This window comes from Salmo salar, chromosome 18, assembly GCF_965601325.2.
Source record: "Salmo salar chromosome 18, fSalSal1, whole genome shotgun sequence".
NCBI classification, from domain to species: Eukaryota; Metazoa; Chordata; class Actinopteri; order Salmoniformes; family Salmonidae; genus Salmo; species Salmo salar.
In genome coordinates, this window is record NC_138308.1 from 64049808 (window position 1) to 64121896 (window position 72089).

Genomic DNA, 72089 nt, shown 5'->3' on the forward strand with positions numbered 1-72089 from the left:
CAACTTGAGCAGTAAGCCTAGGTTTAAATGTTATGCAATCGATTTGATCGTTGATTTTCTGTGTTTCTTCAATGTATGCCTTGCTGTGTTTGGCTGGCTCTAAATGTGTATTGTTAATGCCATTCCCTTAGTTACACATAGTGAGTCTACACAGCCTACACATAGTATATACAATAATGAAATCACCTGGTCCCAACATACATGGCAAGTCAAGAAAAGTAATTGTAACTTGTCTACATTGCAAACTGAAGTTAAATAAGAAAAACTTAAACACATTTACAAAGAAAGCATGCACATTGCTTTGAAAGATTTTTGGCATGTGAGTGCAATGATGTGAGAAATGGTGTGTTTGCAGTCGAAAATAAATGTTCTAGTCCAGCAATACCCATACATGTTGTGAAAAATACTTGGGCTAATTCAGTTCCAACTGTGTTCAAAACTGTTATGCATGCTGAAGTATAAAAAGCTGTTGCATTGTACTTTTTCTTTACTTTCACATACATTGTGTTGACAGAAACATTGCTCGGATCTTGTCCCCTGGAACTTGGAGGACTTTTGGTGTGGATGATGTTCAGGTTAGATATTCCTTTAAATTATTCCACTGAACTGTACCATTTGATTGTCATTCCTTTATTGAAAATTGTACCTTGTTCACACCACATGGCCTACCAAAGCAAGATTTCTCAAACAACTGTGGGGTGTTAGTTTTGATGGTAAGATGCTGGTTATTCAGTATATTATATTTTTTCTCTTATAACATATGAAAACGTATTATTATTTCTGTGCTTGTAGCATGCAAAGCACACTATTGTTATTGCTCATACTTTTTCTTGTTTATTATTCTTGACACTTTTTGGGACCTATTTCCTACAGTTTTTATACTACATACACAATTCATACATCAAACTCCTGCAAAGCTGGATGCTGATGTGACATGCTGTGACTTCTTGGGGGGGATGTCTTCTACATCCTGAAATATATTCCTCGAGGGGGGAATTATGATTTACTAGTATCATTATTGTTATCATAACTATCAAACTTAACAACCTACTCTTTCTTAACTTACAGTACGCTCTGATAAACAGACACCTCACAAGTCCTCAACTGGCAGCTTCATGAAATAGTACCCGCAAAACACCAGTCTCAACATCAACAGTGAAGATGTGACTCCGGGATGCTGGCCTTCTAGGCAGAGTTGCAAAGAAAAAGCCATATCGCAGACTGGAGTCGCCTCTTCACTGTTGACGTTGAGACTGGTGTTTTGCGGGTAATATTTAATGAAGCTTCCAGTTGAGGACTTGTGAGGCGTCTGTTTCTCAAACTAGACACTCTAATGTACTTGTCCTCTTGCTCAGTTGTGCACCAGGGCCTCCCACTCCTCTTTCTATTATGGTTGGAGCCAGTTTGCGCTGTTCTGTGAAGAGAGTAGTACACAGCGTTGCACGATATCTTCAGTTTGTTGGCAATTTCTCGCATGGAATAGCCATTTCTCAGAACAAGAATAGACTGACAAGTTTCAGAAAAAAGTCCTTTGTTTCTGGCCATTTTGAGCCTGTAATCAAACCAACAAATGCTGACTCTCCAGATACTCAACTAGTCTAAAGAAGGCCAGTTTTGTTGCTTCTTTAATCAGGACAACAGTTTTCAGCTGTGCTAATATAATTGCAAATGGGTTTTCTAATGATCAATTAGCCTTTTAAAACAATAAACTTGGATTAGCTAACACAACTTTCCATTGGAACACAGGAGTGATGGTTGCTGATAATGGGCCTCTGTACGCCTATGTAGATATTCCTTTAAAAATCAGCCGTTTCCAGCTACAGTAGTCATTTACAACATTAACAATGTCTACACTGTATTTCTGATCAATTTGATGTTATTTTAATGGACAAAAAAATGTGCTTTTCTTTCAAAAACAAGGACATTTCTAAGTGACGCCAAACTTTTGAATGGTAGTGCACGTATGTTTCCAACAAACCACCATATTCGCTGTGCCTAAGAACACCAATGCAACCTGTCTAAATGACTACTTTCCTGTAGCAATCACATCTGTAGCCATGAAATGCTTTGAAAGGCTGGTCATGGATCACATCAACACCATCATCCCAGAAACCCTGGATCCACTCCAATTCACATACCGCCCCAACAGATCCACAGATGACAAAATCTCAATTGCACTCCACACTGCACTTTCCCACCTGTACAAAAGGAACACCTACGTGAGAGTGCTGTTCATTGACTACATCTCAGCGTTCAACACCATTGTGCCTTCCAAGCTCATCACTAAGCTAAGGACCCTGGGACTGAACACCTCCCTCTGCAACAGGATCCTGGGCTTCCTGATGGGCTGCCCCCAGGTGGTGAGGGTAGGCAACAACACATCTGCCACACTGACCCTAAACACGGGGCCCCTCAGGGGTGTGTGCTCAGTCACCTCCTGTACTCCTCATCACTCACGACTGCGTGGCCGCGCACAACTCCAACATCATCAAGTTTGCCGACGGCATGACGTGGTAGAAATGATTATAGACAACCTATAGGGAGGAGGTCAGAGACCTGGCAGTGTGGTGCCAGGACAACAACCTCTCCCTCAATGTGAGCAAGACAAAGGAACTTATCATGGACTACAGGAAACGGAGGGCTGAACACATCCCCTTCATATTGACGGGTCTGTAGTAGAGCGGCACTAAAGACCTATCCTGGGGCGGCAGCGTAGCTTAGTGGTTAGAGCGTTGGACTAGTAACTGAAAGGTTGCAAGATCGAATCCCTGAGCTGACAAGGTACAAATCTGTTGTTCTGCCCCTGAACAAGGCAGTTAACCCAATGTTCCTAGGCCGTCATTGAAAATAAGAATTTGTTCTTAACTGACTTGCCTAGTTAAATAAAAGGTAAAATAAAAAAATCCTGTTCCAAACACAGTCGTGAAGAGGGCACGACAACACCTCTTCCCCTCAGGATGCTGAGAAGATTTGCCATGGACCCTCAAATCCTCAAAGTTATTCAGCTGAACCATTGAGAGCATCTTGACTGGCTACATCATCCTTGGTATGGTAACTGCTCGGCATTCGACCGCAGGGTGCTACAGAGGGTAGTGCGTATGGCCCAGTACATCACTGGGTTCAAACTCCCTGCCATCCAGGACCTCTATTCCAGGTGATGTCAGAGGAAGGCCCTGTCACGAGTTGACGCTGGAGAGATGAAGCAGGCACGGGGAGTAAAACATTTAATATACTGCTCAAAAAAATAAAGGGAACACTTAAACAACACAATGTAACTCCAAGTCAATCACACTTCTGTGAAAGCAAACTGTCCACTTAGGAAGCAACACTGATTGACAATAAATGTCACATGCTGTTGTGCAAATGGAATAGACAACAGGTGGAAATTATAGGCAATAAGCAAGACACCCCCAATAAAGGAGTGGTTCTGCAGGGGGTGACCACAGACCACTTCTCAGTTCCTATGCTTCCTGGCTGATGTTTTGGTCACTTTTGAATGCTGTTAGTGCTTTCACTCTAGTGGTAGCATGAGACGGAGTCTACAACCCACACAAGTGGCTCAGGTAGTGGAACTCATCCAGGATGGCACATCAATGCGAGCTGTGGCAAGAAGGTTTGCTGTGTCTGTCAGCGTAGTGTCCAGAGCATGGAGGCGCTACCAGGAGACAAGCCAGTACATCAGGAGACGTGGAGGAGGCCGTAGGAGGGCAACAACCCAGCAGCAGGACCGCTACCTCCGCCTTTGTGCAAGGAGGAGCAGGAGGAGCACTGCCAGAGCCCTGCAAAATGACCACCAGCAGGCCACAAATGTGCATGTGTCTGCTCAAACAGTCAGAAACAGACTCCATGAGGGTGGTATGAGGGCCCGACGTCCACAGGTGGGGGTTGTGCTTACAGCCCAACACCGTGCAGGACGTTTGGCATTTGCCAGAGAACACCAAGATTGGCAAATTCGCCACTGGTGCCCTGTGCTCTTCACAGATGAAAGCAGGTTCACACTGAGCACGTGACAGACGTGACAGAGTCTGGAGACGCCGTGGAGAACGTTCTGCTGCCTGCAACATCCTCCAGCATGACCGGTTTGGCGGTGGGTCAGTCATGGTGTGGGGTGGCATTTCTTTGGGGGGCCGCACAGCCCTCCATGTGCTCGCCAGAGGTAGCCTGACTGCCATTAGGTACCGAGATGAGATCCTCAGACCCCTTGTGAGACCATATGCTGGTGCGGTTGGCCCTGGGTTCCTCCTAATGCAAGACAATGCTAGACCTCATGTGGCTGGAGTGTGTCAGGTAGTTCCTGCAAGAGGAAGGCATTGATGCTATGGACTGGCCCGTCCGTTCCCCAGACCTGAATTCAATTGAGCACATCTGGGACATCATGTCTCGCTCCATCCACCAACGCCACGTTGCACCACAGACTGTCCAGGAGTTGGCGGATGCTTTAGTCCAGGTCTGGGAGGAGATCCCTCAGGAGACCATCCGCCACCTCATCAGGAGCATGCCCAGGCGTTGTAGGGAGGTCATACAGGCACGTGGAGGCCACACACACTACTGAGCCTCATTTTGACTTGTTTTAAGGACATTACATCAAAGTTGGATCAGCCTGTAGTGTGTTTTTCCACTTTAATTTTGAGTGTGACTCCAAATCCAGACCTCCGTGGGTTGATAAATTGGATTTCCATTGATAATTTTTGTGTGATTTTGTTGTCAGCACATTTAACTATGTAAAGAAAAAAGCGTTTAATAAGATTATTTATTTCATTCAGATCTAGGATGTGTTGTTTAAGTGTTCCCTTTATTTTTTTGAGCAGTGTATATATAGGTTCACAAACTGGACAGATCTTCTTTCAACCCTATTGTTTTGTTCCAAGTTCACACAACCAACCCTCAGCTTGGTGTTTGTTTAGCCATCAGATGGGGTTACGACTCTCTGTTAGAAGGATCATGTGGGCTTCCCTGTGGCTCAGTTGGTAGAGCATGGTGTTTGCAACGCCAGGGTTGTGGGTTCAATTCCCACGGGGGGGCCAGTACAAAAAAAAAAGCATGAAATTAAATGTATGAAATGTATGCATTCACTACTGTAAGTCGCTCTGGATAAGAGCGTCTGCTAAATGACTAAAATGTAATGTAAATGTATAACGGACATGGAACGAGACAGGAACAGCGTCAGCAAACTAATACAAAGACAAAAAACAATTAATGCAGCAGCGGGGAACAGAGCAAGGGAACTGACAAATATGTGATGAATGAGTCCAATATCACTGATGCGCGTGATGAGGTGTACGTGATGGATGGCAGGAGTGCGTGATGCAGGGCAACCTGGCGTCCTCAAGCGCCAGGGGGAGGGAAGAGCGGGAGCAGACGTGACAGGCCCTAGAACATGGGTCTCCAACCTTGTTCCTGGAAAGCTACCCCCTGTAGCTTTCACTCCAACCCCAACTGTAACTAACCTGATTCAGCTTGTCAACCAGTTAACTGATAGAATCAGGTGCGCTCGATTAGGGTTGGACTGAAATTCTACAGGACAGTAGCTCTCCAGGAACAGGGTTGAAGAGCCCTGCCCTAGAAATTTTCAAAGACTCTATCCATCCAAGTCATAGAGTGTTTTCTCTGCTACCGCACTGCAAGAGGTATCGGAGTGCCAAGTCTGTGAACAAAAGGCACCTGAACAGCTTCTACCCCCAAGCCATAAGACTGCTGAACAGTTAACCAAATGGCTACCCGGACAATTTATATTGACCCGATTTGATATTTATTTCTCTTAATTGTTTTGCACGAACTCCCTTGCACTGGCTCTATGCACACTCAATAGACTCTACCCACACACTCTACAATGACACACTACATACACATGCATATTGACGCCACACACATTCACACTTTCATATACACTGCTGCTACTCTGTTTATTATATATCCTGATTGCTTAGTCACTTTTACCCCTACCCACATGATCATACTGTATTACCTCAATTACCACGTACCCCTGCACATTGACTCTGTAGTGGTACTCATTGTATATAGCCTCGTTATTGTTTTTATTGTGTTACTTACTTTTTTATTTAGCAAATATTTGTCCTACTTTTTAAATCTGCACTGTTGGTAATAGGCTCATAACTAAGCATTTCACAGTAAAGTCTACACCTGTTGTATTTGGCGCATGTGACCGATACAATTTGATTTGATTTTAATATGATTGCTTTTGGGGTTTCCTGTCAGACATTGAATATCTTGTTTGAAAGATGTACTTTGTTGAAGCATCTTTGGCAGCGATTACGGCCTGTCCTGTTGGAAGGTGAACCACCCCAGTCTGAGGTGCTGAGCGCTCAGGAGCAGGTTTTCATCAAGGATCCCTCTGTACTTTGCTCCATTCATCTTTTCCTCGATCCTGTCTAGTCTCCCAGTCCCTGCCACTGAAAACCATCTCTACAGCATGATGCTGCCACCACCATGCTTCACCGTAGGGATGATACCAGGTTTCCTCCAGACGTTCACTTGGAGTGAACAACTATTTTACCGGTCGACCAAAATAGTATGATTTAAAAAAAAACAATGGTGTTAAAAATAGTTAATGGTTTACTTTCCCGGGAAAAGTTCATAATAATAAAGGAGGCCTTTATTTTATTCACAGCCAATCCAAACGCTGGAAATAAGAATGGCCCATCCCCCCCGTCAAGTAAAATGCGAAAACGCTGTGCATTGCCATAAAAGGAATACACCGTGCTCATGCGCACTGTGTGCAGTTCTGTTTGAAGTGAACTGACCAGTGAATATAGTAAGCAACAATACTGGCGCAAGAAAACCATTAGAAACCATACAAAATGCATTATCTCAAATCTATTTACAAGTTTTCTTGATTGTCTCAATGCATCGGTGGAACAATGTTAGGTCATCACTATCCAAACGTGGAAAAGTCACAACTGGTCAGCTATGTGGAGGATTATTTGGAATGTGTTGAGTCCATGCCTTTGGATATACAAAGAAACGTCTCTCTGCTGCGAGAAATTGACTCAAAGTATCAAGGTATTGTTTTTCCTCTCGTTGTTTTAGTGCTGAGATTTGCGAGTTTGACGATACAATTACCAAAACTGGGTGTGCTGGATTGGCAAATTCCCGATCCACTTTAGTTAATGTTCCACACACTAGTTAGCATTGAAAGCAAGTTTTTTTTTTTTATGTGCTGAAATATAGATAGTTTAGTCTTTCGAGTACGATGTATGCCTTCAATTTGTTATCCTCAACATGTCCCGGTGTCAGGTCCGAGTTGGCTTGATATAGTTACAGAGGATCAGCCATTTTGACAAGAGGGGTGTTGTGGCGTTTAACGGCTTTCTTTCGAGTTGGCAAACCTGTTATCTGCATTCGTTTTATATTTATTTTACAAGGGATGTTGATTTATTGTTGATAGTGTTGCCTACTAACAAATATAAAATTCGTAGTGTAACAGTAACGTTAACTGTTAACAGAAAGAAAAAACGAAATGGTCGTTATTGCAATCCGCTCTTAACGCTGGTGATGAAAATATGCCATGTACGAGAATTTTGCCAGTGCCGCGTTCAAAACAACAGGGAACTCGGTGATTTCCGAAACTAGTACGTTCAAGACAACTGGGAATTTGGACTCGGACTGGGATTTTTTTTGTAAGCATCGGGCCACTTTCTAGAACTCAGACTGGCTAAGCCTGCCTATTTGTACTATTTCTCTATAAAAATCGGATTAAAAACTTAACCACACTGCAAACCTTTTATGCCTATGGTAATCACAGCCCAGTAGTGCCATACGAAGGTTGGGTTGGCAACCATAGCTAACTACTTTCCTCGCTGTAACGTTAGCAAAACTGGGAAAGCAGTGCTCGTCAGGTGGGAGTGGAGGATACTGTACCGTTGTCCCCAAGCAAACTAGCAGCATCCTCCTTTGGTGGTGTTCTTTCGGCAGTTGGCATCCAATGTTGGTGCATTACTACCGCCTACGGTACTGGAGTGTGGGCCAGAGACAGCGCTAGCATCCACAATGGCAGTGGGTGCGGCATGTAGTAACCGCAGTGTGCAGATAGACATTATTGCCTGTTCAGGCGGAAAGTTTTGTCACTTCCTGAATCGGCTATTAGAACACCCCGCACACCTGTGGGGAAAACAACCTGTGGTAACCTAGTTTACCCAATTGGCTAGCAGCAAAAACTTTACCTTTTTCAAACCTAATTTTCTTGTCTGCTTGTTTTAGTCAATGACAAAACTAGATTTAAGTACATGTCTCAAGATTTTATTTCAACTTTGCTTGCTCCTGAGTGTTCTCACTACTTAGAAAAACCTATTTCAAGGCTTCCCTCATGCCCCTTTTCATGAGGGTGCTAGCAGCCACGTGAGTGCTAGCTAGCTTCTGTCCGTAACATTAAGCTAGCTAAGACAAGCAACAACACAAATGGATTATACAGCGACAAGTAGTGAGTGGCGTTAAACGGACTATACTAAACAAGTCAAATGTATTGCCTGTGATTAAATGTGTTCCACACACATAGCTACATGTATCCTCCTTGGATTCCCTACATTTCCCACTCTCCCATGCCGAATAGTCTGAAGCCACAGGGCTCTTCTCGCTGGCTCTGTTTCCTTATGTGGGAGCATTGTGAATTGTAGGTACATTGAACAACAAACACAGCAGCTTTTCGGCATGTTTTGTTATTTCTGTATAACTAAACATCGACAACAAAGTTAGCTCTTTTACAGCAGGAGTCAATGTAAAAAAAAAAAAAAAAACTTGGTTTCCCCCAATTTGTGTGTGTGGTCGAGGGGAATTCCTTATGACGCGAGTCGGTCGTTCAATAAAACGTCACAATACGGTGCAGAGCATTCGATTTGGCTGCTGTGGGGGGCAAGGAGATCCCCAGCTCCACTAAAACCATTGACAACTGCGTGCCGTTTTCAAGGGATTGTTAAATCAGCAGTAGAAACTATAAAAAAAATCAGCCTCCCCACACCTTGTTTGTTAAAAAGCTGAAGGATGGTGCTGGAGAAATGTAATCACTATCAAATTCATTGATGGCTATGGATGCAAGGATTGACCATACCTGATATCACAATTATAGTTTTAACCATGTTTTGAGGCTATATAGCATTTGTTTACATTTTATTTACAAACCATTGGAGTAAAACAAGTTTATTTTTTGGGTTCTGATGAGCTTTGTTCAACTGTCGTACCCCATGAGTCATTTTTAAGTTAGGGACTGTGTTATTTGTGATGAGGGATACCTGGAGAAAATCGGACTTTTGGGAAAAAAATAATAATGGCCTTCCCTAGAGTAAAATACATTTTTACCCGACCCTCCCTGAACGCTTGAAAAAAGACAAGTGACCCTCCCATATACCCAAAATAATAATAAAAAAATAGCAGAGAACATGCCTACCGTTTATCCTCACTCCTAGGACAGACCAGCCTTGACAAAGAAGGTTGCAGAGTCACTGACCACCCTAGACAATGGTAGGGGTGAAAAGATATTCATGCAGTGTTTTTATTATAATGGATATCTTATTTGTATTCCGAGAATAATTAGCCTTTTTATAAACACATTTCATGCAATTCGATGTCGTTTTACATGACTGGAGACAAGCAATCTTTTAAAACCACATCTGAAGTATCTGATCATCAATGAAATCGAGAAAAAGGTATTTCTTTAACACAGCAGCCGCATGTCATCAGGTAGACCTATATGCACTTGTAACTTTTTTTATTTGGGAAACTCTTTTTCACTTTATTCCATGATATTGTTGTTACAAAATAGATTTGTGTTGACTGATTGGGGCATGGGAATATAATAGCATCTGCTAGGCTAAATTTAACAAACAGCGCATGATCCTCAAACCAAAGACTGGCCAAACTCAAGTTTCTAAAAGTGAATTCAAAAGGCACTGTATAGCCTAAGGCATTTCTTTTTCATAATTATTATTTCTTTTTCATTTTATATAGCCTAAAATTGTCATTTTTATAGGCATGTTGTTGAACTGCTGTTAATGCTGAGCACTCCTGCCAGCCTGTAGCGTGTCACGAATGCTACACAATTTATTTCCTAAATACATTTTTGTTTCTCCTTAGGCTTGCTCCTGACTGATTTGGAGTTAGTATTTTGTTCAATAGCCTGTTGAAATGTCAAACATCAATTGATAGTGACAGAATCACACATTAGTTTCCAAGCAAAGTTTAAAAAAAAAATGGTGTCCTTGGCTATAGAAGGTTGTAGCACAGCCTCTGAATGTCATAGACTAACCAATATCCCATATGCATAGTCTTTTCCCGGCATTTTACAGCTTGTTTCTAGTATAAAGCGTTGTTATAGATCGCTTTATATAATCAGGTCCATATATATTTTTCTTATCAAATACTTAGCTAAAAAAGGGTAGGTCTATGCTTTTAGTCATTTTCTTTAACAAAAGCCACAATACCCTCACCCCTTCAATTCAAGCCCTGGTTTTAACTTAACACATCAAGCACTTCATATTCACTGATATTTAAGGAGTGCATGGTGACTGAAGGAATTGGCTGACAAAATCAATGGATAGTACACTCTAGTTTTGTCAATTATGTAGTCCTACCTCTTACTGAATAGGAAGAAATGGGCTCTAACACAAAGCCACTTGTTCTAGGTAGAATTAAGTAAAATTCAAATGTAAACTGTTGAAATTAATTGGGCCTTCTCAAATTAGTCTACTTTCAAAACCCATGCGCAGTTCATCTCTGCAGCTGCCACTTCATAGTCATTTAAATTCAAATAAAATGTGTCGCATGTGCCGAATACAACAGACATTACAGTGAAATGCATACTTACAAGCCCTTAACAAACGATGCAGTTTTAAGAAAAACAAGTGTTAAAGTTAGGGATGCATGACATATCGGTAAGCATATCGGAATTGGCCGATTATTAGCTAAAAGTGTTGGCGTCGGCCCGATGTCTAGTTTAACCTCTGGGACCCCTTCCCGTTCTCATCCCGGTAACGGGATTGCTTGACAAGATAGCATGGCGCGAAATTCAAAACAGCAAAAATCTAATAATTTCAATTTCTCAAACAATCAACTATTTTACACCATTTGAAAGATAAACATCTCCTTAATCTAACCACATTGTCCGATTTCAAAGAGGCTTTACGGCGAAAGCATAAAGTTCGATTATGTTAGGACAGTACATAGACAAAAAATTACACAGCCATTTTCAATGCAAGGACAGGCGTCACCAAAAGCAGAAAACCAGCTAAAATTATGCACTAACCTTTGACAATCTTCATCAGATGTCACTCCTAGGACATTGTTAGACAATACATGCATTTTTTTGTTCTATCAAGTTCATATTTATATCCCAAAACATTTTTACATTGGCGCGTGACGTTCAGAAAATGTATTTCCCCCAAAACTGCCGGTGAATCAGCACTACAATTTATAAAAATACTCGTCATAAACGTTGATAAAATATTAACCTCTTACATCTAGACGTTCCGCTAGCGGAACACCGCTCCAATATCCAATGATAGGGCGTGGCGCGAAATACAAACTCCTCGAAAATGGAAGTTTTCGGATTTTTCAAACATATGACTATTTTACACCATTTAAGACAAGACTCTCGTTAATCTAACCACACTGTCCAATTTCAAAAAGGCTTTACAACGAAAGCAAAACATTAGATTATGTCAGGAGAGTACCCAGCCAGAAATAATCAGACACCCATTTTTCAAGCTAGCATATAATGTCACATAAACCCAAACCACAGCTAAATGCAGCACTAACCTTTGATGATTTTCATCAGATGACAATCTTAGGACATTATGTTATACAATACATGCATGTTTTGTTCAATCAAGTTCATATTTATATCAACCAGCTTTTTACATTAGCATGTGACGTTCAGAACTAGCATTCCCACCGAACACTTCCGGTGAATTTATTAAATTACTCACGATAAATGTTCACAAAAAACATAATTATTTTAAGAATTATAGATACAGAACTCCTTTATGCAATCGCGGTGTCCGATTTTAAAATAGCTTTTCGGTGAAAGCACATTTTGCAATATTCTGAGTACGTAGCCCGGCCATCACAGGCTAGCTATTTTGACACTCACCAAACTCAGATTTACTATAAGAAAAATTGGATTACCTTTGCTGTTCTTCGTCAGAATGCACTCCCAGGACTTCTACTTCAACAACAAATGTTGGTTTGGTTCCAAATAATCCATAGTTATATCCAAATAGCGGCGTTTTGTTCGTGCGTTCAGGACACAATTCCCACATGGAATGGCCTTCATTTCTCAGAACAAGAATAGACTGACTAGTTTCATTAGAAAGTACTTTGTTTCTGGCCATTTTGAGCCTGTAATCAAACCCACAAATTCTGATGCTCCAGATACTCAACTAGTCTAAAGGCCAGTTTTATTGCATCTTTAATCAGAACAGTTTTCAGCTGTGCTAACATAATTGCAAAAGGGTTTTCTAATGATCAATTAGCCTTTTAAAGTGATAAACTTGGATTAGCTAACACAATGTGCCATTGGAACACAGACCGTGATGGTTGCTGATAATGGGCCTCTGTACGCCTATGTAGATATTCCATAAATCAGCTGTTCCCAGCTAAAATAGTCATTTACAACATTTACAATGTCTACACTATTTCTGATCAATTTGATATTTTAATGGGGGAAAAAATGTGCATTTCTTTAAAAAACAAGGACATTTCTAAGTGACCCCAAACTGTTGAACAGTGGTGTAGGTTGATATAGCGCTACCCATGCAACACAGCATTCCTAACCTAGCCCACAATTGCCTGCTGTGTGGATCGAGCAGTCATTTGAAAGAGTAAGAACATTTCAGCAATACAACTAAGGCGAAATCGACTAACGCCAAGATAATAAAATTCATTGCCCTTGACAATCAACCGTTCTCTTTTGTGGATGATGTTGGCTTTCGCCGACGGGTCGAGCACCGGTACACACTACCAAGTAGGTGCTATTTTTCAGATGTTGCCCTACCGGAGTTATACAGTATTGTTGAAACTCGCATGCATGAGCTACTTGCTATTGCTTCATGACTGACATTTGGACCAGCGACGTCAGCCCCATGAGCATTGAGTCTGACAGCACAGTGGGTCGACGAGGATTTCATACTGAGGAAAACCATATTGCATGCTCAAGAATGTGCTGGTTCTCATTCCGCTGCTAACATTTCAATATCACGTTTGAAACATGAACACTCTTAGCTCCATTCGAACAACTGACTCGAGAAATAAGCTCAACTGCGTCTTCAGCAGACGTGATACCCTGTCATGGCATTGAAACGCCTGCTCAACCCGACGGTCTGTGTTGGCATTTTTGTTCATTTGGAAAAGTAATCAACTATAGGCTGTGAACAAGCGATTCGGTGGCATTCTCTCTGAGCCTCTACTGTGTTGCCACCATGCTTGATGCTAGGTACAAGGACCGCTATTTCGATGCAGACAAACAGGGTTTACGTGAAATGTTAGACACAGCTGGACAAGATGGAAACGCACACCGATGACGAGAGGCCACAGACGGAGATGCCACAGACAGAGCTGAAACTTCACCGCTTGACATGATATCCTGGTTGAGACTGGACAAATGAACGAAACGGCAAGTAAGTGAAAGAAATAGGTTTTGATGTTTTACTGGTATTGGGGACAAATGTAAATGCCAACTAACTTTTTGGTGTGTGTGTTTCAACTATTTAACTGTACTAGAGTGCTTAAGGCCGCAAAAATGTAAAATATCTGGTATCGGTTTTGTTTTTTGTTTTTTTTGCAAGGAAAATATCGGGCCAAAATTTCAATCAGTGCATCCCTAGTGACTATGCATAGATAATAAACAGCGTAGCAGCAGTGTAAAAATGGGGGGGGGGTCAATGCAAATAGTCTGCGTAGCCATTTGATTAGCTGTTCAGAAGTCTTATGGCTTGGGAGTAGAAGCTGTTAATCCTTTTGGACCTAGACTTGGCGCTCTGGTACCGGAATGCGGTAACAGAGAGAATAGTCTGACTAGGGTGGCTGGTGCATTCGGAAAGTATTCAGACCCCTTGACTTTTTTCAGATTTTGTTACATTGCAGCCTTACCCTGAAATTAATTAAATTGTTTTTCTTCCTTATTCTAAACACTACCCAGTAATGACAAAGCAAACACAGGATTTTATTTTTTGTTGAAGCACCTTTGGCAGCGATTACAGCCTTGGATATGATGCTACAAGCTTGGCACACCTGTATTTGGGGAGTTTCTTCCATTCTTCTCTGCAGATCCTCTCCAGCTCTGTCAGGTTGGATGGGGAGCATTGCTACACAGCTATATTCAGGTCTCTCCAGAAATGTTAGATCGGGTTCAAGTCCGGTCTCTGGCTGTGCCACTCGAGGACATTCAGAGACTTGTCCCGAAGTCACTCCTCCATTGTATTGGCTGTGTGCTTAGGGTTGTTATACTGTTGGAATGTGAACCTTTGCCCCAGGCTGAGGTCCTGAGCGCTCTGGAGGATCTTGCTATAAGGATCTTGCTATACTTTGCTCTGTTCATCTTTCCCTCAGTCCTGACTAGTCTCCCAGTTCCGGCTGCTGAAAAACATCCCCACAGCTTGATTTTTCCACCATCATGCTTCACCATAGGGATGGTGCCAGGTTTCCTCCAGATGTCACGGATGGCATGCAGGCCTAAGAATTCAAGAGAGTCCTTTAAGTGCGTTTTGGCAAACTCCAAGCGGGCTGTCATGTGCCTTTCTACTGAGGAGTGGTTTCCGTCTGGCCACTCTACCATAAAGGCCTGATTTGGTGGAGTGCTGCAGAGATGGTTGTCCTTCTGGAAGGTTCTCATCTCCACAGAGGAACTTTAGAGCTCGGTCAGTGACCATCGGGTTCTTAGTTACCTTCCTAAGGCCCTTCTTCCCCGTTTGCCGGGCGGACAGCTCTATGAAGAGTCTTGGTGGTTCCACATTTCTTCCATTTAAGAATGGAGGCCACTAAGTTCTTGGGGACCTTCAGTGCTGCAGACATTTTTGTTGTTGTTGTTGTACCCTTCCACTGATTTGTGCCTTGACACAATCCTGTCTCGGAGCTCTAAGGACAATTCCTTCGGCCTCATGGTTTGGTTTGTGCGCTGACATGCACGGTCAACTGTGGGACCTTATATAGACAGGTGTGTGCATTTCCAAATCATGTCCAATCAATTGAAATTACCACAGGTGGACTCCAATCAAGTTGTAGAAACATCCTAAGGATGATCAATGGAAACAGGATGCACCTGAGCTCAATTTCAAGTCTCCTAGCAAAGGGTCCGAATACTTAGTTATATCAGTTATTTCTGTTTTTGTTTTTTTAATACATTTGAAAACATGATTGGTGGAATTAAAAAAAAAAAAAGACTAACGTAATAAAGTGTGGAAAAAGTCAAGGGGTCTGAATACTTTCCAAACGAAATTACTGCGTCCAAAGTACCATAGTCGACTGCAGTTTCAAAACTGCAGTCTTTTTTTACCTCATTTTTTATTTTTTAAATATTTTAATTAAGGGAAATGCTGTCAACCTATATTTTAACATTTCAATAAATGTGAATTTTTGTGGCTAGTTAAGTTTTACACCTGTCAACTTGTGCAATACGTTAAGAGAGAAAGTAGATTCTGTTCTTCATTTTACCTGTCACATAATTTTACATTATGAAGCTTACCGTAGTTTCCCAGAACAGTTGAACCAGTTTTGTTTGTAAATATTTAACTGGAGAATGCGGGAGCTGTTGAGTCCATAGCATTGTTTATACAACGGGTGGGCCTAATCCTGAATGCTGATTGGTTAACTTCTTGCGCATCAGTGGGATGCTAGCGTCCCATTTCGACAACTTCCGGTGAAATTGCAGAGCGCGAAACTGAAATTACAGAAATAGTCATATTTAACATTCATGAAAATACAGGTGTGATACATCAGAATAAAGCTTAACTTCTTGTTAATCCAGCCGCTGTTTGATTTCAAAAAGGCTTTACGGCGAAAGCACACCATGCGATTATCTGAGGACAGTGCCCAGCACACAAAAGCATTAAAAACATTTTCCAACCAGGCAGGTGCGCCACGAAAGTCAGAAATAGCGATAAAATAAATGCCTTACCTCTGAAGATCTTCTTCTGTTGGCACTCCAAAAGGTTCCAGCTACATCACAATTGGTCCTTTTGTTCGATAAAGTCCTTCTTTATAACCATAAACTCAATTTAGCTGGCGCGCTTCATTCAATAATCCACCGGTTTTCCTCCTTCAAAATGAATCCCAAACGTTACCTATAAACTTCTCCAAACAAGTCAAACATCGTTTATAATCAAACCTCAGGTACCCTAATACGTAAATAAACGATCAAATTTAAGACGGAGAATTGTTATTGTCTTTACCGGAGATGAACAAGTATGCGCTCTCATCCACACGTGTGAAAACACTGCAGCCAAAATAGGAGCCACTTAGAAAAACTTCAAATTCTAGCAAATTTTTCCAAAAACCAGCCTGAAATTCTTGACATCTAGTGGAAGCCCTAGAAACTGCAATCGGAGGTTTTCCCTTCATATTAAAAATGACAGCCATTTGGAATCTGTGGTGGGCTGAATTCTCTTTTTCTGGATGGTTTGTCCTTGGGGTTTTTGCCTGCCATATCAGTTCTGTTATACTCGCAGACATTATTTTAAGTTTTTTTAGAAACTTTAGAGTTAGTGTTTTCTATCCAAATCTACCAATTATATGCATATTCTAGCTTCTGGGCCTGAGTAACAGGCAGTTTACTTTGGGCATGCTTGTCATCCAGATGTCAAATTTCTGCCCCCTAGGCCAAAGAGGTTAAAACCGCATTCCAGCCGGTGTCTATTCCACAAGTTACCACCAGCTAAATCTATGATGTAAAAATGCCTATTTACTCTGTTCCATCTGACTGTGCAATCCACTGTCTCATCAGCCCAGCCAAGCAATTTACGAACGTGACCATTATAAAAAGTATCAAGACATTCTCACGTTTCTTTTGTATTGTATAAACCTTGTCTGTCTCTCCAACATTTACAACATTGTTTTAGTATTCAAATTCGATCTCCAGCAGTCACATAGTAATGAATATGTCAGGACGAGGCAGGCAGCGTTTCTCAGCAAGTCAAAATCATGAATCAGCTGGCATCATTTTTATATATAAGAAATGTCATTGAAAAAATGTCAAACAAAACGAAGTGCAGCTAGTTTGCAGTCTTTCCAGCTTCAGCTGAGGTGATGTTGTTGGCTAGTGCCCTGACGAGTGAGCACATTTTCTATGCCATTTTCTTGCTTCATTAGCTCATTGTTATGGATGTATCCAAATGACGCTAGAAAAGTTTATGCAAACGCAGCTACTTTTCTGTTATTCTGGCTGCAAATTTTGACGTGACTGAGTTAGCTGGCTAGCAAGCAAACAAGGGATAAGAACGTTGCCAGCCAGTGTGGCAAAAGAACATTTAGAACGAACGACTGGGTCGCGTCCGTGGATACAAAAGAACTGAACGACTGTGTCACTTCTCTACCAATCGATAGAACAAATGACCAGCTGACTTGGGTAGAAACCCTAGATTCGTGTCAGGACTATGGTTGCAAAGGATCAGAAACTTTCCAGTAAATTTCCATTTTTACGGAAGTTTTCCATGGGAAGTTAATCCTGGGAACTTTGGGAATTTTTGCTTAAATTCATCATAAAAGTTAGTTTATAACAGGGAACCTTTTTTTTGTGGGATACACAAGGCAATCTTAGGTATTGTGGGATATTTTGGTTAAACTATCCCCAATTCAATGGAATTGCAACCCTCTGCATGCAACAATGCATTCTTCCATTACATGTGCAGTGCATTCTTCCATCACGTGTACAGCTGATTCTCAAGATCTTGCACACTAATGAGATTCTATTGAGCCCACACCACTACACTGTCTGAGCCAAGGACTACATGCTTTCTGGTAAGTTTTGATTACAATACTGGGTGGGGTGATTTTATTTATTTTATTTTTTTTTTTGTGACATGATTGAAATAAAAAATAGTAAATAGTAGACTACAGCAAAGTGTATTTAAATCATTTCTAACTTAACAATTTCTGCTAGTTAGTTGTTGCTACCATGTGGGTTTTAGCTTGCTTGAGCCTGCTGAGTGTTAATTCACCTGTTTCCATACGTTTCATTTTAAAACATTTCTTACAGAGGAATTGTATAACTGCTTAACTATTTATCTGTACATGGAATTGTATTTTTATTTTTTACCCCCAAAAATTATAATCTTTACAGGATAGTGCCAAGGGCACCATCTGATGTGTGGAGACATTTCACTGCAGCTAATGTAGAAGGAAAAGCTGTGTACATGGGAAAATACTGTGCCAAATCATATGTGAAGAATGCAACAAAGATGCAGAATCATCTGGCCAAGTGCATGAAGTTCCCTCGGCGCTCACAACAAGCAACCTCTGACAAAAGTCCCTCTACTTCTATTCGAGGGGAAAATGATGAATCGGGCACATTATCAATAGCAACAGCTCATGGTCCTCCTGGAATCAGAAGTTTTTGTTGAATCAATGGAGGAACATAGAGAAATGTTGAATGTCTTGCTCGAGCTGTGTATGCAACTGGTTCACCTCAGATGCTCACAGGCAACGTGTATTGGAAGAGATTTCTGAATGGACTTTGCCCAGTATGCACTGCTCCAACCAGACATGCTTTATCTAATCATTTGCTGGATGCAGAGTTCAGAGTTCAAGTGAAGGTCAAGCAAATCATAGAGAAAGCAGACCTATATTGCAATCATCTCTGATGGGTGGTCGAATGTTCGTGGGCAAGGAATAATTAACTATACAGTGAGGGGGGGAAAAGTATTTGATCCCCTGCTGATTTTGTACGTTTGCCCCGTGACAAAGAAATTATCACTCTATAATTTTAATGGTAGGTTTATTTGAACAGTGAGAGACAGAACAACAAAAACGCATGTCAAAAATGTTATAAATTGATTTGCATTTTAATGAGGGAAATAAGTATTTGACCCCCTCTCAATCTGAAAGATTTCTGGCTCCCAGGTGTCTTTTATACAGGTAACGAGCCAAGATTAGGAGCACACTCTTAAAGGGAGTGCTCCTAATCTCAGTTTGTGACCTGTATAAGAGACACCTGTCCACAGAAGCAATCAATCAATCAGATTCCAAACTCTCCACCATGGCCAAGACCAAAGAGCTCTCCAAGGATGTCAGGGACAAGATTGTAGACCTACACAAAGCTGGAATGGGCTACAAGACCATCACCAAGCAGCTTGGTGAGAAGGTGACAACAGTTGGTGCGATTATTCGCAAATGGAAGAAACAAAAGAACTGTCAATCTCCCTCGGCCTGGGGCTCCATGCAAGATCTCACCTCGTGGAGTTGCAATGATCATGAGTACGGTGAGGAATCAGCCCAGAACTACACGGGAGGAACTTGTCAATGATCTCAAGGCAGCTGGGACCATAGTCACCAAGAAAACAGTTGGTAACACACTACGCCGTGAAGGACTGAAATCCTGCAGCGCCCGCAAGGTCCCCTGCTCAAGAAAGCACATATACATGCCCGTCTGAAGTTTGCCAATGAGCATCTGAATGATTGAGGACAACGGTGAAAATGTTGTGGTCAGATGAGACCAAAATGGAGCTCTTTGGCATCAACTCAACTCGCCGTGTTTGGAGGAGGAGGAATGCTGCCTATGACTCCAAGAACACCATCCCCAACGTCAACCATGGAGGTGGAAACATTATGCTTTGGGGGTGTTTTTCTGCTAAGGGGACAGGACGACTTCACCGCATCAAAGGGACGATGGACAGGGTCATGTACCGTCAAATCTTGGGTGAGAACCTCCTTCCCTCAGCCAGGGCATTGAAAATGGGTTGTGGATGGGTATTGCAGCATGACAATGACCCAAAACACACGGCCAAGGCAACAAAGGAGTGGCTCAAGAAGAAGCACATTAAGGTCCTGGAGTGGCCTAGCCAGTCTCCAGACCTTAATCCCATAGAAAATCTGTGGAAGGAGCTGAAGGTTCGAGTTGCCAAACGTCACCCTCAACCTTAATGATTTGGAGAAGATCTGCAAAGAGGAGTGGGACAAAATCCCTCCTGAGATGTGTGCAAACCTGGTGGTCAACTACAAGAAATGTCTGCCCTCGGTGGCAAAACCCTTGTTGGCAATCACAAAGTACTAAGTTATGTTTTGCAGAGGGGTGAAATACTTATTTCCCTCATTAAAATGCAAATCAATTTATAACATTTTTGACATGTTTTTTCTGGATTTCTTTGATATTCTGTCTCTCACTGTTCAAATAAACCTACCATTAAAATTATAGACTGATAATTTCTGTCAGTGGGCAAACGTACAAAATCAGCAGGGGATCAAGTACTTTTTTCCCTCATTGTATCTCCACCCCTCAACCAGTATTCTACAAGAGCACAGACAAGAGGGACAACAGACACGCTGTCTCTACATTGCAGATGAGCTGAAGACAGTCATCAATGACCTTGGACCACAGAAGGTATTTGTATTGGTGACAGACAATGCTGTGAACATGAAGGCTGCTTGGTCTAAAGTGGAGAAGTTCTACCCTCACATCACACCCATTGGCTGTGCTGCTCATGCATTCAATCTGCTCCTCAAGGACAACATGGCACTGAAAACAATGGATACACACTATAAGAGGGCCAAGGAAATGTTTAGGTATGTGAAGGGTCATCAAGTTCTCGCAGCAATCTACCTCACCAAGCAAAGTGAGAAGAATAAGTGCACCGCATTGAAGCTGCCCAGCAACGCTTGTTGGGGTGATGTTATCATGTTTGACAGTCTCCGGAAACTGCTGAAACCTATTGCAGTAGCCATTGCACGGATTGAGGAAGACAATGCCATCCTGTCTGATGTTCAGACTCTGCTTGCAGATGGAAGAGAAGAAATCCGTACTGCCCTGCCCACTTCACTGTTGCTCCAAGCAGAGGAAACTGCACTTCTGAAATACATCAAAAAGTGAAGACTTCTGCCTGAAGCCCATACACGCCGCAGCATACATGTTGGACCCCAAGTATGCTGGCAAGAGCATCCTGTCTGACGCAGAGATCAACAAGGCCTATGGCGTCATCACTACTGTCTCGCCACCTTGGCCTGGATGAGGACAGGGTTCTTGGCAGTCTGGCGAAGTACACTTCTAAGCAAGGGCTTTGGGATGGAGATGCAATATGGCAGTCGTGCCAACATATCTCATCAGCCACCTGGTGGAAGGGTTTTTGTGGATCTGAGGCTCTTTCCCTTGATGCCTCCATCATCCTCCAAATCTCACCAACATCAGTTGCCTCACAGCGCATCTGGTCCTTGTTTGAGAACACACACACCAAAGCACGCAACAAGCTGACCAATACAAGGGTTAAAAAATTGGTGGCCATCCGGGCAAATTTGAGGCTTTTTGAGCCTGACAATGAGCCATCCTCAACAAGGTTGTAAAGTGACAGTGAAGATGAGGTCTCAGAATATGATATTCAAGAGGTGGACAGTGAGGAGGTCCAGGGAGAAGACATGGACGCCTGAGAGGAAGACAACCAAAGCTTTAGTTTATAGACTATCATTTTACAGATGTATGTTGAAAATGTTTTTGGGAGATGCGATGGATCATTCAATATTCCCTTTTGTTCAGTGAAATCATCCCATGTGAGGAGTCGACACATTTTAATTAAATTAAATTTGATTTTATTTCTATTGGAAGGATTTAATTATTTGCAATTATGTCTACTGATAAGGTTAAAGGTTTGTTTCTGTCTCCATATGATATGGTAAATATATCCAATGCAAAAAAAAAAATCTACATTTAAATGGTATTAATATTAATTTACAAAGTTTCCACCTCTGATTATTCCCCAAAATGTGCAACCCTAGTTGGGACTATGTCTTGTGGAAGGATGAAATGGTATGAATAAATTAATCAAATTTAACGTTTTAAATGAAAATGTCATCATGATTTTAATATGTTGGTAACCGTGTGTGTGATCATGCCCGAGAAGCCGGTGTTTGGAGGATATATTGGCACTGCTTGCCGGCCCTCAACTTAACACCCGTGCCAATATTTCATCTAGACACCGGCTTCTCTGGCATTATCACTTAAATGTCTGTTGTGCGACGCACATGAACTGATGTTGCACTTGTATGCTATTCAAAAGTATATGTTTACTCACCAACAGCTCTTTATCTGTACGGCTGCCTTTTTTTTCTTTTTTTCCCCCACTATGCTTCCTACTAGTGTTTTTTTCTCTCTCCATTCTTCTCCCCTCTGCTTCCATCAGAAAACCATGAATCACAACTTTATTCATTTGGACAATTTGTCTTTTTCACTTGTAAATGTCCACACTCACCGAAAATGACATTCGGTAGCTACTAGCTATGCTTCTATGAGCTGGATTTACCTGTCTTTGGAATTAATCATTTTTCGCTTGTATGTGATTTCGCAATTACTTGTGCTAATTTTGTTAGCATTCTGGTAATATACGGCCAATGTTTTTTTATTTATTTTTTATTTTAGTGCCCCCTTGTGTTCTATGCTGGTAATACCGTATTTCCCAGGATGGCAGAAGAACAGAATGATGGTATGAAAATCTGGATACAGCCCAAGCCTACACGTGACTTCCTACAGGCCGTGCCCACAGCCATTGAGGCTGCTAGCTAGGACACCGGCACACATTTTCCAGCTCATTACTCGTTTGTCAGATTGCTATTAGGGGATTTCCAGTGCTCCCAGAGTTTTGCAGTAGCTATTTTATACATGCATAAAATTGTGCTCACCAAATTTATCATGCATTTTTCCCCTGTTCCTACCAGGGTCCTTAATGAGCACTTACATTTTCCCTGCCCACTGACTGCTAGTGTCATATTATTTAATCCCTCATGATTATTCTACTCAGTAACTAAACAAATGCAGGAGACACCCATCCTGACAACTTTTTTCTCATTCTGTGTGCTTTGCAGAGGTCCTGAAGGAGGTTGACGATGTCTACGAGCGTTACCAGGGCGAGCAGGATGCGGCACAGCGTAAGAGGCTTCAGATCCAGCTGCAGCGGGCCCTCATCAGTAGCCAGGAGCTCGGCGACGAGAAGATCCATGTGGTTACCCAGATGACTGAGCTGGTAGAGAACCGTTCCCGCCAGATGGACTCCCTCTGCCTCCAGGAGCCCAGCGAGATCAGTGAGCGGGTCATCACCGAGCGGCGCTCCAGTTCTGTCCAGGAGGCGGCGGTGTCCACCCCTGCCGAGCGTTCCTCTGCACGCCGGCCGAGACGCCAGCGCAACAGTGAGAGCCGTGACTCCCACCACACCTCGGGGAATGGAGCGGTGATGGACGACCCGGCGGATGAGCTGCCCCTGCAGCCGCGGGAGAAAAGGTCCAAGTCGGCCAAGAAGAAGAAGCGCAAGGCCAAGCAGGAGCGCGACTCCTCGCCCGTGGAGTTCACCATCGACCCCAATGAGCCCACCTACTGCCTGTGCGAGCAGGTGTCATACGGCGAGATGATCGGCTGCGATAACGACGCGTGCCCCATCGAGTGGTTCCACTTCTCCTGCGTGGGGCTCACCTACAAGCCCAAGGGGAAGTGGTTCTGTCCCAAGTGCAGAGGGGACAACGAAAAGACTATGGACAAAAACCTGGACAAGAACAAAAAGGACCGGAGGTCCAGGTAGTAGTTACAAGTCCTCCGTCCGTTGTCCCTTTCCTCTCGGAACATTGTTGAACTGAGCGTTGAGTTTACCAAAGTGATTCATTCAAGGGATGACGAAATGTAAAGTTCTGAGAGCAAGCGAACACTATTTCCAGCAGCGCTTACTCTGAGTAAAGGACTTGACCAATACTGAACTGGTGCTGATACAATACTGGCGACTCACACTGAAGCCTAAATGTTGTTTTGCGAAGTCCGATGTTGACTGTAAGGATCCTCCGCCTAAGCTGCCATCTTCTGTCTGTATCCTGTGTTACTTAACCTCTCTGGGCTAGGCGGGACGAATTCGTCCCACCTACGTAACAGCCAGTTGAATCCTGTGGTGCGATTTTCAAAACCTTTGAAATGCTATTACTTCAATTTCTCAAACATATGACTATTTTACAGCTATTTAAAGACAAGACTCTCGTTAATCTAACCACACTGTCCGATTTCAAAAAGGCTTTACAACGAAAGCAAAACATTAGATTGTCAGCAGAGTACCAAGCCAGAAATAATCAGACACCCATTTTTCAAGCTAGCATATAATGTCACAAAAACCCAGAAGACAGCTAAATGCAGCACTAACCTTTGATGATCTTCATCAGATGACAACCCTAGGACATTGTTATACAATACATGCATGTTTTGTTCAATCAAGTTCATATTTGTATCAAAAACCAGCTTTTTACATTAGCATGTCACGTTCAGAACTAGCATACCCCCCGCAAACTTCCGGCGAATTCACTAACAATTTACTAAATTACTCACGATAAAAGTTCACAAAAAGCATAATTATTTTAAGAATTATAGATACAGAACTCCTCTATGCACTCGACATGTCCGATTTTAAAATAGCTTTTTGGTGAAAGCACATTTTGCAATATTCTAAGTACATAGCCCAGCCATCACGGGCTAGCTATTTAGACACCCGGCAAGTTTAGCACTCACCAATATCAGATTTACTATTACAAAAGTTTGATTACCTTTTGTTGTCTTCGTCAGAATGCACTCCCAGGACTGCTACTTCAATAACAAATGTTGGTTTGGTCCAAAATAATCCATCGTTATATCCGAATAGCGGAGTCAATCACCACCTTCCGGAGACACCTGAAACCCCACCTCTTTAAGGAATACCTGGGATAGGATAAAGTAATCCTTCTAACCCCCCTTAAAAGATTTAGATGCACTATTGTAAAGTGGTTGTTCCACTGGATATTATAAGGTGAATGCACCAATTTGTAAGTCGCTCTGGATAAGAGCGTCTGCTAAATGACTTAAATGTAAATGTAGCGGCGTTTTGTTCGTGCGTCCCAGACACTATCCGAAATGGTAAATCAGGGTCGCGCGCATGGCGCAATTCGTGACAAAAAAAATCTAAATATTCCATTACCGTACTTCTAAGCATGTCAACCGCTGTTTAAAATCCATTTTTATGCCATTTTTCTCGTAAAAAAGCGATAATATTCCGACCGGGAATGTCCATTTAGCTAAACAGAGGAAAGAAAACAAAGCTTTCGGTCGACGCGGGCACGAGCCTGAGTCTCACAGTACTGTAACCAGCCACTACCCAAACGCGCTACTTTGTTTCAGCCAGAGCCTGCAAAGCCATGATTCAACATTTTGCCGCCTTCTGAGAACCTATGGCAGCCGTAGGAAGTGTCACGAGACAGCTAAGATCCTCACTCTTCAATAAACAGAGACAAGAAGAACGACACCTTGTCAGACAGGCCACTTCCTGCATGAAATCTTCTCAGGTTTTTGCCTGCCATATGAGTTCTGTTATACTCAGACACCATTCAAACAGTTTTAGAAACTTTAGGGTGTTTTCTATCCAAAGCCAATAATTATATGCATATTCTAGTTACTGGGCAGGAGTAGTAACCAGATTAAATCGGGTACGTTTTTTATCCAGCCGTGTCAATACTGCCCCCTAGCCCTAACAGGTTAACTCGAAAAGCAAATTTTGGCTTACTAGCCAATTTGGAAATGTTGATTTGATGTAATGTATCTGAATGAATGATGTCCTTTTTGTAAAAAATGTATACATTATGTTTGGCCCATTTTTCTTAGTTGAGTAAGCTTTTAATTTCTTATGTGTTTTAAATAAGTCTGTCCCAAATCAGTGCGTCTCGATTCATGGCGGGGCTAAATAGCTGGTTGTGCAATGTTTTTTATTTTGTATGGCTGAGAGAGGGGTAGTTTGCGCTGTTTCTGTGAAGTGTTCATCTGAGTTGGGATTTCACACGAATTTCATATTTTAGGTTATTTTATGATTTCCCAACTGTCATTTCAATTGACCATCCACAGGTGCAGCACTCTAATTTGCTAAAAAGTGATGGTCTGTCTGGAATGGGATTTCATATTTGTGGAGACAGTCTACGTTTTCTGTATATCCATTAAAACAAAGTTATACTGGTGAGAGGGGAACCAATTTATTACTTTTATATCGGTTTCGCTACACCCGCAATAACATCTGCTAAGTAAGTGTATGCGACCAATAAAATTTGACTTGAATCCTTTTTCTTGAAATATACATTTTACATTCCATTCTTCTGCTTTTCAGGTCATATTGTTAAACTGAAGTGTTTCAGTAAGTAAAGATATTTCCAAATACTCATAAATAACATGAGTATCACAAAGAAATAAAGTTCCCCAAAACAAACTCCACTCCTACATGCGTCTCTGGCTGTCCAATTTGTCTTCATCCTCGCTACTACTGGACGTGGGTATCAGGGAAGAGGACAGACAGGATGTTGCAGACCTCCAGGTCCTATAGCAGGGGTGCCCAACCAGTCGATCGTGATCTACTGGTCGATCGTGGAGTGCTTGCCAGTCGATTGTGAGATTATACTTTTAACTAAAATTCAGCCACACAAATCGATGCCTATAATCTCTTTGTTTTAATGTTCAACAGTCAAGGACATACAAGGGGCGAAGATATTTTTCCATCTTTTATGGAGTTTGCTAACAAATTCCAACTGCCCTTTTGTAAGCTTGTCTCCATTACTACCAATGGGGCACCCGCTATGGTAGGCCGCATTAGTGGGTTCGTTACATTGTGCAAACGAGATTATTATTTCCCGAACTTTTAGTTATTATTGCGTAATTCATCCGCAAGCTTTGTGCAGGAAGATGTTAAACATGAAAGAGATGAAGATTGTGTTCTATTTGAGCAAGAAGCCTACAGCGGAGGCTATTTCGCGCTCACTTAGGAGAGACGGAAGCGTAGCACACTGAGCCGAGGTGGCTGAGCCGAGGTACATTTTTAGGGAGATTCAGTGAGTCGTTGCCTGAAATCAAGGAGTTCCTCAAGGTCTCCAAACATGCAGAATATGCACAGCTAGAGGACATACAATGGCTCTTAGATTTAGCTTTTCTCACTGACCTAACTTACATGCTTTGCGTTTCATAGCGGCAGGTCCATACTCAGTGGTGTGTTGTTTCATACATTTTGTTGGTTGGTTTAGATTTAGAGACTGGTAGATCTCATCAGGCTGGCAAATAGGATCAGCTCACCTGTGTGAACAATCAACACACAAATGCCATGAATTGTCACTTTACTATCACCTGGGTGTCACACACTAGTGGCACTCAGTAAATAAACAAATTGTAACTCCCTCAACTTTTACCTAACACACATGTTACTATCACTTGTCTGTGAGCGTGGCTTCAGAAAGTATTAATACCCATTGACTTTTTCCACATTTTATTGTTACAGCGTGAATTCAAAATGGATGAAATCGATTTCTGACCCATCTCAACACAATACCCCATAATGACAATGAAAACATGTTTTTAGAAATTTTAGCGATTAAATTTTTTTTTATAATAATCTCTCATTTACATAAGTATTTACACCCCTGAGTCAATACTTGGTAGAAGCACATTTGGCAGTGATTACAGCTGTGGGTATTTCTGAGTTAGTCTCTAATAGCTTTCCACACTTGGATTGTGCAACGTGCCCATTATTCTTTAAAACATTCTTTAAGATCTGATAAATTGATGATCATTGCTAGGCAACCATTTTCAGGTCTTGCCATCGATTTTCAGGTAGATTTAAGCCAAAACTGTAACTGGGTCACTCAGGAACATTCACAATCTTCTTGGTAAGCAACTCCAGTGTAGATTTTGCCTACTGTTTTAGATTATTGTCATGCTGAAATGTGAATTCATCTCCCAATGTCTGGCAGAAATCAGACTGAACCACGTTTTTCCTGGGTTTAGCGCCATTCCATTTATTTTTTTTATCCTGAAAAACTCCCCAGTCCTTAACAATTACAAGCATACTCATGACAAGATGCAGACACCACTATGCTTGAATATGAAGTGGTATTCAGTAATGCGTTGTATTGGTTTTGCCCCTAACATAACACTTTGTATTCATGACCAAAAGTTAATTGCTTTGCCACATTCTTTGCAGTATTACTTTAGTGCCTTGTTGTAAACAAGATTCATGTTTTGGAATCTTTTTATTCTGTACAGGCTTCCTTCTTTTCACTCTGTCAATTTAGTTAGTATTGTGGTGTAACTACAATGTTGATACATCCTAATTTTTCTATCACAGCCAATGAACTCTATAACTGTTTTAAAGTCACCATAGGCCTCACGGTGAAATCCTTGAGCTGCTTCCTTCCTCTCCGGCAACTGAGTTATGAAGGACGCCTGTATCTTTGTAGTGACTGGGTGTATTGATACACCATCCAAAGTGTAATTAATAACTTCACCCTTCTTTGCGAGGCATTGGAAAACCTCCCTGATCTTTGTGGTTGAAATTCACTGCTTGACTGAGGGACCTTACAGATAATTGTATATGTGGGGTACAGAAATTAGGAAGTTATATGAAAATCATGTTAAACACTATTATTGCACACAGTGAGTCCATGCAACTAATGTCAAATCAAATTTTATTGGTCGCATACATATGTTTAGGAGATGTTATTGCGGCTGTAGCGAAATGCTTGTGTTTCTAGCTCCAACTGTGCAGTAATATCTAACAATTTCACAACAATACACACAAATCTAAGTAAAGGAATGGAATTAAGAATAGAGTCCATGCAACTTATTATGTAAATTGTTAAGCACATTTTTACTCCTCCTGAACTTATTTCGGCTTGCCATAACAAAGGGGTTGAAAACATTAACTCAATTGATTGGAATTAATTGGAAAAAAATACATAATTCCACTTTTACATTATGGGTATTGTGTTCAGGCCAGTAATTTTAAAAAAAATGAAATTTAAATTCAGGCTGTAATACAACCAAATGTGGAAAAAATAAAGGGTGTCAATACTTTCCAAAGGCACCATATGTGTGCACATAAACCTAATCATCACATTTCTCTAAAAAGGCAAAAATGGCATGAAACTCCAAAGTAATCTCTGTCCTACCTGCTAGTAGAATGGATGTTGCTCCTCTCTCAGGGATATAAATCTGGTTGGACACTCCTAGCCTCAGGCTCCTGTAGCCAGAGATAGTCTTGTGTGACCCCAAAGGCGACTCTGCTGGCATCATCTGTGATCGCCACACAACAGACTCCAGGCTCATTCTTCAATCATTTCCTTATCTTCAGAAGTTTAAAAAATGCAATAATTTAAAACAAATTGGGTGGGGAGAGATCAAATAATGTAGCTTGTGTACATATATGGACAATTGTGTCGACAGTGATCACAGATGGACAATAAAGTTATTTGAATCTGGCTTGATACTGTACATACTGTGCCTTTCTGCAGGTCCCAGAGGGTGAGGTAGGGTGTATGTTGAGCCTGGCTGTAGTTGTCCAGGACCAGATGTCCCCCAGGGTGAGTGAGGGCGATGATGTGGCGGGTCAGCAAGGACGTCCTGGCCTCCAGGATATGGAGGTGTTCCTGGGACTTCACGCTGAACACATTGAGGTGGTGGGAGAAATAGGAACACACCACCAGTTGATAGAGAGGGGTAGAGAGGAGATCAGAGGGATGGAGAGACATCACATAGGTTAGTTAAACTCTGTAGAGCCAGCCACATATTCAGAGCACACAAGTAAAATAGTAGACATGGCGCACACACAAACACTTTACCTGTTGGTCCCCACCGAGGAGGTATTGGTCTATGGAGTTGTATGTCTCCCTGTCCAACCTGCGCTGCTCCTTTTGCGCCTCCCTTTTCGTCCTCCTCTTCTTAGCAGAGTGGCTCTCTGTCCTTCCTTCCCAGGGCATCACCTGAGCTAGGGTTAATAGTAATCCACAGGGCAATATAAATGTGTATATTGTTACAGCTACAACACTGGAGTGTTCAGAATTATTGAGAGCATTAGACTACAGGGTAATAGCAAGGTAATAAAATAGTAACACTGAAAACAAGTTATGCTGGATTTTTGGACAGATAGCTTAGCTTGCACTACTTTTCTGGTAGAGTCTCTGGTTTTGTTACCTGTGGTCTCCTTAATGATGGTAGTATCCGGGACTGCCTGTCTCTGACGGTGCTGCTGGACACTTTGATATACCCATACTCTAGGTCCCACACTACCAGATGGTCCCTATAACACCCAACAGTCCAAATAAAATAGGTTATGACAATATAAGTGTTTTAAAAAAAGTGTTAGCCTTCCACATCCCAAAACCGGTTCACAGCAATGGGGAAAACCGTATTAGGGGCAACAATGAACACAACATTGTTGAGCTGTGCAAGAATTAATAATACCCTCTGTGCAAGAATGCTAGAGGGTATTATTGCTCTGAAGTAACTGACTCCGAGGGACTGTTTTTGGAGTGTGGTGTTTCAGGTAGTGGACTAAGTTAGCTGGTGCTTGTTTCAAGTAACCGACTCTCTCTCACCTTGTCTCAGACAAGCCCAGGAGTAGCTGTTCGACCAGGAGCCTTTATTTGTGTCGGGGACAGGGGATGATGTAAAGACCAGACTGTCTCTTAAGCTAGCTTCTCTTGAACAGGTCATAGACCAGCAGAGTCTATGGAGTCAAGTGTGACAGAAGCTTAATGACTAGGCTTTAGCTCAATGGGTTAACATAGTCTTGTTGCATGCAGGAGACCTGAGCTCGAACCTAGGCAGTCACAAATGTAGAGCACATATTTCACTACAGGTACACTACTGTCAACTAATGAGGTGACTTCAATCCATGAAGTGAAACAACAGTGTAGAGCAGAGTGGATTCAATATGGATACCAGGCAAATTGATAAATTAGTTGATGACCTGGAATATGGGTGAAGGGGTGTCAGTGAAGGTGGCTGTCCCTCTGTCTGTCAGGATGTACAGCTTCATATCATGGGCCAAGGCCATGTCGGTGTTGCCATGGAGACCGTAATCCACTCTGACTGGCCACCCTGTGAACCTTGACCTGGCCAGGTTCCAGACCTGCACCGTGTAGAGCCGTAGGGATCTGCACACCTCGTAGCTGTCACCAGAGGGAGACAGAGACCCTGGAAAGATCAAGACGTCAAAGCAGATACCTGGGGCACAACTTAATTGTCTAAAGTGGCTGCCTTCCTCCTTGTCATCGCCTTCAACTGCATTGATGTGAAAGGCAGGGCAGGAGAAGCAAATTCCCAGTAGGTATCTACACATCTCGTCTATGCCATGTAAATAGAACAGTGAATATGAAGGAGAGGAGATGAGAGGAGGATATACATTTAGAGTATTGAGATGTCCCCAATTACATGCTAAAACGGAAACAAAAATAAGAATATTTAAAAATACACAGTACTACTTAAACAACACAGAAAATACTAATACCAATATTATTTAAACATTAACAATACAGAAAAATAGTACAGTAAATACTATATTCTTGATAAAACCTACTGTTGGTGTTTCCTCATGGGGAGGACCTCCTCTGTGTTGTCCCTCCTCACGTTGTGGACGTTGTAGGTGAGGGTCTGATCGTTGACCCAGGAGGACAGGTCCCACAGCCTTAGGTACCTCTACCCACTGCACACCCCCAGACAGAACCGCAGTGTCACGCCCTGACCATAGAGAGCCCTCGGGGTTCTCTATGGTGTTTTAGGTCAGGGCGTGACTAGGGGGTTCTAGTTTTTATTTTCTATGTTGGTGTGAGTATGGTTCCCAATTGGAGGCAGCTGATGATCATTGCCTCTAATTGGGGATCATACTTAGTGTGGTCCTTTTCCCACCTGCGTTGTGCTGTCTTTGTATCAAGCATAAAGGTGTAGCTAAAGGTGTAGCTTTGAGAAACTAACTTTGAGAAACTAACAAGGTTAGCTAGCCGCTGTATTCGTTCGAAGCGACGCAGCGACGCCGTTTTCCAAACGGCGTCAACACCACAACACCACAGCCACTGCTAGCTAGCCAACTTTACCACCTAGCAGTACTGTAGAAACTAAATACATTACAACGGAACGATTTGATTAGTGTAATGTTAGCTAGCTTCATAGTTGTCTTTATATCAAAGATAAAGGTAAACGCAGCTACTGCTAGCTAGCCAACTCTACCAGCTAGCAGTACTGTATCATTTTTAGTCAATAAGATTTTTGCAACATAAGCTTAACTTTCTGAACTTTCGAGTTGTGTAGTCTATTTGTGTAGCTAGCAGGACTGACTTTGTGTTAGCTAGCCAACGTTTAATTACTTCTGCGTTATGAAAGGAACTAGACACGGACACGAATGATCCATTGGTAGTTTGTTGTAACCAAGTATTGGTGCTAACCGTGTGTTATTTGGATGCTAGTTAGCTACGGCGTCATAGGATACGGTGCACTGGGTGGGTTTCACGGAAGAATACTGTACCAAGTTATCTAGCTGAATAAACTAAGTTTGAGCCTATTCCTGGAAACATTGAACCACTGTAGTTTACATCAATTATAATTTCGAAAGTGAAGTTGGAAAAGTTATATTTGAGTTTCAGTGAATGGTTAGTGAGGGAGGCCCTGCTCTCTCGCTTCTCCAGTTGTTTAGTTAATTTTCATTCCAATCTCCTTTGCATTAGCGTAGCCTCTCCTGTAGCCTGTCAACTATGTGTCTGTCTATCCCTGTCCTCTCCTCTCTGCACAGGCCATACAAACGCTTCACACCGCATGGCCGCTGCCACTCTAACCTGGTGGTCCCAGCGCGCACAACCCACGTGGAGTTCCAGGTCTCCGGCTGCCTCTGGAACTGCCGGTCTGCGGCCAACAAGGCAGAGTTCATCTCAGCCTATGCTACCCTCCAGTCCCTCGACTTCTTGGCACTGACGGAAACATGGATTACCACAGAAAACACTGCTACTCCTACTGCTCTCTCCTCGTCTGACCACGTGTTCTCGCATACCCCGAAAGCATCTGGTCAGCGGGGTGGTGGCACTGGAATCCTCATCTCTCCCAAGTGGACATTCTCTCTTTCTCCCCTGACCCATCTGTCTATCTCCTCCTTTGAATTCCATGCTGTCACAGTCACTAGCCCATTCAAGCTTAACATCCTTATCATTTATCGCCCTCCAGGTTCCCTTGGAGAGTTCATCAATGAGCTTGACGCCTTGATAAGTTCCTTTCCTGAGGATGGCTCACCCCTCACAATTCTGGGTGACTTTAACCTCCCTACATCTACCTTTGACTCATTTCTCTCTGCCTCCTTCTTTCCATTCCTCTCCTCTTTTGACCTCACCCTCTCACCGTCCCCCCCTACTCACAAGGCAGGCAATACGCTTGACCTCATCTATACTAGATGCTGTTCTTCTACTAATCTCATTGCAACTCCCCTCCAAGTCTCCGACCACTACCTTGTATCCTTTTCCCTCTCGCTCTCCTCCAACACTACTCACTCTGCCCCTACTCAGATGGTATTGCGCCGTCGCAACCTTCGCTCTCTCTCTCCTGCTACTCTCTCCTCTTCCATCCTATCATCTCTTCCCTCTGCTCAATCCTTCTCCAACCAATCTCCTGATTCTGCCTCCTCAACCCTCCTCTCCTCCCTTTCTGCATCCTTTGACTCTCTATGTCCCCTATCCTCCCGGCCGGCTCGGTCCTCCGCTCCTGCTCCATGGCTTGACGACTCATTGCGAGCTCACAGAACAGGGCTCCAGACAGCCGAGCGGAAATGGAGGAAAACTAGCCTCCCTGCGGACCTGGCATCTTTTCACTCCCTCCTCTCTACATTTCCTTCCTCTGTTTCTGCTGCTAAAGCCACTTTCTACCACTCTAAATTCCAAGCATCTGCCTCAAACCCTAGGAAGCTCTTTGTCACCTTCTCCTCCCTCCTGAATCCTCCCCCCCTCCTCCCTCTCTGCGGATGACTTCGTCAACCATTTTGAAAAGAAGGTTGACGACATCCGATCCTCGTTTGTTAAGTCAAACGACACCGCTGGTCCTGCTCGCATTGCCCTACCCTATGCTTTGACCTCTTTCTCCCCTCTTTCTCCAGATGAAATCTTGCGACTTGTGAGGGCCGGCCGCCCAACAACCTGCCCGCTTGACCCTATCCTCTCCTCTCTTCTCCAGACCATTTCTGGAGACCTTCCCCCTTACCTCATCAACTCATCCTTGACCGCTGGCTACGTCCCTTTCATCTTCAAGAGAGCGAGAGTTGCAACCCTTCTCAAAAAACCTACATTCGATCCCTCCGATGTCAACAACTACAGACCAGTATCCCTTCTTTCTTTTCTCTCCAAAACTCTTGAACGTGCTGTCCTTGGCCAGCTCTCTTGCTATCTCTCTCAGAATGACCTTCTTGATCCAAATCAGTCAGGTTTCAAGACTGGTCATTCAACTGGGACTGCTCTTCTCTGTGTCACGGAGGCTCTCCGCACTGCTAAAGCTAACTCTCTCTCCTCTGCTCTCATCCTTCTAGACCTATCTGCTGCCTTTGATACTGTGAACCATCAGATCCTCCTCTCCACCCTCTCCGAGTTGGGCATCTCCGGCACGGCTCACTCTTGGATTGCGTCCTACCTGACAGGTCGCTCCTACCAGGTGGCGTGGCGAGAATCCGTCTCCGCACCACGTGCTCTCACCACTGGTGTCCCCCAGGGCTCAGTTCTAGGCCCTCTCCTATTCTCGCTATACACCAAGTCACTTGGCTCTGTCATATCCTCACATGGTCTCTCCTATCATTGCTACGCAGACAACACACAATTAATCTTCTCCTTTCCCCCTTCTGATAACCAGGTGGCGAATCGCATCTCTGCATGTCTGGCAGACATATCAGTGTGGATGACGGATCACCACCTGAAGCTGAACCTCGGCAAGACGGAGCTGCTCTTCCTCCCGGGGAAGGACTGCCCGTTCCATGATCTCGCCATCACGGTTGACATCTCCATTGTGTCCTCCTCCCAGAGTGCTAAGAACCTTGGCGTGACCCTGGACAACACCCTGTCGTTCTCCGCTAACATCAAGGCGGTGATCCGATCCTGTAGGTTCATGCTCTACAACATTCGCAGAGTACGACCCTGCCTTACACAGGAAGCGGCGCAGGTCCTAATCCAGGCACTTGTCATCTCCCGTCTGATTACTGCAACTCGCTGTTGGCGGGGCTCCCTGCCCGTGCCATTAAACCCCTACAACTCATCCAGAACGCCGCAGCCCGTCTGGTGTTCAACCTTCCCAAGTTCTCTCACATCACCCCGCTCCTCCGCACACTCCACTGGCTTCCAGTTGAAGCTCGCATCTGCTACAAGACCATGGTGCTTGCCTACGGAGCTGTGAGGGGAACGGCACCTCCGTACCTTCAGGCTCTGATCAGTCCCTACACCCAAAGAAGGGCACTGCGTTCATCCACCTCTGGCCTGCTGGCCTCCCTACCTCTGCGGAAGCACAGTTCCCGCTCAGCCCAGTCAAAACTGTTCGCTGCTCTTGCACCCCAATGGTGGAACAAGCTCCCTCACGACGCCAGGACAGCGGAGTCAATCACCACCTTCCGGAGACACCTGAAACCCCACCTCTTTAAGGAATACCTGGGATAGGATAAAGTAATCCTTCTACCCCCCCCCCCCCCCCAAAAAAAAAAAAATATAGATGTACTATTTTAAAGTGGTTGTTCCACTGGATATCATAAGGTGAATGCACCAATTTGTAAGTCGCTCTGGATAAGAGCATCTGCTAAATGACGTAAATGTAAATGATATTGTTTCGTTTAGTGCTTATGTGCTTTATGTATGGCACGTACGTTTATTCTTTGTTGTTTTTAGTTTCACTGTAATAAATATGTGGAACTCTACTCACGCTGCGCCTTGGTCCGCCCATTATGTATAAGACAAACGTGACAGAATATCCCACCACGCCAGGACCAAGCAGCGTGCCCTGGAGGAAAAGGAGAGCTGGAGCATAGGAGGACAGCGACGACGTCGGCGTCTGCGGCCACAGAAACCCCAAGATTTTTTTTGGGGGGGCACAAGGGGCGGTCGCTCGAGCCGAGGAGAGAGCCAGAGACCGTCAGGGAGTCTATGGCGCAGTGTGAGGAGGGAGATCGGAGAGAGATGTTGGTTAGGTGTATTCTGCAACGCATTCACCCTGAAGAGCGTCTCCTCAGCCCGGTACGTCCTGTGCCGGCTCCCCGCACTCGCCCTGAAGAGTCCGGTGAAACCTGTGCCGGCTCCACACACCAGGCCTCCAGTGCGCCTTCCCAGCCCGGTATGTCCTGTGCCGGCTCCCCGCACTCGCCCTGAGGAGCGTGTCATCAGTCCAGTGAAACCTGTGCCGGCTCCACGCACCAGGCCTCCAGTGCGCCTCTCCAGCCCGGTATGTCCTGTGCCAGCTCCCCGCATTCGCCCTGAAGAGCGTGTCATCAGTCCGGTGAAACCTGTGCCGGCTCCACGCACCAGGCCTCCAGTGCGCCTCCCCAGCCCGGTACATCCTGTGCTGGCTCCCTGCACTCGCCCTGAAGAGCATGTCTTCAGTCCGATGAAACCTGTGCCGGCTACACGCACCAAGCCTTCAGTGCGCCTCCCCAGCCTGGTACGTCCTGTGCCAGCTCACAGTCCAGAGCATCCAGCGACGGTCTACAGCCCGGAACCTCCAGCAACGGTTCACAGTTCAGAGCTTCCAGCGACGGTTCACAGTCCAGAGCTTCCAGTGCCGGTGCCATAGCTGGAGCCTTCCACTGCGCCGATGCCCAGTCCAGGCACGGCGTCCATTCCCGCTCCATGGCCGGAGCCTTCCTCTGCGCCGATGCCCAGTACAGGCACGGCGTCCAGTCCCGCTCCATGGCCGGAGCCTTCGCACACAGCGCACCACCTGAGCCTCGGAACTCGATCACAGGGTCTTGGAGCTTCATTGTTTTAAATGTTCTAGGATTGTTAGGTTGCTGTGATAACCGGATCCCTTTGTGATAACCAAAAAGTGGCACCGTTAAGGTACTCCTAGTGTCGAAACGTGAGGAAGTAAGTAAGTACAAACCAGAAAGGGGGGAAACCCAAGGATCCCCTACGACAGATATGAATCGCAAAAAAACGAGCATGGGATTCTTCGAGTCTCTGATATCCACGAGCAAGGATTTGTTTAACAGCAGAATGTCAGCCGTCCCTAATGGCACCATCCTGAGCGCGGCCCGTTTCAGGGCAAGCTGGGAGCCTCCATCGCTGTCATCACCTCTCTCAATGTGGGGATTCTGACCATGCCCAACAACATTCTGTACTTCATCAACAACAAGCATGGAACGAGGACCAAGGGCAGGCTGGACGCAGACTCCACACCATTGCCTCCTTCCGAGGGCAGACCGGACTATAAGTATGCTTACATCCACTCGATGATAGCCCTCATCATGCTTGGGTGCCTTGGCTTGGTCGTGAGCATAGCGCTCAGCTCCTTCGCCTCCAAGAGCAAATGGAAAATGGATGACTCCGAGGGCTCCTACAGGGGTCCGGAGTCCACCAAGAGCACCAGGACCATGCTGGCATGCCTCATTATGATGAACATTGAGCTGTTCATTTCCGTGACTGTACCAACCTCTGATCAGCAATGCGCATAACATGGAGTGCGCTATCACTGTGTTCAACATCATAATCTACATCATGTACGTGGTGACCATGGTGCTGACTTCGACCGTCCTAAAGGGGAAGCACGAAAGAATCCTGGTTGATGTTCAGAAACACATCCCGGAGGCAGTGACTATACCCCCCTCAACTCGAGACTACATGAGCAGAAGCATCAACCCTTACAATTCACAATCCAGCTTCATGTAAGGAACTCCAGCCTCTCTGACGCCACCACCTGCGCTGAGAAACAAGGGGAGCGAAGAGCTGGAATGCACCCAAATTGCACGCCCTACGGCTGTCAGCCTGCAGGCCACCGAAGGCCTTAGTTAACCTCTCTGGGGCAGGCGGGACGAATTCGTCCCACATACGTACCAGCCAGTTGAATCCTGTGGCGCGATTTTCAAAACCTTTGAAATGCTATTACTTCAATTTCTCAAACATATGACTATTTTACAGCTATTTAAAGACAAGACTCTCGTTAATCTAACCACACTGTCCGATTTCAAAAAGGCTTTACAACGAAAGCAAAACATTAGATTATGTCAGCAGAGTACCAAGCCAGAAATAATCATACACCCATTTTTCAAGCTAGCATATAATGTCACAAAAACCCAGAAGACAGCTAAATGCAGCACTAACCTTTGATGATCTTCATCAGATGACAACCCTAGGACATTATGTTATACAATACATGCATGTTTTGTTCAATCAAGTTCATATTTATATCAAAAACCAGCTTTTTACATTAGCATGTGACGTTCAGAACTAGCATACCCCCCGCAAACTTCCGGCGAATTCACTAACAATTTACTAAATTACTCACGATAAACGTTCACAAAAAGCATAACAATTATTTTAAGAATTATAGATACAGAACTCCTCTATGCACTCGATATGTCCGATTTTAAAATAGCTTTTTGGTGAAAGCACATTTTGCAATATTCTAAGTACATAGCCCAGCCATCATGGGCTAGCTATTTAGACACCCGGCAAGTTTAGCACTCACCAATATCAGATTTACTATTATAAAAGTTTGATTACCTTTTGTTGTCTTCGTCAGAATGCACTCCCAGGACTGCTACTTCAATAACAAATGTTGGTTTGGTCCAAAATAATCCATCGTTATATCCGAATAGCGGCGTTTTGTTCGTGCGTCCCAGACACTATCCAAAATGGTAAATCAGGGTTGTGCGCATGGCGCAATTCGTGACAAAAAAAATCTAAATATTCCATTACCGTACTTCGAAGCATGCCAACCGCTGTTTAAAATCCATTTTCATGCCATTTTTCTCGTAAAAAAAGCGATAATATTCCGACCGGGAATGTCCATTTAGCTAAACAGAGGAAAGAAAACAAAGCTTTCGGTCGACGCGGGCACGAGCCTGAGTCTCACAGTACTGTAACCAGCCACTACCCAAACGCGCTACTTTGTTTCAGCCAGAGCCTGCAAAGCCACGATTCAGCGTTTTGCTGCCTTCTGAGAACCTATGGCAGCCGTAGGAAGTGTCACGGGACAGCTAAGATCCTCACTCTTCAATAAACAGAGACAAGAAGAACGACACCTTGTCAGACAGGCCACTTCCTGCATGAAATCTTCTCAGGTTTTTGCCTGCCATATGAGTTCTGTTATACTCACAGACACCATTCAAACAGTTTTAGAAACTTTAGGGTGTTTTCTATCCAAAGCCAATAATTATATGCATATTCTAGTTACTGGGAAGGAGTAGTAACCAGATTAAATCGGGTACGTTTTTTATCCAGCCGTGTCAATACTGCCCCCTAGCCCTAACAGGTTAATTGGTGTGACTATTATTATAATTTTCAAGGAACCCTGAGTGTGTCGTGTGTTGTGGTTACAGCCCGTTCTCAGGAGCTGCATCAGCAATTCACCTGACCCTGCGCTTTAGAAGAAATTAAAACAATGTCAACAGCAGTCCCTCCAGGATAGACCCTACGTCTCCTTCGAATGAATTGTTATGTAACACATGTTTTCTTTTTTGTCTTTTGTTTATTCATTTTTCGAACTGAAAAATACACTGGACACAACAAGGGAACAATCGTACAAATAGCAGAATAGGCTCCTGTGTGATCGTGCAATCCCCCTCTGTGTTTTCTCACTTGTCACAGCGATATAGATGTGTGTGTCGTGCATCAACTTGTGGTATCTATGTGAATATTGACACATGTTCAACAGAAAAGAATATGAATAGGAACATAGAAAAACACATTCACAGGTTTAGGTTTCATATGAAACCGTACAGGTGTCCGGGTCATATGGCTGCTGCACTTCACTTCTTTATTACAACCAGAGAAGCGTTGCAGCTAGGGCAGTGGTAGACTGTGTCCAGACACTCATTCTTGAAGAATGGGTAAATGCAGCAGCCCACCAGGCAGATGGCAGCAGCAGCCCACCAGAAATGGGAGAGAATCATGAGGAGAGAAAGAATTTAAGAACCCATCTCACCCAGAAAGTAAGAACAACGCAGCCATGGCAATGGCGAAGGATCCGAACTTATAGCGAACTACAGGCGTGTCATACTTTTGACAATTAGAGCAGAACACTAAAGGGAGACAGAGATAGGGAGAGGGATAAAGAGGGACTGAAGCTCAATTCACCGACGTAATAGGAACGAAAACATGCAAAGGAAGGCACGGGTACCACCATGCTAAGCAATGAATAAAGTTATTGCAGTTGATTAGTGACACCCACCACACACATCATCTTCCTCTAGATACGTCTCCTGAGTTGGTATACTATCAAGACTATCAGTGGAGTCGGCGGTGGAATATGAGGAGCAGAATGAATAGTTTCCGGTTTCTGAATCCAATATGTTTGTGATGGAAAATTTAATGAAATAGACATGCAGTCAAACCAGGGGTTGTGAGAGTGTGAGAGGAGAATGTGTGCTTCAGAGATAAATAAGTGTTCTCTCCGTAACTTGCCACTACAATCACCCTTCCTTTCAAGCTGACTACTCTTGTGCACTGCCACAGTGTAGCGCACATCCCCGTTCAGGCGTTTTATATACAAGCATCTCATATGTTCCTTCCCTTCTGCATGAGCTCCCCACAAAGGCTTATGTAATGTGGACTGTGGCCAAGTGATACAACCCCTCAGTTCTAATCTCTCCATCTCTCACATGATAAACAGTGTCACACTAGCAAAGTACCATTTGGGTAATCAGGCGTGAGCTGGAACTTATCAGTATGCACGGTCACTGGCCATGAATGATAACAAGAACACTAAGCACTAAGTGAAACGTCTATCAGTTTATTTCATCCGAACCTTGTTATTGAATGCAGAGAAATACACTAGAAGGCCCAGTTTGCAGTGTGGATTGAAGTGTATATTCGAAAACATAATGTTAAATTTCACTGCTATGCGGATGACAGCTGTACATTTCAATGAAACATGGTGAAGCTCCAAAATTGCTCTCGCTAGAAGCCTGTGTTTCAGACATAAGGAAGTGGATGGCTGCAAATGTTCTACTTTTAAACTCGGACAAAACAGAGATGCTTGTTCTAGGTCCCAAGAAACAAAGAGATCTTCTGTTAAATCTGACAATTAATCTTGATGGTTGTACAGTCGTCTCAAATAAAACTGTGAAGGACCTCGGCGTGACTCTGGACCCTGATCTCTCTTTTGAAGAACATATCAAGACTGTTTCAAGGGCAGCTTTTTTCCATCTACGTAACATTGCAAAAATCAGAAACTTTCTGTCCACAAATGATGCAGAAAAATTAATCCATGCTTTTGTTACTTCTAGGTTGGACTACTGCAATGCTCTACTTTCCGGCTACCCGGATAAAGCACTAAATAAACTTCAGTTAGTGCTAAATACGGCTGCTAGAATCCTGACTAGAACCAAAAAATTTGATCATATTACTCCAGTGTTAGCCTCCCTACACTGGCTTCCTGTTAAGGCAAGGTCTGATTTCAAGGTTTTACTGCTAACCTACAAAGCATTACATGGGTTTGCTCCTACCTATTTTTCCGATTTGGTCCTGCCGTACATACCTACACGTACGCTATGGTCACAAGACGCGGGCCTCCTAATTGTCCCTAGAATTTCTAATAAACAGCTGGAGGCAGGGCTTTCTCCTATAGAGCTCCATTTTTATGGAATAGTCTGCCTACCCATGTGAGAGATGCAGACTCGGTCTCAACCTTTAAGTCTTTACTGAAGACTCATCTCTTCAGTGGGTCCTATGATTGAGTGTAGTCTGGCCCAGGAGTGTGAAGGTGAACGGAAAGGCTCTGGAGCAACGAACCGCCCTTGCTGTCTCTGCCTGGCTGGTTCCCCTCTCTCCACTGGGATTCTTTGCCTCTAACCCTATTACAGGGGCTGAGTCACTGGCTTATTGGTGTTCTTCCATGCCGTCCCTAGGAGGGGTGCGTCACTTGAGTGGGTTGAGTCACTGACGTGGTCTTCCTGTCTGGGTTGCCCCCCCCCCCCCCCCTTGGGTTGTGCCGTGGCAGAGATCTTTGTGGGCTATACTCGGCCTTGTCTCAGGATGGTAAGTTGGTGGTTGACGATATCCCTCTAGTGGTGTGGGGCCTGTGCTTTGGCAAAGTGAGTGGGGTTGTATCCTTCCTGTTTGGCCCTGTCCGGGGGTATCGTCGGATGGGGCCACAGTGTCTCCTGACCCCTCCTGTCTCAGCCTCCTGTATTTAGGCTGCAGTAGTTTATGTGTCGGGGGGCTAGGGTCAGTCTGTTATATCTGGAGTATTTCTCCTGTCTTATCCGGTGTCCTGTGTCAATTTAAGTATGCTCTCTCTAATTCTCTCTTTCTCTCTCTCGGAGGACCTGAGCCCTAGGACCATGCCTCAGGACTACCTGACATGATGACTCCTTGCTGTCCCCAGTCCACCTGGCCGTGCTGCTGCTCCAGTTTCAACTGTTCTGCCTGCGGCTATGGAACCCTGACCTGTTCACCGGACATGCTACCTGTCCCAGACCTACTGTTTTCAACTCTCTAGAGACAGCAGGAGCGGTAGAGATACTCTCAATGATCGGCTATGAAAAGCCAACTGACATTTACTCTTGAGGTGCTGACTTGTTATACCCTCGACAACTGTGAATATTATTATTTGACCATGCTGGTCATTTATGAACATTTGAACATCTTGTCCATGTGCTGTTATAATCTCCACCCGGCACAGCCAGAAGAGGGCTGGCCACCCCTAATAGCCTGGTTCCTCTCTAGGTTTCTTCCTAGGTTTTGGCCTTCCTAGGGAGTTGTTCCTAGCCACTGTGCTTCTACACCTGCATTGCTTGCTGTTTGGGGTTTTAGGCTGGGTTTCTGTACAGCACTTTGAGATATCAGCTGATGTAAGAAGGGCTATATAAATACATTTGATTTGATATATCTACATACAAATGGCACACATTAACCTGTTAGGGCTAGGGGGCAGTATTGACACGGCCGGATAAAAAACATACCCGATTTAATCTGGTTACTACTCCTGCCCAGTAACTAGAATATGCATATAATTATTGGCTTTGGATAGAAAACACCCTAAAGTTTCTAAAACTGTTTGAATGGTGTCTGTGAGTATAACAGAACTCATATGGCAGGCCAAAACCTGAGAAGATTCCATGCAGGAAGTGGCCTGTCTGACAAGTTGTGTTTCATCTTGGCTCTTTTTATTGAAGACTGAGGATCTTTGCTATAACGTGACACTTCCTACGGCTCCCATAGGCTCTCAGAGCCCGGGAAAAAGCTGAACGATATCGAGGCAGCCTCTGGCTGAAACACTTTATCGTGTTTGGCAAGTGGCCGATCAGAGTACTATGGGCTTAGGTGCGTGCCCGAGTCGACCCCATGCTTTATTTTATTTCGTCTGTTTACCTAAACGCAGATTCCCGGTCGGAATATTATCGCTTTTTTATGAGAAAAATGGCATAAAAATTGATTTGAACCTGTTATGGATAGGGGGCAGTATTTTCACACCCGGATAAAAAACGTACCCGATTTAATCTGATTATTACTCCTGCCCAGAAACTAGAATATGCATATAATTATTAGCTTTGGATAGAAAACACTCCAAAGGTTCTAAAACTGTTTGAATGGTGTCTGTGAGTATAACAGAACTCATTTGGCAGGCCAAAACCTGAGAAGATTCTGTACAGGAAGGACCCTGTCTGACCATTTCTTGGCCTTCTTTGCCATCTCTATCCATTACAAAGGATCTCTGCTGTTACGTGACACTTCCTACGGCTCCAATGGGTTCTCAGAAGGCGGCAAAAAGCTGAATCGTGGCTTTGCAGGCTCTGGTTGAAACAAAGTAGCGCGTTTGGGTAGTGGCTGGTTACAGTACTGTGAGACTCAGGCGCGTGCCCGCGTCGACCGAATGCTTTGTTTTCTTTCCTCTTTTTACCTAAACGCAGATTCCCGGTCGGAATATTATCGCTTTTTTACGAGAAAAATGGCATAAAAATTGATTTTAAACAGCGGTTGACATGCTTCGAAGTACGGTAATGGAATATTTAGAAATCTTTTGTCACGAATTGCGCCATGCTCGTCACCCTTATTTACACTTCGGATAGTGTCTAGAACGCACAAACAAAACGCCGCTATTTGGATATAACTATGGATTATTTTGAACCAAACCAACATTTGTAAATTGAAGTAGAAGTCCTGGGAGTGCATTCTGACGAAGACAGCAAAGGTAATAACATTTTTCTTATAGTAAATCTGACTTTGGTGAGTGCTAAACTTGCTGGGTGTCTAAATAGCTAGCCCTGTGATGCCGGGCTATCTACTGAGAATATTGCAAAATGTGCTTTCACCGAAAAGCTATTTTAAAATCGGACATATCGAGTGCATAGAGGAGCTCTGTATCTATAATTCTTAAAATAATTGTTATGCTTTTTGTGAACGTTTATCGTGAGTAATTTAGTAAATTCACCGGCAGTGTTCGGTGGGAATGCTAGTCACATGCTAGTCACATGCTAATGTAAAAAGCTGGTTTTTGATATAAATATGAACTTGTTTGAACAAAACATGCATGTATTGTATAACATAATGTCCTAGGGTTGTCATCTGATGAAGATCATCAAAGGTTAGTGCTACATTTAGCTGTGGTTTGGGTTTATGTGACATTATATGCTAGCTTGAAAAATGGGTGTCTGATTATTTCTGGCTGGGTACTCTGCTGACATAATCTAATGTTTTGCTTTCGTTGTAAAGCCTTTTTGAAATCGGACAGTGTGGTTAGATTAACGAGAGTCTTGTCTTTAAAATGGTGTAAAATAGTCATATGTTTGAAAAATTGAAGTTTTTGCATTTTTGAGGAATTTGAATAACGCACCACGGGATTACACTGGCTGTTGAGTAGGTGGGACGCAAGCGTCGGAGCAAGGATCAGTTGAGAAGAATGAGAATAAGAACAAAACCAAGAAGAAAACAAAAAGAAACAATAGCACCACAGTGTACATTACAGCAACCCCATAGCCCAGGTACAGTTCGTATCCATGTCCAAAGACTCCAGGAAGGCACGCATGTCATATTGGAAGCTGGTCTCAGCCGACGCCGAAAGGTTCGGAAGGAGGCTACACCAGTTAGAGCCCTCAATATCTAGATGTCTAGACGAGGGTCACCGGGACCACATGAGGAACTAACCTCGAGAGTGCGTGTCACTGAGAGCTCCTCTCCCGTCACATCCCTGTATTTACGAACAGCTTCCTCAGCAAACCGTCTCATGGTGTAGTACAACAAGTCATACGGCAAATGAAGTAAAGAAAGTTAAGCCGGGGAAACCATTCCTCGGCACAGCAAACTCTGCCCAGTCAGTCACTCTGACAACACCTTGCTCCACGTTCTCACCAAACCCATCGGATAACCGAAGCAGACCTCCTGTCCTCTCCTCCCTCGTAACCCCGCCATCTACCCCGTCATTACTATGCAAGACATACCGCACAGTGTTTCATATCCCACATAGTATAGTCGTTACACTCCCCTGATTTACAGAGGAGCAGTAGCAATCTGCATTAATGTACAAATTGTAGTGACAGGCGGAAGTTAGTGTTTACACTGGGAGGGAAATATAGAATATATCTCCCTTGACAGATACACATTTAATTAGTCAGTCTTGCCAAGCAACTTTCCCAATTCACTCCATGAGACGGGGATTTGTGATGAATGCAATAAATCTAGCAATTGCCAGAGTGATTCAGTGGCATAAGGTCTGGTTACAGAGAGAGGTTGAGAGAGAAGAGAATAGCGATCGGGGAAAATGGGTGGCTGTGTTTCATATCACAGGTCCTGTGTTGTAGCTCGCCGATTTCCACTGTCATCCGCAGTTATTCCACTCTCATCTAGCAACCCTTGTCTGTGCTGTAACCAGCAGCAATGAACTATGTTGTTATCCATGACACCTATTTAATTTGCTGCATCAGACACAAAAACTTAGAAACGGAAACTTACTCTCAATGCAACACCACCCATGCACCAGATAATTGCAGCGACCATTACCTAGGCCGGATAAAACAGGACATGAGAGGAACATTAGATGGAGATGATGAGAAAGCACATGAACAAGCACACCGAGGTGAAGTTGCTCACGATGTGCATGATGCTCACCCGACACTGTGTTGAACCAAGTGTTATTTTATTTTTGTATTGTTGGATCAGTTTTGAGAAGGAGGCAGTGAGACTGTCTTTAACCGGGGATCAATACCCAAACACACACAGTCCACATCCCAGGGATTGGGATGTCCTCAGTTTCTGAATCAGAGCGTTCCAATTGTCACCACTGGGGGGTGCTGAAATTTCATGGAACTCAAATAGCCGTTTAACCCTCCTGCTGTCCTCAGGTCATGTTGACCCACCACTGTGATCAACCCCTCCACTGTCCTTGGGTCAAAATGACCCGCCCTTGTGTTCAAAACCCTCCCGCTGTCCCTGGGTCAAAATGATCCGCCACTGGGATCAACCCTCCCGCTGTCCTCGGGTCATCGGTACACGTCCGTACACGTCCGTACATGTCCAGACACATGAATCAGTGAAACCAATCCCCTCCATGATATTATTCAACTTGAAAATGCGATGACCTGTCCTAGACTGACCCCAGTAGTACACAAGTGAACTACACGTCCGTACATGTCCAGACATGTGGAGCAGTGAAAAAAATCCCCTCTATGATATTATTGAACTTGAAATGTGATGACCAGTCCTAGACTGACCCCAGTAGTACAAAAGTGAACTGTTGCCTTTATTCATGTATCCATGTAAAATGTAGGAAAGACAAGGTACTAATATTGTCATGGGTACACGTCCGTACATGTCCAGACTGACACCAGTAGTACAAAAGTGAACTGTTGCCTTTAGTCATGTATCCATGTAAGCTGAAGGAAAGACAAGATACTAATATTGTCATGGGTACACGTCCGTACATGTCCGTACATGTGGTCTTCTCCAAGGGGCTGAAGTCATGACTGTGCGTTTCACTGCTGAACAGGTTCTAGAACAGATATTTTCAAATGTCCAGCAAGACTACTCTGATTCTGAAGAGGAAGTGGAGGATGTGTCAGAAGATGAAGATGGGGAGGAATACAACCCAGAGCATGATGCATCATCTTCAGAAGAAGAAGACGATATCCCTCAAGCTGAAAGAGAGACCTTCCTATCAAAAAACGTCAAAATCAAATGGTCCTAGGTAGCATATCATAGGAAAGGATGGCAGAACATAAGGTCATGGAGATGACCCCAGGACCCACAACATATGCCGTTTCCCATGCCCATGACATCGTCTCAACATTCTACCTGTTCATCACACCAGCAATAGAGAAAATCATCCTGGACATGACAAATCTGGAGGGGTTTCGAAAATATGGAGACAGCTGGAAAGGGATGGATGAGACTGACATGCATGCCTACATAGGGCTGCTAATCTTAGTAGGTCTATACAGGTCCCGAGGTGAGGCTGCAGCTAGTCTATGGGATGCAGAGAGTGGAAGGGCCATTTTCCGTGCCACGATGCCACTCAAGCGCTTTCACACTTACTCAAGACTGCTACGATTTGATGACCGTGAGTCGAGACCGGCAAGACGTGCGATGGACAAACTGGCAGCCATAAGAGAGGTCTGGGACAAGTGGGTCGAGCGGCTGCCAGTCCTCTACAACCCAGGGCCTAACGTGACAGTGGATGAGCATCTGGTTCCATTCAGAGGTAGTATATCTAGGTATATCTAGGGTTCTTCCTAGGTTCTGTCCTTTCTAGGGAGTTTTCCTAGCCACCGGGCTTCTACGCCTGCATTGCTTGCTGTTTGGGGTTTTAGGCTGGGTTTCTGTGCACCATTATGAGACATCAGTTGATGTAATATCAGCCGATGTAAGAAGGGCTTTATACATTTGATTTAATATATATAATAAAAGTGATTTTCACCACTGATGTCTGTGACTGCTTCTGCCGACACCGATACTAATAATTACCGATGATTCTAATCTCTTCTTGCCAAAGGTCGTTGTCCTTCCCGGCAGTACATGCCCAGCAAGCTAGAAAAAGTGTCACTGCCCTGGGGCATTGGGATATTTTTTAGACCAGAGGAAAGAGTGCCTCCTACTGGCCCTCCAACACCACTTGCAGCAGCATCAGGTCTCCCATCCAGGGACTGACCAGGACCAACCCTGCTTAGCTTCAGAAGCAAGCCAGCAGTGGGATGCAGGGTGGTATGCTGCTGGTATACTGCTGCTCATCAACATTTGCCTTCATGCCCACCACCACTCTAGTTTCCTACCTCCCCAAGAAAAACAAGAATGTGTTACTTCTGAGCACACAGCACACAGAGGCTGAAATTAGCAATCACCAGGACAGGAAGCCAGCCATCATCCTAGACTACAACTGCAACAAAGGAGGTGTGGACAACCTAGATAAGGTGATTGGAACGTACAGCTGCAGAAGGAAGACTGCCCGCTGGCCCCTGGTCATCTTCCATAACATTATTGATGTTTCCTCCTACAATGCCTTTGTCATATGGAGAGAGATCAACTCTAGCTGGATGCCTCGTAAGCGGAACAAGAGGAGGGTGTTCCTGGAGCAGCTGGGAAAGGCACTTGTAACTCCATTCATTGAAAGAAGGGAGCATCTCCCCCGCACAGAAGCATCTGCAGCACTTGTGAAAGCTGTTCACAGGGCTAGATCTCATGATCAACCTGAGGAGCCAGCTGCCCTAGCCACTGCCCCAGCTGGGGCAAGTAAGAGGAAGATATGTCAGATCTGCCCACCAAAGGACTGTAAAACACATACTGTGTGCCGCAGGTGTAAGAAATATATCTGCAAAGGCTGTGCACACACATACTGTCCCACATGTGCTCATTGGGGATTTAGTGAAGGAGTGACAGTTTGACCCGGAGGACACGGGGTGTATACAGAACACACACAATATCCACATCAAAGGGAAGGTAGTGTTCCTACAGGGGGCGTTTTTAGAATCCATACCCAAACTCACACGGGGCCCAAGGGCAGTACGGGGGCCACCTGGCTGTTCGCGAACAGGGCCCTTGGTCGGAATGTGGCGCGTGTGAGTTCTGGGGCAGGACGTTCCAGTGGTATCCACCTGGTGGTAGTGTGGTATAACAAATAAATGTAATAAACAAATCAAAATATATTTTATATTTCAGATTCTTCAAAGTAGTCACCCTTTTCCTTGATGACTGCTTTGCACACTCTTGGCATTCTCTCAAACCTTTTCATGAGGTAGTCACCTGGAAAGCATTTCAATTAACAGGTTTACCTTCTTACATTTACATTTACATTTTAGTCATTTAGCAGACGCTCTTATCCAGAGCGACTTACAAATTGGTGCATTCACCTATAATATCCAGTGGAACAACCACTTTACAATAGTGCATCTAAATCTTTTAAGGGGGGGGGTTAGAAGGATTACTTTATCCTATCCCAGGTATTCCTTGAAGAGGTGGGGTTTCAGGTGTCTCCGGAAGGTGGTGATTGACTCCGCTGTCCTGGCGTCGTGAGGGAGCTTGTTCCACCATTGGGGTGCCAGAGCAGCGAACAGTTTTGACTGGGCTGAGCGGGAACTGTGCTTCCTCAGAGGTAGGGAGGCGAGCAGGCCAGAGGTGGATGAACGGAGTGCCCTTGTTTGGGTGTAGGGCCTGATCAGAGCCTGAAGGTACGGAGGTGCCGTTCCCCTCACAGCTCCGTAGGCAAGCACCATGGTCTTGTAGCGGATGCGAGCTTCGACTGGAAGCCAGTGGAGAGAGCGGAGGAGCGGGGTGACGTGAGAGAACTTGGGAAGGTTGAACACCAGACGGGCTGCGGCGTTCTGGATGAGTTGTAGGGGTTTAATGGCACAGGCAGGGAGCCCAGCCAACAGCGAGTTGCAGTAATCCAGACGGGAGATGACAAGTGCCTGGATTAGGACCTGCGCCGCTTCCTGTGTGAGGCAGGGTCGTACTCTGCGAATGTTGTAGAGCATGAACCTACAGGATCGGGTCACCGCCTTGATGTTGGTGGAGAACGACAGGGTGTTGTCCAGGGTCACGCCAAGGCTCTTAGCACTCTGGGAGGAGGACACAAGGGAGTTGTCAACCGTGATGGCGAGATCATGGAACGGGCAGTCCTTCCCCGGGAGGAAGAGCAGCTCCGTCTTGCCGAGGTTCAGCTTGAGGTGGTGATCCGTCATCCACACTGATATGTCTGCCAGACATGCAGAGATGCGATTCGCCACCTGGTTGTCAGAAGGGGGAAAGGAGAAGATTAATTGTGTGTCGTCTGCATAGCAATGATATGAGAGACCATGTGAGGATATGACAGAGCCAAGTGACTTGGTGTATAGCGAGAATAGGAGTGGGCCAAGAACAGAGCCCTGGGGGACACCAGTGGTGAGAGCACGTGGTGCGGAGACAGATTCTCGCCACGCCACCTGGTAGGAGCGACCTGTCAGGTAGGACGCAATCCAAGCGTGCGCGGTGCCGGAGATGCCCAGCTCGGAGAGGGTGGAGAGGAGGATCTGATGGTTCACGGTATCAAAGGCAGCAGATAGGTCTAGAAGGATGAGAGCAGAGGAGAGAGAGTTAGCTTTAGCAGTGCGGAGAGCCTCCGTGACACAGAGAAGAGCAGTCTCAGTTGAATGCCCAGTCTTGAAACCTGACTGATTAGGATCAAGAAGGTCATTCTGAGAGAGATAGCAAGAGAGCTGGCCAAGCACGGCGCGTTCAAGAGTTTTGGAGAGAAAGGAAAGAAGGGATACTGGCCTGTAGTTGTTGACATCGGAGGGATCGAGTGTAGGTTTTTTCAGAAGGGGTGCAACTCTCGCTCTCTTGAAGACGGAAGGGACGTAGCCAGCGGTCAAGGATGCGTTGATGAGCGAGGTGAGGTAGGGGAGAAGGTCTCCGGAAATGGTCTGGAGAAGAGAGGAGGGGATAGGGTCAAGTGGGCAGGTTGTTGGGCGGCCGGCCGTCACAAGACGCGAGAGTTCATCTGGAGAGAGAGGGGAGAAAGAGGTCAAAGCACAGGGTAGGGCAGTGTGAGCAGGACCAGCAGTGTCGTTTGACTTAGCAAACGAGGATCGGATGTCGTCAACCTTCTTTTCAAAATGGTTGACGAAGTCATCCGCAGAGAGGGAGGAGGGGGGGGGGAGGGGGAGGAGGATTAAGGAGGGAGGAGAAGGTAGCAAAGAGCTTCCTAGGGTTAGAGGCAGATGCTTGGAGTTTAGAGTGGTAGAAAGTGGCTTCTTAAAAGTTAATTTGTGGAATTTCTTTCCTTGTTAATGCATTTGAGCCAATCAGTTGTGTTGTGAGAAGGTAGGGATGGTTGACAGAAGATAGCCCTATTTGGTAAAAGACCAAGTCCATATTATGTCAAGAACAGCTCAAATAAGCAAAGAGAAACAACAGTTCATCGTTACTTAAGACATGAAGGTCAGTCAATTTGGAAAATTTCAAGAACTTTGAAAGTTTCTTCTAGTGCAGTTGCAAAAACTGTATGATGAAACTGTCTCTCATGAGGACTACCACAGGAAAGGAAGACCCAGAGTTACCTCCACTGCAGATGATAAGTTCAGTATAGTTAACTGCACCTCAGATTGCAGCCCAAATAAATGCTTCACAGAGTTCAAGAAAAATACACATCTCAACATGCACTGTTCAGAGGAGACTGCGTAAATCAGGCCTTCATGGTCAAATTGCTCCATTGAAAACACTACTAAAGGACGGACACCAATAATAAGAAGAGACTTCCTTGGGCCAAGAAACATGAGCAATGGACCTTACACTGGTGGAAATCAATCCAAATTTGAGATTTTGGCATTCAATGTGTGTTGTAAAGAATCAAGGGTGTTTAGTTGGGTCTACTCTTCATTATAAAACTAATTGTTGAATGGTTTAAAATCCGCCAGAAGCTCCTTTCAATTCATAGTGGCTCTGAATTAGTCTTGACAGAGACAGAGCTTGTTTTGCCAAGGAAAGTGAAAAGGACTGAGGGAAAGTAAAATGGAAAATACATGGAAAGGAACATTGAAGAACCTCAAAGAACATTGCATTTTCAAGATCATGTAACATCAAACATAACATCAAAATGCATCTTATATTCCTGCCCTTACAGAAAAACCACATGATTTCACAATTTGAAAATCACATGATTTCAACTTACATTTTATGTGAAATCATGTGAAAACATGTTTTGGAACACAACGTGATGACGTTTTTACATGTGTAGTTTAACGCAATCACATGTTGTTTAACATGTTATGACATTATCTTCACATAAGATTACATGAAAACATGTTTTTGGAACACTTCCCGTGTTCACATGTGAAATTCATGTGGTTTTTTGCGTATCTGACTGGATAGGATGGGTGACTCAGCAGAGGACAGAGTGAAGCTGACCAGCCAACAGGAGCTGTGTCCCTGACAAGCAGGCCACCAAACACCTCTGCAGTTCCACACTCAAGGTTCTTAATAATGCTTTAAAATGCACATGTACAATTGTGCATGTGTAATGGGTTGAAAACAAAGTCACTAAAAACAGACACCCATTTATTATTTATTTTCCCCCAATTTGTTTATGTATTTGTCTTAATTAATCTAAATTGTATTTTCTTCATACTTTAGAGTTAGCAGCCCATCAGGCCAATAGATGGCGCTGTTGCACTGTTGTAGCAGGAGAAACAGAAAGTTCTGGCCAAGCTCGCACCATTCTGCAGAATAAGGATAGCATCAGCACTTTTCAGAGGTAAACTTGTGTCTGTTCTTTTTACTATTACAGGTATGTAATAGAACTTCCAAACGTTCAAATATATACAGAATATGTAATAACATGCTATTTAACAACTTTGTCAAGATATCACGTTAGGAAAGGTTTTGTTTGGCTTTGTGCCGAACTGAGTGAAAGAAGAACGTGATTTACATTGAGTGAGAGTATATGTTAGCTTGGATGCTAGCTGAGGTAAAAAAATGATTTACGAGTCATAGAGACTAACGTAAACTCACTCACTTTTGTACATCGCCTTAGCGCCCCAAAAACATAATACTTCCAGATCAACTGTAATGTCAATACCATTGTAAAGCACAATTTCCAACAAAATTAATGACATGACCTCTACGCTGCCCGTTTCTGCATAATTCACGAAGGCAATGAGCTCCGTCGGGTCTTTTTAAAAATGGCGGGTGGGGGAGCGAAACAAATGCGTGATAGTGAGAAGGAGAGATGTCGTGTGGGAAAACTGCATCTTTTCACTAGATCTGTTCAACTTATCACCTTATCGCCTCTAAAATGTAAATAAAACACTATAAAGAGTTTATATAATTTGTCATTACATAACTATTTGAAGGTTTGTGTCGAATTTGAATCGGGTTTTTAGGGCGGTGCTAAAGTGATCTTCAGAAGTAAACATTGTCTTTTGAGAGTCATGATAGCTTGCATTGACGACACAAAAAATTACTGGGTATCCCCCTTTACCCCCGTCACTGTCAATTTCTTGTTTTTAAACGATGAGAGAAGTGCTACACCTGGTGGAGAGAGATTGTAAGAGAGAAATAGTTTCTTTACGCGTGCTGTACGTTACTGCATGACACGTCACGATGTAACGGAGGGTCTGTTTTTTTCAACTTTCTCCAATACTATAGAGCCATTACCATGTCGATCAACGCTTGAATAGAAACGTACTTCACACCCCAGATTTTGAAGTCAACACAGTCGCTACAGTCTCATTAGTTTTCTTTGCAGCCTCATTTGAATGTCGCGATTGCGCACATTTTTATGGAATGGGGTGAGTTTACCTTATGTTTACTGAGTAGCTTACTTGTACTGGATTTTGTCTAAATCATACACGAAGACAGGGTTATTTGTGGAACATTTTTTAATCCTGCTGTAGGTAAAGTGCATTTATGTTGTGTAATTTAAAGTGTGCACTTGTTTGATGTGAATATTTTAAAAGTACTAACAAGAAAATAGACAATTGAACAAGAGAAAAAAAACATTCTTCAGGATAAAGAAAGCGGCAGAACTTTGCAGACGTAAACTTGTGTCCGTTCTTTTTACTATTGCAGGCCACCTCAGCTACACATGAACTTTGTCTGCACACGCATCCACGCATGCACATACACACCGACAAACACACACTAATGTTCTCTCGTGTTTGTCAGCAGTTCATCGTGGCCCTGTCGTTTGCCTCCTTCACCAAAGCTCTGTCAGGGACCTGCATGAAGAGTGCCATCACTCAGAGAAACACTTTGACCTGTCCAGCTCTCTCATCGGACTCATAGACGGCAGCTTTGAGATGGGTATCAACAATAACATTGAGTTGCTTGAGAATTAATGTAGTAAAAACCAGATACAGACTACAGTATGGTCCATTTGTTTTGTGGTTCAATCGGAGTCTGCTTTCAATACTGTCCAGTTTTGTAGTTCTTCCTATTAATTGATTGACTGGCGTTTGTCCATGACTCTACTGTTAAACCCCTAACATTGTTTTATGTGCTGCTATGTTGTTGCAGCCTAGTATCCAAACTGATATGCCATTTTAATTTAAATAAAAACAGCATTTATAATTTGCGATTCCTGCCTACTGTAGTGTTGTGTTTTCTTGCAGGTAACCTGCTCTTCCTGGCTGTGGTCAGCCATTTTGGGGCGAAGCTGCACCGGCCCAGGCTCATTGCTATGGCCTGTTTCCTCATGGCTGTAGGATCCCTCCTCACAGGACTGCCACACTTCTTCATGGGTTGGTAAAACAACTGAAATACTGGATAAACTTGTACTTGTAGAGATACTCCAATGCGGATGACAGTTTCACTTTAGAAATAAAGAAATGTATCCAGTTGTTGATTCATCTCAGTTAACTTAGAACTAAAGTCTTGCGTAATTGGTCAGTTGCTTGATTATGTTTTGGGGCCATACATGTTAAGAGAAGGGATTAAGAGATGCTTTAACTGTGACGTGGTAAAGTTGGACCCAGGTGCAGAGAAGAGACCAGAAGATGAAGCAGTGGTTCCAACCAGTGTCTCCACCCCTCAAGGGCCCACTTAACTGCCAAGAGCTCCCGGTTGCCTACATCGTAGTTGTGTTCTGCTGGCGAGAACCGCTTGGAGAGAAAGGCGCATGGGTGCAGTTTCTTGTCCTCCTCGTTCCGCTGTGAAAGGACCACCCCAGCTCCGGTGTCCGAGGCGTCCACCTCTACCACAAAGGGACGAGTAGGATCAGGATGAACGAGGATGGGTCCGGAGGTGAAACGTCACTTGAGCTCTATGGTCGCCCTGGCAGCCTCGGGATTCCAGCAAAAACCTGCTTGAGTGAGGTGGGACAGGGCCATATGTGTTCCCGGAAGGGTTTTTGGAGAAGATCAGGATGTCGTCGAGGTAAACAAAGACGAACCGATTCAACATATCCCTAAGAGTGTCATTGATCAATGCTTGAAAGACTGCCAGTGAGTTCGATATCCTGAAGGTCATGACTAAATACTCAATGACCACTCCCTGTTTCTCATCAGATTTTAAGCATTGCGGAGGTCCAGTTTGGTGAAGAATTGGGCTCCTAGGGCCAACTCCAAGGCGGCGGACATCGGGTAGGGGGTAACGATTCTTGATCGCAATCCTTTTTAGCCCTCTGTAATCGATGTGAGGAAACAGAGAGACAAGGGATGCATTTAGACAGGCAGCCCAATTATGATATTTTTCCACTAATTGGTCTTTTGACCAGTCAGATATGCTCTGAAAAAGAGCTGATGCGAAAATATCTAATGTGATTGGTCAAAAGACCAATTAGTGGAAAAATATCATAATTGGGCTGCCTGTCTCAACGAAGCCATAGAAACCTGGACATGCTCCAACTGAAATGTTCCCTCCTCAGCATTAATGTTGAATGGCATGAAATACTATTTATTGTTTCTCTCCCATCCCCTGTAGGTTTGTTGAACATGAGTGGAAATGAATCTCCAGCACACTGGTAGCACTTTAGATGTGTGAGTATAACTTTTCCAGGTGAGTTGAACCTGCCCGTGGGTGCGGTGGGGATTTTCCTGGGAGGTCTACTGATGAAGAGGTATACGCTTGGCGTTGTGTCTGGAGCCCAGCTGTCTTTCGTCACCTCCTTCATGGCCTACCTCCTCCTCCCGCTGCAGTCTGGCACTAAGTGTGACAACGTTCAGGTGGCTGGTCTGACCGTGTCCTACAATGGGTAAAAATGCATCGGATTGGTTGGTTGGTGGGTTGATAAAAACAAAAGGTTTGATCAGTGAGTTCGAGGGAGAGTTAGACCAAAACACACATGGGCTTGTGCCAGGGCTCCCTCTTGTGGGAATACACAGTATGGTTGTTACTGAGCCAGGATTCCTGGCTGTTTTGTCACTGTGCCTATGTCAATGATAGTTCAGCAACAATTATTTAAACATCATTATTGCCAGCCATTCTTTCTGTCCCCCAGGTCCCCTGGTGTAAGATGGCAGCGTGTTGTCAGAGTATAACAGTGACTGCTCCTGCTTGGCTGGGGAGTGGGACCCTGTGTTTTCAGACAACGGCATCACCTACACCTCCCCCTGCCTCGCAGTCTGCTCCAGCTTTACAGGAAGCTGGAGCAGGATACGGCAAGAACATGGTACTAATACTATTGATGTACTGAGTGTACAAAACATTCACAGGGATGCTGGCTCATGTTGACTCCAATGCTTCCCACAGTTGTGTCAAGTTGGCTGTATATCTTTTGAGTGGTGGACCATTCTTGATACACACGGGAAACTGTTGAGTGTAAAAAAACAACAACAGCGTTGCAGTTCTTGACACAAACTGGTACCCCTGGCACCTACTACCATGCCCTGTTGAAAGGCACATAAATATTTTGTCTTGCCCATTCACCCTCTGAATGGCACACATACAATCCATGTCTCAATTGTCTCAAGCCTTACAATATTTTTTTTAAACCTGTCTCCTCCTCTTTATCTATACTGATTTAAGTGGATTTAACTAGTGACATCCATAAGGGATTATAGCTTTAACCTGGATTCACCTGGTCAGTATATGTCATGGAAAGAGCAGGTGTTCTTAATATTTTATACACTCAGTGTAACTATTTGGCACTGAAATAAGTTATTTTCAACCATTAACTGAGGCCTTTTTGGGGCCTTATCTCCCACCTGGGATGAAGAGGACTAAGTAAGTCATTTCTGATTGGCAATAAAGTATATATTTTTTTGATGAGTGTGGGGGCTGTCCCATGGTGGTGTCCCCCTCCCTCCTAAAATGTAATGACTGCGATGATGAAAAAGTAGGAGGAGCCACTGAGACATGTGATGAGGCCAAGGAAGATCACCCTGCAAGTGGGGGATAGGACACATCACAACACTGCTGCTCATTCATATTCAAACACACTCATCGCTAAAGATCAAATTTCAGACTCCCTCCAAAACCACTGAACCCCTCAACACACCGAAAGAGATTAAGGTGCACACCCTTAAAGAGGGAGCCGGAAAAGGATAACTCCCTCCAAACTCACAAAGACACAGAGGAGGAGGAACTATCCAACACCCAGGGAGAGAGAACGAGTGACCTCAGTCAAACACAGCCAGGAAGAGGAGGTGGAAGAGGCGTTAGATAGAGGAGAGGAGGAGGTTACCCAATAGGCCATTCCTCCTGTTCATGTGAGCAAGAAAGAGCAGAAGGCTTCTGATCAATCAGCCAATGGGCAGGCAGAGGGAGAGGTCATAGTGATTCACACCCACAGAGAGAAAGACAACCCACACAACCTCTTGGCTGAGATGAACCACACAGAGTCAGAGGGCCTTCAAGGCTAGCCAGTCAGCCTGCCTGCTCTGATCCTCAAGTCAATTGTATTTCAATTCATGTTCATTAAAGATTTTATTCAAGAATTGAAAAGTCCCATTTACTTAATCATAATTTTTCACTGTCTGCAAGAACAAGGGTGAGTCTGGGTCACCCTTTTACTTGGCTAACACAACTTGCATATCGTCATAGACTAGGCCGAAACGTTAATCTTTTAACGTTGCTTGAATAAAACAATGCATTTTTTTTATGGTGAGCAAGAGTTGCGCTTTTTCCTTTTCAATGGTGATTAAAGTTTGTGGTTGCACCTCAATGTTGATTGAGCGCCCTCCGTTTTTTGGTTCTCAAATAATACAAAATAAATTTAATGTAGGAAGTAAATTATTAAAAGCATTAAAATTGGGTTGTTTCCCACTTATTTACACAACCTACTCCACACTTGCAAAGTGAAAGTTTATAGAAAAGTTCTGAAATTAAGTACTACACGGAAGAAAAGCAGAATTGAATCCAATTGTAATGCAAATAATTTAATGGTCTATGGTTCAATCCCATTTCTGAAGGTCTGATGAATAATTAATATTGTTCCTCCTCTTCCTTGTGGCAGGCGCAGCAGCACACTGCCCTCCAAAGCCTGCAAAAAAAATCGCTGGACTACCCCTTTCCAAGCTCTGCATGGAACATCCAGTGTCACATCCTTGGTGACGTGACGTGTGGGGTGACATCCGAGATGACCACAGCAACAACCTGTGGAAAGGGAAAAAATAGGTACAGAATGTAAAGAAATGCAAACCGTAGGTTCTAAACACTGGCCAGCTGAAAGGTTCTACTAAGATGTCATGACAAATGGCACCTGTCAGAGTGCTCTCTATAAGTGTTACCCACCTGCTTGGATGTCAGCTGGCAGAGTGGCGAAGACAGCAATCGTGAGAGTCCTTTCTTCAGGTATGACGTCCACAACCTCCAAGAGGGAAGAGATAGGCTCTGCCTCTGTATTAGGGGTGTTGTCCACAACATTCAGGTGGAAAGAAGCCGAATCTGCCTCTCTGATACGGGTGATGTTCACAACCTCAAGGTGTGAAGAAGCTGGATCTGCCTCTGTGTTAGCGGTGATGTCAACAACCTCCAGGTGGGAAGAAGCCTGGTCTGCCTCTGTTTTAGGGGTGATGTCCACAACCTCCAGGTGGGAAGAAGCCGGGTCTGCCTCTGTGTTATGGGTGACAACAACAATCCTGATGAGCTCTACTACTACAAGGCACCAAGATGTCAACACAACAGGCACCTGTAGTGTGGTGGAGACGGCCACCGCGAGGATAGGGGGGACTGGTAGGGTGGCTGCAGGGGGCTGGAAGCATCTCTGCACCGCTTCCGCCACAAAGGCGCAGACAGATCTCATATAAAAAGGGCCCTGGAGGTCATCCGTGGAGAAGGACTGACTAATTCTCCCGAGGATCGACTGCACAGATTCAAAAGCAGCAGCCCGGGAGAAAGGGATGTGAGGGGAAGGGTCCTTTAACATGCAGGAAAGCTTCTCCACTTTGGCCGCCACCATGTCCATGGCCATCCCGCTTATTAGGAATGGGTGCTCTGAATGACCTTCCTCTGGCTGAAGCCAGGAGGAGCCTGGGCACCACCTCCACCACCACCTGGGATGGGCTGAGCAGGTTGCTACGGGGTTCATTGGACTGCTCGCCCAGATTGCTCCTCACAGCTCTCTCCACGATGCTGTGGACCTTAGGGTCACTGAAATCAACAAAAAGAAGAAGACAAAGCTAAACGATGTGCAATGTGCTCACAGAGAACACTTTCTTAGTCTGTTTCTGCATAGTTCCAGATGTGTAGATAAATGAATCAAGTCATATGCAGGTCAGTACATGGAACTCACGTAAGCTGGCGAGTTGGTGTGCATGGAACGGCGGAGTTTGCAGAAAGCCTCGTGCTCTATGTTCATCATTTTTAGGCAAGTGTTTACGTCCCAGGCCTGCCGTAGGAAACAGGAAGTCCCATTAGTGTAATTTCACAACAGATCTATTCTGCTGTACTAACTAGTTGTTGAAAGGCTAGTAAAGAGCTCACTCTTATGTCTCTAACTCTCATTCTCTTGCCAGACGAGCGAGGTCGTTCCCCTCCTCCAGGGTTTCCTTTCACACCCTTCAAATAAAACACAGAGCAATTCAACTTTCATGGCTTCCGATTGTTCTGTTGTTTATTTTACCCACACCTCCTGGAGTGTTGCTGGTGGCAGGGAATGGCAGTGAAGGTGAGTGCTGACGTGGTACTCACCTCTCCCTAAGGGATTTTTTTGCCCTGAGACACCAGCCAGTCGATCATGTGCTCCGTGGTGACATGGGGCGGGACCTGGCCTTGATTCTGGAGCAGCAGATAGTGGACCATGAGCTTCTTCTGCAAGATGAGGTAAGGTGTGAGACCGTGCCACGAAATACCATATCATGCGCTTTCAGAAGGGCATCTAGCAACATTTCACAACTGTTCATGCCTCACAATTTGCAAGTGATATTAAGAACTCTTATGACCAACTTCTCTAAACTGTCTTGAAATAAAACTCTTTCTGTTGTTTATGTTTTTGTGGGATGAATCTTACATGTTTATTCTAATATGTTTCCTCCCAGCAGGCCTGCAGAGTCTGAAAATAAAGGCTGCTTCTACAGAATTCCTTTGAAGAGAATGAAAATAATTATGCTTTTTTTATGCACATTATGCACAGGCATTTACATTATGCTAAAATGAATATCTCCAAGATGACCTTTGTGGGACCATAAGTGAACTCCGGAATGCATCAAACCCTATCCATGGTAAGCTGGGGAAGAAATGCAGCGCTATAGATAAACGGGATGTTCTAGAGATAAACAGGAATGACATAAAGTCGCGAATGACCAATGACTGGAGTTGTCCAATATGCAGCACTTAGAATTGAGTTGTAGGCAATGTTTGGCACAAAATAGAATGTGAGTATGTGAGTATATAAGAGCATGAATGACAATAAACGTATGACTTGGATTGTATGCATAATAGTGTAGTAAACAATATCGCTCAGCGTGGGAACTTTTGGTGTTGGGAAAGTATCCATTATAATTCTCCATGGCGCATAAAGACCATCACTTCGTTGTCTTGTTGGTAATAGTAAAAATGCATGACAGTCCGCATTGAAATAGTCTAACAGTTGTTTTTCATTTTGTTTCTCACATTAAACAGACATTTGAGAACGGAATTGCTAACAGTTGTACCTATGATGCACTGACACACTAAAGCTGTACAGTGTAGTTTGATAAGTCAGTTTCAATTATTTGCAGATGTATTCCCTATTATTTACAAATCGAAAGATGTAACATTTGAAATGAATATGGCAGAACAGTTTAGCACAGAGTTCCTGTGGGAGTCTTCTCCTTCAGTCTTTTTGCCTCCTAGGCCTCGTTTCTCATTACATGGGATTTCCCCAGTGCCAACTTCACATGAGATGGCCGCTGTCTACTGTCATGTGGTGCTGAATGACAGATCTCGCTATTCCGATATGGCTGCTGTCCATGGTGCTGAAATATCCAATCTCAGCTATTTGCATTTGTACAACTATCCAGACTTGACCCCACAATTAATAAACACACATTAATGCTAATCTCTCACACATTTTTGAACATTGCACAACCTGCAACAAGACACTGAAAGAGCATTTTATTCCAAGTGTGTTTGTGTTTGAATAAAGATCCAAAGAATGAAATCAATATGTGGATGTTGATTGGACAATGTATAGGTGCTTTTCAGAAGCCATTATTTTGCATTCCCTGTAGGGTGTTTTTTACTGGAGCATGATCAGATTGCTTTGTTTAAGCAAGAATGAAGATTTGGTCTGAGAAACTGACGATTACAGCATGATAGCGATAAAAAAAAAAAACAAGACCCCCTTTCAAAGAGTCGCTCATTTATCACTTTCTTGCAGATATACAGTGCCTTCAGAAAGTGTTCATACCCCTTAACTTATTCATCATTTTGTTTTCTAACAGCCTGAATTCCAAATGGATTAAATTATAGTTTTTTATCATCTCACCCAGCTACAGACAATACCCCATAACAACAAAGTGAAAACATGTTTTTACATTTTTTTTTCAAATGTATTGAAAATGAAATATAGAAATATCTAATTTACATAAGTATTCACTATACATGTTAGAATCACCTTTGGCAGCAATTACAGCTGTGAGTCTTTCTGGGTGAGTCTCCAAGAGCTTTGCACCCCTGATTTGTACCATATTTGCAATATACAATATATACAGTACCAGTCAAAGGTTTGGACACACCTACTCATTCAATGGTTTTTCTTTATTTTATTTTATTTTTACATTTTAGAATAATAGTGAAGACATCAAAACTATGAAATAGCACAATTGGAGACATGTAGTAACCAAAAAAGTGTTAAATCAAAATATATTTCATATTTGAGATTCTTTGAAGTAGCCATCCTTTTCCTTGATGACCGCTTTGCACACTCTTGGCATTCTCTCAAACCTTTTCATGAGGTAGTCACCTGGAATGCCTTTCAATTAACAGGTGTACCTTCTTAAAAGTTAATTTGTGGAATTTCTTTCCTTCTTAATGTATTTGAGCCAATCAGTTGTGTTGTGAGAAGGTAGGGATGGTTTACAGAAGATAGCCCTATTTGGTAAAAGACCAAGTCCATATTATGCCAAGAACAGCTCAAATAAGCAAAGAGAAACAACAGTCCATCGTTACTTAAAACTTCTTATGGCCAGGGGGCAGTATTTCGACATCTGGATGAGTAGCGTGCCCAAAGTAAACTGCCTGTTACTCAGGCCCAGAAGCTAGGATATGCATGTATTGGTAGATTTGGATAGAAAACAGTCTAAAGTCTCCAAAACTGTTAAAATAATGTCTGTGAGTATAACAGAGCTGATATGGCAGGCAAAAACCTGAGGAAAATCCATCCAGGAAGTGGGATTCTTTGATATGGGTACTTTTCAATTGAATGCCTACAGAGTTTCTAATGGGTTAGGACCCAGATTGCACTTCCTATGGCTTCCACTAGATGTCAACAGTCTTTAGACATTGTTTCAGGCTTTCAGGATTTGCAGGTTTTCTGAAAAATGAAGAAGAATGAGACCTTTCTCTCAGTGGACTGAGGAAGAACGCAGAGCTGGTTTGCGTGCGTGACCGATTGCGCGCCCTTCGTTGTTTTTCCATTCATTTGAATACGCTATTGTCCGGTTTAAATATTATCGATTATTTAGACAATTGACAACCTGAGGATTAATTATACACATCGTTTGACATGTTTCAATGAACTTTACCGGTACTATTAGGATGTATTCGTCTGCATGATTTGACCGCCTTTGAGCCTGTGGATTACTGAACAAAACATGCCAACAAAACAGAGTTTTTGGGATATAAAAAGGGACTTTATCAAACAAAATGAACATTTATTGTGTAGCTGGGACTCTTGTGACTGCAACCATATGAAGATCATCAAAGGTAAGTGATGAATTTTATCGCTATTTCAGACTTTTGTAATTCCTTTACTACTTGAAGGAGCTGGAGCAGTTTTGCCTTGAAGAATGGGCAGGAATATCAGTGGCTAGATGTGCCAAGCTTATAGAGACATACCCCAAGAGACTTGCAGCTGTAATTGATGATAAAGGTGGCTATACAAATAATTGACTTGGGGGGGTGAATAGTTATGCAAACTCAAGTTTTCAGGGTTTTTTTGTCTTATTTCTAGTTTGTTTCACTATAAAAAATATTTTGCATCTTCAAAGTGGTAGGCATGTTGTGTAAATCAAATGTTACAAACCCCCCAAAAATCCATTTTAATTCCAGGTTGTAACAAAACAAAATAGTAAAAATGCCAAGGGGGGTGAATACTTTCGCAAGGCACTATACATGGCCATTAAGGCCAGATTATTCTTCAAGATGTTCAAATGTTCATAGATAACCAGCAGGGTGAATCAGAGGTCGAGACAGCAGGTGCGGGAGAGAGAGAGTCAAAAACAGCAGGTCCTGGACAAGGTAGCACATCCTGTGAACAGGTCAGGGTTCCATAGCCACAGGCAGACAAGCAAGGGCGATTCGTCGCTCCAGTGCCATTCCGTTCACCTTTGCACCCCTGGGCCAGACTATACTCAATCATAGAACCTACTGAAGAGAGTAATTAGTAAAGACTTACAGTAATTCTTCATGTAAAACTTGCGTCATACTGCAGCACACCTTGCGGGCACGTTATTGTGGTACGTTATTTAATTGTCAGCCATTGTTGCCATTAATGCTAGTTAGTGCTAGTTTGAGAAGCATTTGATAGTCTTTAATATTGGCTGTACTAGAGAATTTAAAACCTTTTTTGTAAGAACATAGTATATGGGATTGATTTTAAGAAATGGATCTTAATGAAGATGAAAAACGAAATCCTCAGTGTTTCCATTAGGAAATGATGGCGCTGTACAACGTGACCGGTCGGGAGTAGGCTACAAATCCTATTGCTTCTAACTTCAATATGCTTTAAATGACACAAATAATTGAACACACACAATTCTTAAAACTCTAATGCTTTAATATTTAATAATTTCTGCCCTTAAAATTCATATTCACTATAAATAGGCCCATGTGCACCTTGATATTGTGGGTGCGACATGCGGCTGTGCCTAACGAGGAAAGGGGGTGCGTCATGCGGCCGTGTCTAACGGGGAAAGGGGGGATGGAGCCGGTTTGGCGCAACCCAGGCGACATGGAGATGTGGGGATCCGAGCTAGGGCGAGAGCCGAAGCCACCCTCCCAACCCTCCCGGCCCAGAACCCCGCGCAAAGGGATGGGAGAAACGGAGGGCATGGGCCCCCTACCCTACCGAGTCCTTAGAGAGTCATAGATACTCTCGCCGTTTACCCATGCTTCATTGGTCTGTTTCACTTGATGGCCCTCTGATCTGCACTTGTTAGATGGCCTTCCGACCCTTTCTTGTAGTGTATCTTACTATCGTCCTGGGCTAAAAGATCGAGTCAAACCTTCATCAGATGAACCGCAACATGTTGGCTAAAGCGATTTAATTCATGAATGCATTTGCAAGTTTTTAATATTGTGATAGTGAAGAGCAAAATTCCTCTCAAGAGAATTAACATTAGTTACACCAACTGGTAGGCTAATCACACAATTGTACAAAATGGTAAGAGAACTGGTGAAGAAAGTTACCCCTCCACATACACATTTCTTTACCGGAATCTTTAAATGAAAATACTGGCACATCCATAAAATGTCTTTGTACAGTAGTAGATCTAATTCAATTTAGAGGATTCTAAATGAATATCTAAGGGGCTTTTATACAATTATAATGCAGGGTTAATAAAAAAATGGTTTTAAAATGTATATGTTATTTAGGTAGTCTTGCATGTCTCAGAGCAGCGCGAAATGGTGTTGAAATAGTTGACCACACACGGGTAGGCTATTGCTTTTTTGGGGGGATTTTCACACAGTAGCCGGGCTATTAAACGAATCATTGGATAACAGATCGGCTCTCTGAACTCATTAACACGCATTACTGTGTGTGTTTTGATATTTTTTCTCTCTCTCAAGCACTTGCTTGACCTCTGAATGCTCGCTATGAAAAGCCAACTGACATTTACTCCTACACTCTAAAAAGAAAATGTTCCTGGAGTATCCTTTAAGGGGTTCTTCAAATTGAAACTGTGGGGAACCCCTATAAGTTCTTCGAAGAACCCTTGAAAAAAGTTATTCGAAGCCCCCCTTATAATGGTTCCGCAAAGAACCTTTTGGGATTCATTTTTTATCTCCCTGTCCACCCTCCCTCCATTATGAAAAAACATTTTATTAATAATACCAATATTGACAATATTGATTTAAATAATTATTGTTTATTTAGTGGCACCACAAATGTGAATTCATATTTACAAAACCATTTACCAAACAAAAAGACATTACAAAATTGCACATTTATTTTTAAATGTAACCTTTATTTAACTAGGCAAGTCAGTTAAGAACAAATTCTTATTTACATTGACGGCCTACCCCGGCGAAACCCAGATGACGCTGGGCCAATTGTGCGCCGCCCTATTGGACTCCCAATCACAGCCGGATGTGATACAGCCTGGATTTGAACCAGGGACTGTAGAGATTCCTCTTGCACTGAGATGCAGTGCCTTAGACCACTGCACCACTCGGGAGCCATAACCAATATGACCAATATATATATTATATTTTTTCAGAAGATTAACCATGTGTGTTCTCTTATTTTGTACTGTTCTGTAGTTTCAACCCAATGATTCGTCTGACAAACAAAGAAATGTGTGTCCTGCAGTCCCAGGCATGGATCAAAGCTGGCAAGAGTATTTTTATCATTATTTTATTAATGAAAGCATAAAGATGTTGATGAAGAAGCCACATGAAGAAGCCCTGGAACGGGTAGCACCAAAATAAATAAAAGACCTACAACACCTACGGTAAACCTACAGTATACCTTGTAAGTCTCCTGATTTAAACCTGATCAAATTTGTTTGGCATCAAATTCTCCCCCTACCCTCTTGGCAAGAGTCTATTGTCCTGCTAATAGCCCATAATGGGTGGATGGATGGCTTATTTTGTATTCCAATGTATTGAATGAATGTATTAATTACAGTCATTTACCATTCTCATTCTCGGACTGGAAACATTGTTTGCAGAGTTCACGATCTAATTTTCAAGTCCTTGTTTAAAAAATAACGATATTTTGGAGATGATTTTGTTTTAAAATAACTGAAAGTGAGCGGTTGTAATCTGAATAAAAGGAAAAAGTATATTGTCCTGCTAATAGCCCATCCTAGAAACGTTGTTTGCAGAATTCACATCCTGCTACGCTTGTTTTCTCTCCCTGTTTTTAGAGGGAGAAATACCAAAAGCCCACCGCCAAGCCAGCCAAACCCTCCCCTAACCCGGATGATGCTGGGCCAATTGTGCGTTGTCTCATGGGTCTCCCGGACGCAGCCGGCATGGGTATCAAACCAACATCTGTAGCAACGCGCAGTGACTTAGCCCACTGCGCCACTCGCGAGGCCCCATCCACAAAGTTTTTTTTAATGCTGATCAATTTCCTTGCACAAAGTATCAAAATACTAAAATATTAAAATACTGCTTAAACAGGACTCTTAAAGAATTTAATTTAAAAGTTAATTGTATTTTTTGATCACAGAAACAATGAGAAAATATGGAAAAATAAATAAATGATGAAATGTTAATTATATAAAGCAGCCCGTGTAATCATCTTCCAGATAACTCAAACCAGAGTCGGCCCGAGGCCCAAGTAATACATTTGGGTCAGAGATATTCTTATTCATTTGTAAATAAAGCCAGTTTGTTATTTTTAAGTATTTATTTCTGTTTTTATAGGGAGAGAAACCAGAAGCCCAACGTGCCTACTTTTGGGAAAATCGTCAGTCCACATGTCAAGTGAAATTCCCCCATTGTATTTACCCAAGTTCTCTCTTAAAACCTGTCTGGGATAGGGGGCAGTATTTTCACGGCCGAATAAAAAACGTACCCGATTTAAACTGGTTACTACTCTTGCCCAGAAACGAGAATATGCATATTATTAGTAGATTTGGATAGAAAACACTCTGAAGTTTCTAAAACTGTTTGAATGGTGTCTGTGAGTATAACGGAACTCATATGGCAGGCAAAAACCTGAAGTGGCCTGTCTGCGAATTTGTAGTCCTTCTGTTGCTTCTCTATCAAAACTACAGTATCTGAGCTGATACGTGACACTTTCTAAGGCTTCCATTGGCTCTCTAAAGCCTTCAGAAACCAGATTGAGGCGTCTCCTGTCTCTGGGCAGATAACAGGAGCACAGTTTGTCAGTGGACTGCCTGGTGACAAAGAGATTGGAGATGCGCGGTCACGAGATCACGCCATTTTTTCTTTTGAATGAATACAGCATTGTCCGGTTGGAATATTATCGCTATTTTACGAGAAAAATATCATAAAAATTGATTTTAAACAGCGTTTGACATGCTTCTAAGTACGGTAATGGAACATTTTGAATTTTTTGGCTGGAAATGCGCTCACGCGTTACCCTTTGGATATTGACCTGAACGCACGAACAAAACGGGGGTATTTGGACATAACTATGGATTATTTGGAACAAAAACAACATTTGTTGTGGAAGTAGCAGTCCTGGGAGTGCATTCTGACGAAGAACAGCAAAGGTAATACAATTTTTCTAATAGTAATTCTGAGTTTAGTGAGCCCCGAAGTTGGCGGGTGACTGAATAGCTAGCCTGGTGATGGCTGAGCTATGTACTCAGAATATTGCAAAATGTGCTTTCGCCGAAAAGCTATTTTAAAATCTGACATAGCGATTGCATAAAGGAGTTCTGTATCTATAATTCTTAAAATAATTGTTATATATTTTGTCAACGTTAATGATGAGTAATTTAGTAAAAAAAACTTTGTAAAAGTTTTGGGTGGGAATGCTAGTTCTGAACATCACATGCTAATGTAAAAAGCTGTTTTTTGATATAAATATGAACTTGATTGAACAAAACATGCATGTATTGTATAACATAATGTCCTAGGAGTGTCATCTGATGAAGATCATCAAAGGTTAGTGCTGCATTTAGCTGTGTTTTGGGTTTTTGTGACATATATGCTTGCTTTGAAAATGGCTGTGTGATTATTTCTGGCTGTGTACTCTCCTAACATAATCTAATGTTTTGCTTTCGCTGTAATGCCTTTTTGAAATCGGACAATGTGGTTGGATTAATGAGAGTCTTATCTTTCAAATGGTGTAAAATAGTCATATGGTTGAAAAATTGAAATTATTGCATTTGAGGTATTTATATTTCGCGCCACGTTCTTCCATTGGATATTTGGTGAGGCGTTCCGCTAGCGGAACGTCTAGATGCAAGAGGTCAACTCCAGGACCACCGACAGTTTTTGTTGTTGTTGCCTGATGCAGGACTCTAATGCCAGAGGAGAGACTCTCAGACTAAAAACGGCTCCATTAACCTCTCTAGGCTAGGCGGGACGAATTCATCCCACCTACGTAACAGCCACTGCTATCCTGTGGCGCGATTTTCAAAACCTTAAAAATCCTATTACTTCAATTTCTCAAACATATGACTATTTTACAGCCATTTAAAGACAAGACTCTCGTTAATCTAACCACACTGTCCGATTTCAAAAAGGCTTTACAACGAAAGCAAAACATTAGATTATGTCAGCAGAGTACCAAGCCAGAAATAATCAGACACCCATTTTTCAAGCCAGCATATAATGTCACCAAAACCCAGAAGACAGCTAAATGCAGCACTCACCTTTGATGATCTTCATCAGATGACAACCCTAGGACATTATGTTATACAATACATGCATGTTTTGTTCAATCAAGTTCATATTTATATCAAAAACCAGCTTTTTACATTAGCATGTGACGTTCAGAACTAGCAAACTTCCGGGGAATTCGCTAACATTTTACTAAATTACTCACGATAAACGTTCACAAAAAGCATAACAATTATTTTAAGAATTATAGATACAGACCTCCTCTATGCACTCGATATGTCCGATTTTAAAATAGCTTTTTGGTGAAAGCACATTTTGCAATATTCTAAGTACATAGCCCAGCTATCACGGGCTAGCTATTTAGACACCCGGCAAGTTTAGCACTCACCATAATCATATTTACTATTATAAAAGTTTGATTACCTTTTGTTGTCTTCGTCAGAATGCACTCCCAGGACTGCTACTTCAATAACAAATGTTGGTTTGGTCCAAAATAATCCATCGTTATATCCGAATAGCGGCGTTTTGTTCGAGCGTTCCAGACACTATCCGAAATGGTAAAGAAGGGTCGCGCGCATGGCGCAATTCGTGACAAAAAAATTCTAAATATTCCATTACCGTACTTCGAAGCATGTCAACTGCTGTTTAAAATCAATTTTTACGACATTTTTCTTGTAGAAAAGCGATAATATTCCGACAGGGAATCTCCTTTTCGGCAAACAGAGGAAAAAATCCCAAAGGCGGGGGCGGTCGGGGTCACGCGCATAAGCCAGTGTCCCTTGATCGGCCACTTGAGAAAGGCGATAATGTGTTTCAGCCTGGGGCTGGAATGACGACATTCTGTTTTTTCCCGGGCTCTGAGCGCCTATGGACGACGTGGGAAGTGTCACGTTAGAGCAGAGATCCTTAGTAAATGATAGAGATGGAAAAGAAGTTCAACAAATGGTCAGACAGGCCACTTCCTGTAAAGGAATCTCTCAGGTTTTGACCTGCCATTTGAGTTCTGTTATACTCACAGACACCATTCAAACAGTTTTAGAAAATGTAGGGTGTTTTCTATCCATATGTAATAAGTATATGCATATTCTAGTTACTGGGTAGGAGTGGTAACCAGATTAAATCGGGTATGTTTTTTATCCAGCCGTGTCAATGCTGCCCCCTAGCCCTAACAGGTTAACCTGTTTAGCCTTCACCTCTGTTTTGGTGAAGGCTAAACTTGCCGGGTGTCTAAATAGCTAGCCCGTGATAGCTGGGCTATGTACTTAGAATATTGCAAAATGTGCTTTCACCAAAAAGCTATTTTAAAATCGAACATATCGAGTGCATAGAGGAGTTCTGTATCTATAATTCTTAAAATAATTGTTATGCTTTTTGTGAACGTTTATCGTGAGTAATTTAGTAAATTGTTAGTAAATTCCCCGGAAGTTTGCGGGGGGTATGCTAGTTCTGAACGTCACATGCTAATGTAAAAAGCTGGTTTTTGATATAAATATGAACTTGATTGAACAAAACATGCATGTATTGTATAACATAATGTCCTAGGTGTGTCATCTGATGAAGATCATCAAAGGTTAGTGCTGCATTTAGCTGTCTTCTGGGTTTTTGTGACATTATATGCTGGCTTGAAAAATGGGTGTCTGATTATTTCTGGCTGGGTACTCTGCTGACATAATCTATTGTTTTGCTTTCATTGTAAAGCCTTTTTGAAATCGGACAGTGTGGTTAGATTAACGAGAGTCTTGTCTTTAAATAGCTGTAAAATAGTCATATGTTTGAAAAATTTAAGTAATAGGATTTTTAAGGTATTTGAAAATCGCGCCACGGGATTACACTGGCTGTTGCGTAGGTGGGACGATTACGTCCCGCCTAGCCCATAGAGGTTACTTACCACAGTTTAGACTACAGTTAGATCAGCGTTCTAACTCCCCCTTGTGATAGTGTGGTGAAATGACAGAATGCCACCATCTACCACAAACAGTCATAGCATAAGCTCATAACTTTTAATAGAGGAACCACTGTAAAGGTCGAGACCGAGTCTGTCTCTCTCACATGGATAGGCAGACCATTCCATTAAAATGGAGCTCTATAGGAGAAAGCCTCCAGCTGTTTGCTTAGAAATTCTAGGAACAATAAGTAGCCCTGTGTCTTGTGACCGTAGAGTACGTGTAGGTATGTACGGCAGGACCAAATTGGAGCGATAGGTAGAAGCAAGCAAATGTAATGCATTGTAGGCTAGCAGTAAAACCTTGAAATTAACCCTAGCCTTAACAGGAAGCCAGTGTAGAGAGGCTAGCACTGGAGTAACATATGATACCTTTTTGGGGTTGTAGTCAAGATTCTAGCAGCCGTGTTTAGCACTAACTGAAGTTTATTTAGTGCTTTATCTGGGTAGCTGGAGAGTAGAGCATTGCAGTAGTTTAATCTAGAAGTAACAAAAGTATGGATTAGCTTTTCTGCATAATTTTTGGACAAAACGTTTCTGATTTTTGCAATGTTACGAAGATGGAAAAAAGCTGTCCTTTAAATATTATTTACATGTTCGTCAAAAGAGAGATCAGGGTTCAGAGTAATGCTGAGGTCCTTCACAGTTTTATTTGAGACGACTACAACCATCAAGATTAATTTCCAGATCCAACAGCAGATCTCTTTGTTTCTTGGGACCTAGAACTAGCATCTGTTTTGTCCGAGTTTGAAAGTAAAACATTTGCTGCCATCCACTTCCTTATGTCTGAAACACAGGCTTCCAGGTTAGACAATTTTGGGGCTTCACCATGTTTCATCGAAATGTAAAGCGGTGTGTCGTCCGCATAGCATTGCAAGTTGACAATGTGTTTCCGAATGACATCACCAAAAGGTATAATATATAGTGAAAACAATAATGGTCCTAAAATGTAACCTTGGGGAACGCCAAAACTTACAATTGATTTGTCAGAGGACAAACCATCCACAGAGACAAACTGATA

General features: G+C 43.3%; 1 protein-coding gene across 8 annotated transcripts; it reads left to right on the forward strand.

Moving 5' to 3' along the window:
- Positions 1–6705: 6705 nt before the first annotated feature.
- LOC106577449 (inhibitor of growth protein 2) lies at positions 6706–26395 on the forward strand. 8 transcript variants are annotated; one of them, XM_082965057.1, is made up of 5 exons: positions 6885–7020; positions 13439–13622; positions 17847–17955; positions 22556–22619; positions 22999–26395. In XM_082965057.1, exons 4-5 carry the CDS (start codon positions 22598–22600, stop codon positions 23703–23705), a joined length of 729 nt encoding a protein of 242 aa, XP_082821183.1. In that variant the 5' UTR covers positions 6885–7020; positions 13439–13622; positions 17847–17955; positions 22556–22597; the 3' UTR covers positions 23706–26395. The 8 variants fall into 8 exon arrangements, with proteins under 8 accessions (XP_045557221.1, XP_045557223.1, XP_014010903.1 ...); XM_045701265.2 differs by lacking the exon at positions 13439–13622 and having other exon boundaries at positions 6706–7020; XM_045701266.2 differs by lacking the exon at positions 22556–22619.
- Positions 26396–72089: the final 45694 nt, after the last annotated feature.

Bases quoted from the DNA above. Each gene is read 5' to 3' on its own strand.
- LOC106577449 (XM_014155428.3), top strand. From the start codon at position 6,928: ATGTGGAGGATTATTTGGAATGTGTTGAGTCCATGCCTTTGGATATAC. The intron at 7,021-22,555 runs GTATTGTTTTTC...TTTTTATTTTAG, and splicing joins AATTGACTCAAAGTATCAAG to TGCCCCCTTGTGTTCTATGC. The intron at 22,620-22,998 runs GTATGAAAATCT...TGTGCTTTGCAG, and splicing joins GGCAGAAGAACAGAATGATG to AGGTCCTGAAGGAGGTTGAC.